This window comes from Pinus tabuliformis, chromosome 5_2, assembly GCF_031772625.1.
Source record: "Pinus tabuliformis cultivar Carrire ecotype Pingquan chromosome 5_2, CPIR1, whole genome shotgun sequence".
Classification (NCBI taxonomy): Eukaryota; Viridiplantae; Streptophyta; class Pinopsida; order Pinales; family Pinaceae; genus Pinus; species Pinus tabuliformis.
Genome location: NC_142306.1, coordinates 369,746,833 through 369,818,921, shown reverse-complemented (window position 1 = coordinate 369,818,921; position 72,089 = coordinate 369,746,833). Strand labels below are relative to the sequence as shown.

The window sequence follows — 72,089 nt, the reverse complement described above, 5'->3', positions numbered from 1 at the left end:
TACCGGGAATCCTCCCATCGGTGAAAGTCTGTAATGAGCCGAGGACATTGACTAAGTGTTGGAATTTATAAGCCTAACTATTAGAAATCCTTCATGTACTTTCTGATTTATTTCTGCCTACTTGTTCTGATTAATTAACAAGTTATTTACCATGTAAATACTGAAAATAAATACAAGTACATGCTCAACACATTACTAATCATCAACTGAAGGAAACAAAACAAGCACACAAGTGACACCGTTGTTTTTGGACCAATGTCCCTGGAAAAACCCAATGCGGGAAAACCGATGCAGCTATCTAAGGGTTTTTAATTATTAAGCAGCTTCAGAATACAATTTGGGTGCCAAAACTGGCTCACCCAACAGAGAATAATCTCAGCAGTAGTACCTCTCAGTCGGAGACAAATGTTTCGGCTGAAACCCCGGATAAACACTCCAACAGCTCACAACTCCAATCTGCCCCACAAAAACCCCAGCGTCACCCTAGCTCGCCCTGCGTCAGTCTCCGAAGACACTGCGTCAGCCCTTAGAGCCTTTGTGTCACCCACGTTGGCTCTTTGAGGCACTGCGCAGCTCTTGGCTTCCTCTGCGTGAGCCCTGGCTGGCTCTGCGTGAACCTCTAGCTGCCTCTGCGTCCCTCTCTCCCAGTGTCTGTGCTGATCCTCTTGGTGCTATCTCTGCTTCTCTGCTTCTGTATTCACTGCCCCTCAGCTACAACTATGATCACTCTTTCGACTTCCTCAACAAACCCTACCCCAGAAAATCGAAATCTTGATCAACTCGGTGTGTTCTCCAAGTGACCCTCAAGCCTCCTCTTATACTTTTCTCGTTGACAATTCAACGGCGAGATTAAGTCCCTAATCAATGGCTAAGATTAACTCTGTCTTGATCCATGACTTTTGGACCCTTCTAACACAGTTTTATATTAATTCACATTAATATTTTATTTTCCCTAAGTTTAGACTTAGGGACTCCATTAAAAATATTAATTATTTTAATATCTCCCAAACTGTTTAGAATCTGCCCAAACCATTTCTGGGTATTGGAGATCTCATGTGCTTTCGCCTCTCCACCAATTTTCATGGCTAGAGCACATCCGATGCTACCCCATATCAACACTCCCTTTTAGCGACGACTGTGCTCTAGTAATACTCCTCACTGAGCATCACCCTGATCCTCTGGCATCGGTCCCTGTGCTGATGCTAGGCCTGCTGCTCAACATCCTTTGCACTGTTGCATCATGTACTATTCCCCATAGCCCTGCCACTGCCACTGTTGTATCTGTACGGCAGCCCCTCTCATCATGCTGCATCGTGCTGCCCATAGCACTGACACTGCTAACTGTTGAACTGCAACTCAGTTATTGAGAAGTAAGTAACTGATCTCCCAACTCTGACATCTCCGTTAGGCTAGAAACACTCCCCATGCTAAAGCTACCTCTGTCGCTGACAAGTGCTCCCTCTCTGACCTCTGCGCTGCTGCAACAACTCTATGCATCTCGCACCGCTGCCTCACATTGTCCTGGGACTCCTGCACTGTAGCTCCCTTTGTCGCTCCATCTGCATCTGTCTCTACCAACATCCGCCAGGCCTGCTACTACTCTTTGGGGCTCCCGTAGCAAGTTATAATCCAAGAGGTTGGGTACCTCGAGGATCATGCCCCATATCGCCTGCAGTCCGTCTAACTATAGCTCGATGTCTCCCCACTTTCGCTCAAGCGGCATGTGAGCACTCATGGCACAGTGATCATCTGTCTCCACTTCTTTCTCCGCCCTTGCTGGCGCAACCTTGGTCTCAGAAGCCTCTCCCTTCTGTTGGAGCATACAGCTAAACCAAAAACAAACAACAACAGATACACATCATAAAAGAGACACAGGGTTTAACGTGGTTCACCCAACCATTCTGGGCTACGTCCACCAAACATAGGCATCGGCAATGTTTATTAATCAAAACAGGAGATTACATAATTAATCAAATCCTCACACACTCTCACAACCCAAACTATCCGTATGGATACCTATTTTATAGCAAGGAGAATCTAACTGCCTCTCACATCAAATTTAGGATGCATTAATTCTCTCCCAACAACCTGGAGCTAATCCAGCAACAAATTTCTATTGTTGTCACACACTGGGATTTTTGCCTATTTTATTTAAAACAGAAAATCTCAACAATCTCCACCTTGACAACAATTAGCCTGATGCCCTGTTTGTTTATTATTTTATCTTTTCTGCAAGCCAAGAGAAGCCAAACACCAGCGTAGCTTCTCCAACAAAACTGGTTTCGTGAACATGTCTGCACAGTTTTCCTTTGTATGCACCTTTTCAAGAGAGACTCCCCTTTCAGTGATAACCTGTCTTACAAAATGGTACTTAATTGGAATATGCTTTGATTTACTATGATAGGCCGGATTCTTAGCCAAATGTATTGCACTTTGACTATCACAAAGTAACCTGATGTTGTCCTGTAACCTACCAAACTCACCAAGCAAACCTTTCAACCAAACCGCCTCTTTGCAAGCATGCGAAGCAGCAATGTATTCTGCTTCAGTAGTGGATAAAGCAACAATGTTTTGTAGCTTTGACATCCAGCTAATAGCTCCACTTGCAAGAGTAAAGACATACCCTGAAGTTGACCTTCTCTTATCCAAATCACCTGCAAAATCAGAATCAACATATCCGCAAACAGATTCACTACTCTTATTGTAAGTAATACAATAACTACTTGTGCCTCTCAAATACTGAAGCACCCATTTCACTGCTGACCAGTGTTCTTTACCCGGATTTGCCATATACCTGCTGACAACCCCAACTGCATGTGAAATATCTGGTCGCGTACACACCATCGCATACATCAAACATCCTACTACATTGGCATATGGAATTCGAGACATATAATCCTTTTCTTCATCTGTATTAGGACATAAACTGGAAGAAAGCTTGAAATGGGAAGCTAAAGGGACTGACACAGGCTTCACATTGTTCATACCAAACCTCAAAAGTATTTTCTCAACATACTTTTGTTGTGATAGCCACAGCTTACCATTGCCCCTGTCTCTGAAAATCTCCATGCCCAAAATCTGTCTTGCTACTCCTAGATCTTTCATATCAAACGTCCTTGCCATCTGAGTCTTCAACCTGTTGATTTCTTCAATGCTTTTGCTTGCTAAAAGCATATCGTCAACATACAACACTAAGATAATGAACATGCCATTACTTAACTGCTTAAAGTAAACACAATGATCATATTCACTTCTTACATATTTCTGACTCAACATGAAAGAATCAAACTTCTTATACCACTGCCGAGGCGACTGCTTCAGGCCATATAATGACTTCTTGAGCCTGCAGACAAATTTCTTATTGCGATGCTGAACAAACCCTTCCAGTTGTTCCATATAAATTTCTTCATCTAAATCACCATGTAAAAACGCAGTCTTAACATCTAGTTGTTGTAATTATAAATCAAGCAAAGCAACTAACGCTAACACAATTCTAATTGAAACAATTTTAACAATTGGTGAAAATATCTCATGAAAGTCTATGCCAGCTTTCTGAGCAAATCCTTTTGCAACCAGCCTTGCTTTGTATCTGTCCTCTGAATCATTCACACCCCGTTTCACCTTGAACACCCACTTACATCCCACAGTTTTCCGGCCTTTGGGAAGTTCAACCAGATCCTATGTGCCATTCTTACCTAAGGCCATCATTTCTTCCTTCATGGCTGATTTCCATTTGTCACTTTTTGAACCTTCAACAGCTTCCTGATAACACAAAGGTTCATCATCGTTAGCGGTCAAAGCAACTGAAGTAACATAATCATCATACCTTCTCGGAGGACGTTTGATCCTTGTAGACCTCCTTAAGGATGTTTCTGGTGCTTCCACAATTGGCTGTCTATCATCTGTAGGAACTTCTTCATGATCGCCATCTGAGACCTGTTCATGACCTCCATCTGAACCCTGTTCATAATCTGATTTTGAAACCTATTCATGACTAGAATCTGAACTATGGTCGTCATGACTATCATTAGAAGTGTTGTCAAACTGAATGTGCTGGAAATCAGATACATCATCCTGTTTCAATTTATTATCTACATCTAACTGTACAAGAGAGGATTCATCAAACTTTACATCTCTGTTGATGATGATTTTGCGGGTAGTAGGATCCCACAATCTAAATCCCTTTGTTCCATCACCATACCCAACAAAGACATACCTTTTCGATTTTGGATCTAATTTAGTTCGCTGATGTTTAGGCACTAGAGCATATGCATCACAACCAAACACTCTGAGTTTAGAATAGTCACAAGGGTGTCCTTTCCATACCTCTTGCGGAATCTTGCAGCCTATCGCCGTTGATGGAGATCGGTTTATCACATAACAAGCTGTTGCCACCGCTTCCGTCCACAACTCCTTTTACAACCCGGCGTTACTCAACATACTCCTTACTCTCTCTAGAAGAGTCATGTTCATGCGTTTAGCAACTCCATTTTGCTGAGGAGTATAAACCGTGGTCTTATGTCTCTCGATCCCTGCATCCTTGCAATAGTTGTCAAACTCCTTGGAAGTAAACTCACCACCATTGTCAATTCTTAAACATTTTATTATTCTACCAGTGTTGTTTTCTACCAATGCTCTAAACTGCTTGAAAACTGAAAACACATCAGACTTCCTTTTCAACATGTAGACCCATACTTTCCTAGAAAAGTCATCAATAAATGATACAAAATAAGACGAGCCACCATATGAGGTTGTAGGTGCTGGTCCCCAAACATCTGAATGGATATAATCAAGTATGCCTTTACTAGTATGTTTGCCTATTTTAAATTTTTGCTTACTTTGTTTGCCAAACAGACAATGTTTACAGAAATCTAACTTTCCAGATCTTAGATTAGGAAGTAACTTGCGATCAGCCAAAATCTTTAACCCTCTTTCGCTCATATGGCCCAACCTCTGATGCCATAGGCGAATGGAACTACTGTCATGTTCAGACACGGTAGACACATGAACTGACCCTGTTCTTCCTTCTAACTGAAACAGATTTCCTACTTTCTTAGCTTTCATTACTAGTAAAATACCTTTGTAAATTTTCATTACTCCACCTTGAATGACAGTTTTATATCCATTTGTATCAAGTGCCCCCAGTGAAATTAGATTTTTTCTTAAATCTGGTACATGTCTTACATCAGTTAACATTTTGGTTGTCCCATCAAACATTTACAACTGTATACTCCCTATTCCCACAATATTAGATGTGACATCATTACCCATGTACACGACTCCATCATTCACTGATCTATGTCTTAAACCAGTCTCTATGAATACACATGTGGTTTGATGCACCGAAATCTAGCAACCAATGTTGATCATGATTTGACAAATTAACTGATAAGATTCCGTCGCTCATACCTAAACCAGATGCTGAACCTGTATCAGTCGTGTTCGCTTCCTTCTTTTCTGTCGATGAAGCTTCTTTAGAAGTTTGTTGTCGCTTCCAGCAATCCTTCTTCAAATGCCCTGATTTGCCGCAGAACCAGCACTTGACTTTACTCTTCTTCCCCTTGGACTTTGAACGCGAATCGCTGCGCTTACCAGAGCATCTTTCTCTAGAACGACCTCTAGCCATCATTGCCTCTAATGTAGAGGTGTCAGCATTCGACCGCTTCCTGGTCTCCTCGGACAACAAAGCTCCGACGACATCATCAAATTCAATGGTTTCAGATGAACTAAGACTTATAGACATGACAAAATGATCCCACAACTCAGGCAACGAGCACAATAAAGTTATGGCTTTATCCTCGGCTTCAATTTTTACTTCTATGCTTTCTAATTGCACCATTAAAGTATTAAAAATATTCAAATGGTCAGTAATGGAAGTACCTTCCTTCATTCGCAGACTGTATAGCTGCCGCTTCAGGAGAATCCGATTTGTCAAGGATTTCGTCATATACAGCTTCTCCAACTTCGTCCACAAACCAGCTGCAGTCTTCTCTGACACGATGTTAAATAAAACATCATCAGCCAAACACAATCGAATTCCGCTCAAGGCTCTTCCATCCAATTCATTCCACTCATCGTCTGTCACGGGGTAAGGCAGTTTGGATCTGCCCAACAGCGCCTTCGCCACGCCTTGTTGTACTAGCAAATCATGCATCTTTACCTTCCAGATCTCGAAATTATTTTTGCCATTAAATTTCTCGATTTCAAATCGGGCACTCTGAGTTTTTGCCATCTCGTTTTAAAAAACAAAGAATCTCCAATTCCAATTTTAAAAAAAAAAATTGAATCTCAATAAATGCCTATGCCTTAGTTTACCTTCGCCTTTATTTAAAAAAAAAAACAACCCCCTTTACTTTGCTGATTGAATCTCAGATTTCAATTTTAAAAAAAAATTGGCGCTTGCTGATGACCACAAGAACCGCGCCATTTAAAAAACGCTTTAAGTGTTGACAAAATGGCGCGATTATACCTTGAAAATACGCGCTGAGCAGCAAATTAGTGCATTGGCGCACTTAATTGCATAGCATCCGCGCCATTTCAGTTGGTTGGCGCGACTGTATTAACAAATCCCGCGCCAATCCGTAGCACACCATAAAAAATAGCTCAAACCACCAATGTAAGGACTAATCCGCTTCACCAAAATAGAATTCCTTGGCGCTGAAATATAATCATTACTGCAATGCCTTCGCATCACCAGCATGCACAATCACCAGCACGCAATGCCTCCGCATCACCAGCACGCAACTCATTAACACGCACCAGCTGCCCGCCTTTCTATTGACTTTGAGCTACTCGCTGTTTCGATATCCAGAACTCCACGCAGGTAAGAAAAAGCTCCAGCACGTTGCTACGCCAGCATAAACAAGTTTGAAAATACCTCCACGCAGCAAGTGCAATCGTTTTCTGGTGGCAATGTTGCAGGTTAATGCACTACGCACTCCACTGTAATACGCCAGCAGTTTCCACAACGCAACACCGCTGTAATACAACAGCAGTCTCCACAACGCACTCCGCTGTAATACGACAGCAGTTTCCACAACGCAACACCGCTGTAATACAACAGCAGTCTCCACAACGCACTCCGCTGTAATACAACAGCAGCGTTACGGGCAGCCACACGCTTCAAAAACTCCACCTACACGCAGATTTGTTCCCTCCACGCAGTTGGACAGCAATCAACAGCACCAGCACTCCAACATTGCTCTGATACCACTTGTTGGAGCATACAGCTAAACCAAAGACAAACAACAGCAGATACACATCATAAAAGAGACACAGGCTTTAATGTGGTTCACCCAACCATTCCGGGCTACGTCCACCAAACATAGGCATCGGCAATGTTTATTAATCAAAACAGGAGATTACATAATTAATCAAATCCTCACACACTCTCACAACCCAAACTATCCGTATGGATACCTATTTTATAGCAAGGAGAATCTAACTGCCTCTCACATCAAATTTAGGATGCATTAATTCTCTCCAGACAACCTGGAGCTAATCCAGCAACAAATTTCTATTGTTGTCACACACTGGGATTTTTGCCTATTTTATTTACAACAGAAAATCTCAACACCTTCCTCTTCTTCCTCGGACACTGGATCACATAGTGACCTAGTTCCCCACAGTGGAACATTTGACCTTGGAGAGGTCCTTCTTTCATTTCTCCTGCTTTCCCTCAGATGCTAGGGCAGCATCCTCTTCTTCCTCCTTGATTTTGATCCCCTTTCTACTGCTTCCCACCTTGCTTAGCCTTCTGATCTCTTCTTGGCAAAGAGCCGCCCACATTTCCTCCCAATCTAGAAGGGTCGCCCTGCCCAGTATGCTCTGGACAAACACCTCCCAGTCTTCAGAGACTGCGTTCAAGGTTGTTCTCACCATCAATTCTTGATCTGGCGTGGCCCCTATGGAAGTCAGCTGATCCCAGATCTCCTTCAATCGTCCGAGGAAGGTGTCGATCTGTTCTCCCTTCTGCATCTGGTATGACCGCAATTGATTTTCTAGTAGCATCCTTCTCTGCACAGAAGTATGTTGGTACAATTTCTTTAGGGCCTCCCACATCTCATTTGTCGTGTCCTTTTTGGCAATATGTGGTACTACATGGTCCTTGACCCCGTCAAGGATGATGCTCTTGGCCCTCGCCATTGCCTCCTCGTACTTGTTGTTCTCAGTTGGGTCAACTGGGATTGCTATCGTCCTCAAGGCGAAGTGCTTGACACAATTCCTATCTAAAACAGACAAGATTCTGGCCTTCCAGACTACGAAGTTGGAGGCTTCGTCCAGTTTGTCCTGGTCTCTTACCCCGTTCACCGCCATCTCACTGCTCCTCTACTTCCCTCCTGGAAGTTCTTGGCCTGACTCCCTCTGAGCCTCGATTTTCCTCCTGGAAACCCTTATGCCAATGTCGAGATACCCCCACTCCGATTGTTAGTGCAACTGCACCATTGATCCGGATTTCTTGGCTAGAAATCCTCGGTAGCAACTGCCTCCTCCTTGGTCTTGCCCTGTTAGGTATTGTTCTGACTACAGTACCCCACCAGCTTCACTCTGCAACTTAACCACAGCCTCCTAAGCTCCAGCAAACTGAAGGTTAGAGCTTATAGGGTCTGTGCAATCCCGACACCAACAAAATTCGCACCTCCTGGCCACGGGCGTCAATCCCTCCTGACTGAGAAAGATGACCGGGCACTGCGTAGGTCGAGTCTGCTCCCCTCTGCCACTGCGCTGATCCTCTTCCCAGCTCAAACTTGATGATGCAAGCAGTACATCACCCCTTCCTTATTGCTTCTCTGCTAGGAACTACTTTTGTCACTGGGGCAGTTGTTTTTTGTTGCTGCTGCTCTGCTCGGCTGATGTCCTCAGTTCTCCTGTGATCTGCAACCACGCTCTGATACCATGTTGGAATTTCTAAGTCTAACTGTTAGAAATCCTTCATGTACTTTCTGATTTATTTCTGCCTACTTGTTCTGATTAATTAACAAGTTATTTACCATGTAAATACTGAAAATAAATACAAGTACATGCTCAACACATTACAGATCATCAACTGAAGGAAACAAAACAAGCACACAAGTGACACCGTTGTTTTTGGACCAATGTCCCCAGAAAAACCCAATGCGGGAAAACCAGTGCAGCTATCTGAGGGTTTTAATTATTAAGCAGTTTCAGAATACAATCTAGGTGCCAAAACCGGCTCACCCAACAGAGAATAATCTCGGCAGTAGTACCTCTCAGTTGGAGACAAATGTTCCAGCTGAAACCCCGGATAAACACTCCGACAGCTCCCAACTCCAATCTGCCCCACGAAAACCCCAGCATCAGCCTCTAGGGACTGCGTCAGCCCTTTCTGGCCCAGCGTCACCCTAGCTCACCTTGTGTCAACCTCTGGAGGCACTGCGTCAGCCCTTAGAGCCTCTGCGTCACCCACGCTGGCTCTCTGAGGCACTGCGCAACTCCTGGCTACCTCTGCGTGAGCCCTAGCTGGCTCTGCATGAACCTCTCGTTGGCTCTGCGTCCCTCTCTCTCGGCTTCTACGCTTATCCTCTTAGTACTATCACTGCCCCTCAGTTGCAACTCTGATCACTCTTTCGACTTCCTCAGCAAACCTTGCCCCAGAAAATCGAAATCTTGATCAACTCGGTGTGTTCTCCAAGTGACCCTCAAGCCTCCTCTTATACTTTTCTCGTTGACAATTCAACGACCGAGATTAAGTCCCTAATCAACGGCTAAGATTAACTCTGGCTTGATCCATGACTTTTGGACCCTTCTAACACAATTTTATATTAATTCACATTAATATTTTATTTTCCCTAAGTTTAGACTTAGAGACTCCATTAAAAATATTAATTATTTTAATATCTCCCAAACTGTTTAGAATTTGCCCAAACCATTTCTGGGTATTGGAGATCTCATGTGCTTTAGCCTCTCCACCAATTTTCGTGGCTAGAGCACATCCGATGCTACCCCAAATCAACACTGAGGTGACAGTGGGTCTTTGTCCCATTTTTGTCATTTGGTTTAGTAGTTGTCCCTTAAGTACCCCTCCTAGGACCCCTGCTAGATTGAGTGGTAACAAGTTTTATAAAGAGAAAGAATAATACTAATGTAAACTCCAATATGTGAACTATTACCCACCACTAGTGGTGACACCCATAGGAAAAAAAAATCTTCTAGATTTGTCTTCAGCCAACAGCCCCTTGCAGCCACCAGAGAGCTCGATGTGCCACCATTCTACGCCACCTGAGCTAGCCATTATGTGCCCTCACCCATCTGTTATGATCGTATGTTTGAAGATGGCCCTTCCAACCCTGAAGGTATGGCCTTTCATTATGTAATTGGGTATTTTTGCTTACTAATCATGGATACATATGGACATGGATTAGTGGGGGGGTTCGGCGGAATGAATGGGCTTGGTTTGCACTCTTGTCCCCTTGTCCAACTTGGTGGTTAGTCTTGTATCCTAGTCCTGTGAGATCCCCTTTATTGGCTACTAGCTTTAAGAGTGGCACTACATGGGAAACCCCATTTTTGGTTGCAGAGTCTTACATCCCGACATCATATACAACACTCCCCCCACTCATTATAACCCTTTTTCACAATTTCCCCATCCAGGTCCACATTTGTCCATTGGGTCCACAAGGAGTTAACCTCCCCCTCCCTTTGTCCACACATTGGGTTGGACCTGGAATGATGCCTTGAAGGTTGATGCAGCTAAAAAGAAAGTTAAAAGCATTATTTGGCCACTTACAACAGGAAATGTACCATAAAATGCAAAAGATGGTCGGGACGTAAGAATTTAGCACATGGCCAAAAGCCAGACATGAGCTCTACTCCTTATCATTATCGCCATCACTCGGGTTCCTAGGGCCCCTATATGAGCTCCCAACATCATTGAGGAACCCATGATTGTCCCAACCCCTAGTGGGCGATGAACTGCCCAACCTTAAGGGGGTTTTCATTGCCATATTATACACATTATGCTCTCATTCCCTGGAGCCTTGGGTAGTTAAAAGAAAGAAAAATCATTAAAGGGCACAAGGCATATGAAGAAGGGTGGAAAAACAAAGGTCGGGGTAACTCATGAACCACAATTGCTCCCTTCTACATTCATATACTTCCTGTGTAGGCTTCTTGTGAAAATTCCTAAACCCAGAATCCCTACTGCATCAACTAATGATATTTCTCCTACTTGTTAGATTTACATGAACAAGTTATTTGCAATTTCCTACAGCAAACATTGAAATACATACACTGCAGCCTACACTATTTAAAATAATATGCCAAAACAAGAAATTGAACAAGAGAAAGATACAACACAAATGACAGTTGTTTTTGAACAAATGTCCCTGAAAAAAGTTAAAAACCCAATGCAAGAAAACTAGTGCGGCAGATCTGAGAGTTTTTATTATTAAGCATAAGTTATTTCTAAATACAACCTCTCAATGCCTTGCTGGCAATCCAGTACAGAGAATATCACTTGGTAGAAGAAATTAGTGAGATTACCTCACTCTACACTGCAAGTCCAGGTTGATCCGGCAGTTGATCCAACGAGTCCCTGGCTACTCCAGCGCTGCCCCGGGGTGGGCCTGCGTCAACCTCTAAGGCACTACGTCACCTCTGTTGGGAATCAATTTGCTCTTAGGAATTTATTCCAGCCCTCCTGGCTCAGAACGTCAGCCTCCTCAGCAAATTTCGGACCTCTGTGTGGAAGGTTTTTGCCTGGGTCCTACGTGAGCCCTTCCTGGCTCTGTGTCACCCTCTCTACCTGTTGATTTTTGGTAGCATCGGATGTGCTCTCAGTCTCAAATTTTGCAGGCAAGCTTGGGCACATGTATTCTAAAGAACCTAGAAAGCGTTTTGGGAAATTCCACCCAGAAACAGTTTTATTAAAATAAATAATTATTTTTAATGGGACCCTAAGTCTAAACTTAGGAAACTAAAATAATTAATGGGTATTAATCTAACTATGGGTGTAACTTCTAGAAGAAGACGAGGATCAAGCAGAAATGATCTTAGCCATTGATTAGTTTCTAATCTGGGTCATTGAATGTCAGCGAGAAGATTATTTAAGTAGGCTTGAGGGTTAATTGGAAAACACATAGAGTGAGTTCAAAAGATTGAATTTCTGAAGCAGAGCAGCTGTCGGAAGAGAAATTCGAAGTGAGCTTGTGCAGTGAGGGGCAGGGATAGTATCCGAAGGGAAATCTGTCCCGGACAAAGAATACTAAGCAAAGAAGACAGAGGGAGATCCAGCAGTGGCAGCGCTGTGCCAGAGGGGTTGATGCATGTTGGAAATACTGAGAGGGGGGGTGAATCAGTATTCCTTTTCAATTGTTATTTTTGTCAGCTAAATCATTTATAATTAGAACACAAAATGAACAACAGGAATAAATGATTTTATTAATATAATCTTTACAATAAATCAAGTACAATGTATATAGGGCTCCAACTTGGACTTTTTATGAGGCTCCAACCTCCAAGGCACCAACCCTGTCTTGTCAAGGCACCAACTCCAAGGACACCAATCCTTCCAATTCTGAGGCACCAACTCCAAGGACACCAATCCTTCCAATTCTGAGGCACCAACCCCAAGGGCTCCAACCAGTGTTGCACACATCGCGATTTAATCGCGATAAAATCGGAAAATCGCGATTTTTTCAAAATGACGATTCGAATCGCGATTTTTATCCAAAAAATCGGCGGAAATTTTTTTTAACGATTTTTATCGAAAAAATCGCGATTTTTTAAAAAATCGCGATTTTTTCGAAAAAATCGCGATTTTTAAAGAAAAAATCGCCGGGCACGGGGGCAGCGGGCGTTTTATATGGAAATTCGATTTTTATTTTATTCATTCAGCAGTCCGCCGCGGAGGAGAAGGAGGAGAAGGAGAAGAAGGGAGGGAGAGGGTTGCCGTCGCTTGTGGGAGCCGATTTTAGGAGGAATCCAAGCCAAGATCGCGAATTTGTCCATAAACCAGGTATGTAGATTAATTTTTTTTTGTTTTGGTTCTCTAAAAACTTTGTTTTTCATTGTTTTTAAAGAATTTTTGGAAATTTTTCATTGATTTGGGATGGGTTATTTGTTATGACTATGAGAACCAATTTTTGTTTTTTATTTTCTCATTTTCTTTAAACATTGTTTATTTTTTTTTATTTTTCATTGTTTTTTGGGTTTAGAAATTGGGATTTTGGAAATAATTAGCTTGTAATTTTGCAAATGCTAAATTGTAATTTGTATTTACTATTTACTATTATCATTTATGTAATCCTAAATTCCTATTTCCTAATCCTTATTTTTCCATAGGTTTGCAAATTCAAAATTCAAAAACAAACATGCCAAGGAAATTGGATCCTTTCTGGGAATATGGTGACCCTAAAACTCCGAATGATAGACAAAACTTGATTTGCAAGTTGTGTGGAAAGGAAATATTCGGGGGGGTGTACAGGTTGAAGTTCCACCTTGCACAAATCCCTGGACGTGATGTGGGGCCCTGTCTAAAGACAAATGCTGAAATTATCCAAAAAGCCATGAGAGCATTGGGAGAATTAGAGCACACTAGAGACGCCAAAGAAGAACTCAAAAGGCAACTAAGAAGGTCAGTTGAAGGAAGTGGGCCAAGTGGCACAGGTTCTACTGCAGCGTCAGTCAATCCGTTTGCTGCATCATCATATTTTGTTCCTCGAACCACACCTGGTTCACAACCAACTATCGGTTCAATGATGAAAAGAACTGAAAAAGAAAAAGCTGACAAGTTGATGACAAAATTTCTCCTCTGGAGTGATATTCCTTTCAGCATTATAAGGAATAATCCATTTTTCCAACCTACTCTTGATGCTGTTGCCAGTGTTGGCCCGGGGTACAAACTCCCTTCTCTTCATGATTTCAGAGGCCGGCTTCTTCAAGATGAAAAGCGTGACTGCACCCAAAGATTGGAGGATTTTAGGGCATCATGGGCACAAACAGGATGCACTGTTATGTCAGATGGTTGGACTGACCAAAAGGGGAGAACCCTTATAAACTTCTTGGTTAGTTGTCCCTTGGGGACTATGTTTATCAAATCTGTTGATGCAACTCATCAAATCAAAGATGCAAAAAATTTATGTGATTTGCTGGATGTGTTTATTTTGGAGGTGGGTGCAGAAAATGTTGTCCAAGTCATAACGGACAACGCTGCAAATTATGTTGTTGCTGGTAGATTGCTTATGGACAGGCATCCTACTTTATTTTGGACACCTTGTGCTGCCCATTGTATTGATTTGATGTTAGAGGACATAGGGAAAATTCCCTTTGTCAAAGAGGCTGTTGACTCATCAAAAACCATCACAAAATTTATTTACAATCACACATCTGTGCTTAGCTTGATGAGAAAATGCACCAACAACAAAGAGTTGGTGCGCCCCGCCATTACACGGTTTGCGACGAGTTTCATATCTCTTCAATCCCTCTTGAATTCTATGTGGGATTTGAAGAGAATGTTTGTTTCAGAGGAGTGGCGTTCTTCGCCAATGAGCCGCAAACCAGAAGGAGAGGCCGTCTGCAGACTTGTTTCATACCAAGAAGACTTCTGGGCGGGAGTGCAGGAGGTGTGCGCTGTCACAGAACCTTTGGTAAAGGTTCTTCGGTTGGTAGATGGTGAGAAGCCCGCAATGGGCTATTTGTATGAAGCCATGGATAGGGCCAAAGAAGCCATTCGGTCCTACTATGATGACAAGGGAGATGATGGGTTCCAGAGACAACTCCTTCTATGGAAGGTCATTGATGAGCGATGGAACAACACACTCCATCGTCCCATTCATGCTGCTGGCCTTTTCCTGAACCCTGCATTTTCTTATGCATGTGGGTTTAATTTTGATGTTGAGGTCGTGGAAGGATTATTAACCTGTGTCCAGAAGATGGTGAAAACTCCAGAAGAACGTATGGAGGTCTCTAGACAAATTGAGCAATATAAGTTGTCAGGTGGCACATTTGGCTTTGAGATGGCTATCAATGATAGGACGGTTAAAATCCCAGGTATTTTTTAGTTTGTAGTATGTACTTTGTAACTTTGTTTCAAATTTCATTGTTTCTTCAAATTCCATTTTTTTCTTATGTTTATTTAAAATTTTCTTTGTAATTTTGTTGTAGACGCATGGTGGAAGATGTATGGTGGCAGAGTACCCCTTTTGCAAAATCTTGCCGTGCGCATCCTCAGCCAAACATGCAGCTCCTCGGGATGTGAGCGCAATTGGAGTGTATTTGAAAAAATACACAACAAGAAGCGCAATAGGTTAACACTTAAACATTTAAAATATTGCAAATTTCCAAATAAATTTTTGAATTCATTAAAGTTTTAAACAATATTTTTTTTATAATATTAATTATTAATTTATTATTTCATGAACTTTGTACAGGTTGGAGTCCCATAGACTTAATGACATGGTCTATGTCTACTACAATCTTCGATTGTGGGTGAAACAACTAGAGAAGACACCTGATACGGAAGCCATCTCATTGGATGGGATTGACACCACTGCTGAATGGAGGGTTGAGACCGAGAGGCCTCTCATGGATCCCACTGAGGATTGGTTAGTGCAGGATGAGGGGGAGGAGGAGGGGGAGGAGGAGGAGGAGGAGGAGGAGGAGCAGGAGCAGGAGGAGGAGGAGTTGGAGGAGCAGGAGGAGGAGGTGACACCGCCTACCCGGGCTACCCGGGCTACCACTACCACCAGTAGAGGACGTGGTCTCCGTCCACCTCAGCCTCTTGTAGCTGCTACTACTAGTTCTTCAGCTTCTAGAGCACGTCAGACTCCACTGCCATTTCCACCACCACAGGCACCAGCTTCTACATCTAGAGGGAAAGAGAAAGCTGTGCCATATTCTCGCAAGAGGGGCAGAGGAAATCAATAGGATTAGACTTTCATTTTATTGTATATGACATTATGACATGATGAGATACATTATCATATTTTTTGTTGATATTTTGAGGCTGAGTTGGACTTGGGACTCAGGACTTACTATTCAGGACATGATTCAATGTTATGTGTGATTTTAGCGCTAGAAATGATATTGAACATCTTATATATTAGTTTTTTTATCATATTTATGTGTCAATGTATTTATTTTATGTTGTAGATGGTTTAGATATTAAAAAAATTGAAAAAAAATGAAAAAAAATGAATATTTTTGTGCCAAACGATTTTTTCCGATTTTTTTCCCGATTTTTTCCCGATTTTAACGATTTTTCCGATTTTTTCCCGGCGCCGATTAAATCCCGATCGCGATGTGTGCAACATTGGCTCCAACCCTCTGCTATATATTGTCTAGATATGTTTGATAGTTATTCTTTGCTCCCAACATCTTCTTCACTGAATTTTGTCTATCTACACGTTCACTACTACATCAATGACAGCGTGTCTTCATATGAAGGAGTCTTCACAACTCTTCATATTGCCCTAACAGAGTCTGCAAAGTTACCTCATGATGATTTCAAATAGGCATCATGATCTCCAATAATGTTTCCAAGATTTGTTGAAGCTTTCCAACAAGATATATGCGCTAAGCCTCAATGTATGCACAAAAGCAATTCTCTATTTTCAAGTTTCTTTTCTTTACTGTTGTAGTAATTGTTTCAAGCGTGATTGCTTCTCATTGTTCTTGCTATCGCGATCTCTTACTTCCCAGAAACAGACTCACAAACGCTTCAATGCTGGTGCTGGCTACTTCTCCCTTCAAACGATGTCAGATGAAACTTTATTTTTCCCCTTCACAGAATTGTTCTTCAAGTTGTGTTATGTACTTGATTAATTCATCACAAGTCTAAGCCTTTCAAAGATTAACCCAATCAACAGAATTGCTTCGTCCTTCGGCTTCCTCTTGTCCTGCTGGACCTTCAGCTTCCTTCTGTCCTACTGGACCTTCGGCTTCCTTCTTTCCTCCTGGACCTTCGACTTACTTTTGTCCTTCTGCTTACTTCTCTCTCACTCGATCTTCGGCTTCTTTTGTACCTTCATCATCTGCCAGACCTTTGGCTTCTCGACCTTTCGACTTCTTCTTTCGTTCGCTTGACCTTCTGGCTTCCTCTGTTCCTTCAAGTTCACGAGTTGTGAATTGTTACCTCTTCTCTGTGATAGATGCTCAAGATACATTACCCATATGGAGGTCCCACATGCCACATCATCACCTTTAATCGCAATCGCAACTTCCGGAGGTCTTCTCATAACATAGTCAATCCCCTACGGCTGACGGAGCGGATGCGATATGATCTTAAGCAGTTGTTAATAAACCTGTCGGGTCCACAGCCTTATCGCAATTGACGGTTTGCAGGACTTCAACTGGCACATGGATTAAAAACGGCCTTAACCCTCGTAGTTGACAGTGATCGAAGGGTTGACTATGAGATCGACGACTAGGATTGAGTACGAGACTTTAGCCACGATCAAGGAAGTCCGTACTTTACTACCCCCGCTCTTCCGATAGTTGTTGCTCCTGTGACTTCTCTTAACTCTTTCGCTCTTTCGATAGTTTTCTTCTTTACTCCTCTGTTATCATTGTTTCTCTTTGTTCTTTTGATAACACTTACCCTTGGGCATATGCGATAACCTGCTTCTCTTGCTCCGATGACTTGTTTCTTTGATGGCTTTCGATAAACTCTTCATCTTACTCTTTGGCTTCTTGCTCCTGTTGCTTTACTGGATCTACTGCGTCATTTGTTGTTCAATTGTTGATCAATTGACCTCTTGCGTCATTTGTTGTTCAATTGTTGATCAATTGACCTCTTGCATCATTTGTTGTTCAATTGTTGTTCAATTGACCTCCTGCGTCATTTGCTGTTCAATTGACCTCCTGCGTCATCTGTTGTTCAATTGTTGTTCAATTGACCTCCTGCATCATTTGCTGTTCAATTGACCTCCTGCTGTTCAATCCACTTGGGTCCTCCATCTCATCATATCATCATATATCAAACTTTCATCACTATGAGCATTATGATCAATGGGCATCAATGGGCAATCATGTATCAAAGAATTTTCCATCACAAACACTGCTATATTGACATCAATGACAACCTAGATTAATAATCTCCCCCTTTGTCATTGATGGCAATATTCTTCTTCTCCCCCTTTGACATCAATGGCAAAGGAGTGCACAAGGACTCCCCCTGTCGAACTGCTTTTGTTCTTTATGAATAGTATATTTTTATGGGTATGTTACTCCCCCTGTCGTGGTGCTCTTCTTTTTACTCAAGATAGAAGGATTTTTGCCTCATCATCAACTAGCACATTATCCCCTCTTCATGTCTCAGAACTTCTTCATAATGCTTTCAACAATGCTTAAAGATGCTCCATTTCAATGCTTCCAAATAGGCTCCAAATAGCCATACACCAAATGTTCAAGTCCAAGTTTTTATGCTTTTGCAATGCGAATTTTGTTGTCTTCACAGTCAGAATTAAGGAGTCTTTATAGTCTAAATCAAGAGAAGATGCCACTGTCATTCTCGCTATCTTTCTTCAAATCAGGATTCCTTTGTATCTTTGTGCTTCTCCTTAAGTTACTGAGCTATATTTGACTGCACAACATTCTCCTTTCTATAGTCCTTTTGATGAGCCATCTTTTCCTTGTGTTCTTGTAAAAGTCTCTGCAAGTTATCTCCACTAGCAGATTTTGATATCCAATCTGTGACTGTCTTTTAAATTCTTTTACTGGTTGACAACTTTTTGCAATGCTTCAATTATGCTAGATTCTTCCAACTGCTCTTGCTTCAAGTTCCATTCCCAGATGTGTTTGTTTGTTTGAAGGTTGCCTCTATTACTATCCTTGACTTACCTGTTCTCACATTATATCCCTGAGTCGAGACATTCAACTTCTGTAATACCAACAACATAGTTATTTGCCCCATTTCTCTAGCATTGGATGGCCTTCTCTGCTGCTCCAAATTTTTCTTAGTGATTAAGTGGAAAACATCTTCAACAACAATCCAAACAATGGTTACAAGATCATGTTCTTCAATGTAGTGCTCCTGAGAAATGATCTTTATCAAAGGATGATTGTTAATATAGCTCAACAAGGATTTCATAAGGACCCTTTCATGAATAGCTTCTGTAATAATGATCAAAAATCACAAGCTCCCCCTAACTGTATGCATGGTCTCTTTTTGGCAGAATCCCATCATCAAACACTTGAAATATCAAGAATATCTTCATCAAGTCAACAACATGTGTTGTTGGCTGGAGGGTTCAGGAGATTTTCAGATTGTATTTTCTTTCTTCTCCATACTTGTGTAACTTTCTTTTCTGGCATGGTTCTAGCTTTAGAAGGTGCCCAAATCAAGTTACAATTACGTCCCATATGACCAATGTTATGACACTTGAAGCATTCTATGTTGACCCTTGTTCTTCAAAGCAAAGATTTGACTCAAGTTGTTTACTTGATACATTCCAATCAACTTGTCATACATTTCCTTAGATTTCTTCAAGTTGGAGACATTGGTGATGAGATGGTCTCCAAGAGAATCAAGGATAGTCTTCTTATCCTTGACTTCTCTTTTCTTGTATCTAGTCTTGATAGCAGCATTCAAACTTTCTAGTGGATTTGCTGCCTCACCTTCAGTATATTCTAGTGCATCATGCTCCTCAAGAGTAATATCCAACCTTGCCTTCCATGGACCAAAATTTGAAGCATCATTCAGTTTCTCTTCATTCTTGAAGTAAAAAGAAGACATCTTGATCATGTCAAACAAATTTCAGCAACAAATAGGACAACAAATAAGATCTCCTTATTTCGGCAGCAAATAAGACAACAAATAAGATCTCCTTATTTCGGCAGCAAATAGGACAAGAAATAAGATCTCTTTATTTCAGCGGAAAATAGGACAGCAAATAAGATCTCCTTATTTCAGCAGCAACTAAGGACTCCTTATTTCAGTAGCAAATAAGAAGTGACAACTCTTTATCTTCTTGGGCTTGTCTTCACCAAAGCTTTGATACCATGTTAAAATCTGATGTTCTATGTTGTAACAATCACTTATTACAAAACTTCTTTATGCTGCAATATTAGTTAAGCAATTGTAGATAGAACATAAACCAAATGCACAATGAAAAACAACCAAGAATAGAATGAGACACAGAGAATTTAAGTCCAATGACCAGGAGAAAAACCAACCAGATTCTTTTTCTATTAGATATCAATTGCTCAGCAAAGATACAAAGTACAATGAGAGAGCAAGAGAATGAGTAAGTTCACCCAAATTTGAACAAGTTGTAGCATGAAGATCATTGATAGCAGCAGCTGATGCAAATACTGAATCAACCTTCAAGTTCTGCTCTTACTCTCCAAGTCTCTCTTCCTCGCAATCTTCTTCAAGTCTCTCCAACTCTATCTCTCAATTTTGAATCCTTCTTTCACAATGCACAATTAATGAGGGGAAAAGATATGAGGTACATATATATAGGAGAGGAGCAACGAATTCATGCCATAAAGGAGGAGCAAGTCTTAGAGTAACTCGTATGCCAAATATGGAAGAGTAACTTAAGCCATTATGGAGAGAGGCAACACATGCCTTCAAAGAAGGAATCTCGCATGCCTTGAGGAGTGTAACCCATGTCCTTTTAGGAAGAGTAACTCAAGCCATTAAGGAGAGAGGGTAACAAATGTCATTTAAGGAGAGATACGCATGCCTTTGTAACTTATGCATTTAAGAGAGCGTAACATATGCTTTAAAGAGTGCATAAGAGGAATCTTTTATGACATGCCTTCAATGAATGTGTAAGAAAAATATGCCAAGTCTTTAATGAGAGAGTAATGTAGAGTCATGAGAGACATTAAGGAGAGAGGGGAGTGAAGTATTAACGTAAGGTGATTTGAACTTTTTTTTTTATAATAATAACATAAAATCATAAGGATAATGATAATATTGATGATTAAGTAAAAATTGAACAATTAGGATTGATTAATGATAGTTTGAGTGATTTTCCATCAACTATACTTGATTATCAATTGATACAAGGTGATTTACTATTTTTGGAAAGTCATAATTGAAATGCTAGAAATGGCTTTCTATTTTTAGAAAGTCACTCCAGAATTGTCAGAAATGAAATTTTATTTAAGGAAATTCATCTCTCAGCTGTCAATTTTCAACATGAATTTCATCCTTGATAATGAGCCTTAAAATTTCATATATCCATCGATGAGAACTTTACATGACTACAGAGAGAAACCTGCCCAGAACTTTGTATATCCACAGAAGAAAGTCTGCCCAGAACTTGTGTAATCATAGAGAGAATTTGCATAACTAGAGAGAGAAGAACTTTGTATAGTCACAGAAAACTTCCTCAGAACTTCGCTTGAAAGCCACAGGAAACTCACATATCACAGAAGTATGGTGCTACAGGAAACTTGCATATCGCAGAGAGAAGTGCCACAGAATGCTTGCATCATTACAGAAGATTGTCCCTCAAATATCTTTCATACCACAGAAGATAAGTGCCTCAAACATATCTGAATTTGTCCTCCATAGAAGAGATGCGAACTGGTTGCAAATGGTGGAGAAGAGATGCCAATATATAGTTGTTTCCATGTCTGAAAAGATGCCTCTCAAGACAGAACCAACTTGTCATCTGGAGGGCTGATTTGGCAGTTGGGATTTGACCAAAGGTACATCAAAATTTAATTTTCTTTTTCTTTAGAATGTCCAAATAGGACATGACAAAAATAATTTTCTTTTTGACTCAAATGAATTCTTTTTTACTCTTTACAAGATCATGATAATGAAGACCGAACCTAATTACAACTTCAACAGTTCGTAAACACAGTGGAATACTCAGAATATCTGAAATATAAAAGTATCCATTATAGGATAGTAATATTTATATAAAGAATGTTTGAATACAAGAGATATGAGATATTGTGGTTACAAATGAGGGTCCGCTTATATACCTAGGCAGGTGTCCCTTCATGAATGGTCATGTTCTTAGAGACATGCCTCTTCTATACTAATGATTATTTAATTAATCATTACTATGATTATTATTATTATTTATTTATATTATTTTTATCTAAATTATATTCATAACATGTACATATTGCAATATCGATAATTAAAAGAAGTTTTTTATTTAATAATAATATAGACATTGAAACAGGGCATCAATTCTCCAACAGAAGCCAGCAAAATACAAACTTTAGTATGCCTGTCAGGCCTTCTCTGCCTAAGTATAGGTAGATCACTGCATAAGATCAAAAGGCATTGTACATGTATTTCCAATCAGATTTTCTGAAACATGACACTACTGCAGGTTATTTGTAGGAACGACAGTCGATGATTATTTGCAATAATGTCCTTGAGACAGCTTGTAAACAGGTGTGAAAAACATTACATTTGTGTTCCTTTTGGTTTTGACTTACACTTTCAAACTGCAGGGGTTCAGCATTATCAAAAAAAACCTTCGTTTTTTTAGTACAAGACCCAGCAAGGAAAATTCTCAAATACTTCAAATTTCCCTGTCTGTGGAAGTAATATAGCAAATAAGTTTTGCCATAATGGGTTACAAAGCTTGCTTCACAATTCTAGCTGTAATTTTTTATTGATTCTTCTTTTCTTCATTATCTGTTATTGTCATGGGAAATCAGTTGTGATGGGAAAAAAAAATGAATACTCTTCACACTAGTGAAAATGATTCTCTACCCAGCTTCCAATGTAATAGTACTTTTCATTTTTGCATGTGAAAATCTATAACAAATCAAAATGAAAATGGGAAGACCAAAAAGTATATGATCTAGATTCTAACCTGTCCAAGAACTGTCCAAGGTTCTTCATTTGGTACTATACGAACTCGAATAAACTCTGCATCATTTATTATGTTATCTGCACGAAAATGTTGCAAATAATCGGCCTGCTGCAATGCAGAGGAGAACTGAGAAAGTGAAGACACTGTTAAAGGAGTTGACAAGCCTGTTCCACGCTGCCACAACAGAAAAATAGTCATTTGCCTCAAAAACAGATATCATCTTGAAATCCAACATAAACTTGCACTTAGTAAGATTGAAAGCATAACCACACTACCCTACCTGGTCTAACAGAATTATACGGTATTCTTCACAAGCTTTCTTCAGCCATCCACTAGCTTCTTGTGGGCGTGGACTTTCAAAGCCTGGTCCTCCTTGTAAGTAAAGAAGGTATGGAAGTGATTTTTCTTCATTCCCAGCTGTGAAGATACATTGAACATACTTGAATAATTAGAAAGCAATTGCTTTAAGCTGTAAAATTATGAAATTGTCTGGATCAAACTGTGAAGGGGAGTGATCTCTTAGGCTTGTTGTACTTTAAAAAATTGCATATTTTAATAACAGAGAATAGAGTGTGACTGATGATGGTCATATTACTCGAGAATTGGCTAAAATCAGTAAATTCTAGGAAATCTAATTACAGAAATCACAATCATAGAAACCTAACAACCTCATCTTTTACCAGTTCTATTGTCAGCTTTTGGGGTTACTCTAAAAGCGTTTACACAACTTTTCAAGGTGCTTCATGAGATTCGGGGCACATGGTGTATTATCAGAGCCTACATGGTCCGAGATGGATTGAGACATGGGAGATGGTCCATGATGGAATTACACAATGGCAACGATTTGCTCAGAGATGGCTTGAGTTCTATTTGTGTTGACTTGGTATTTTTCCCTAGAACATTGCAGTTGGTGTTGGCTTGGCATTCTTCCCTAGGCAATTGGAGTTCTCTTGACAACTTTGGGGACATCCTACATCATGGCCACATGGAAAGGTTCACTTACCTAGAGAATGCGCTACTTGGGAGTAGGAGATTTGCTGGGGGGAGAAATTCTGGGTTGTTGTTGTTGGGCTGAAGCTGCTGGAGAAGAAGAGACTACTGAAATTTGTCGAATCATATTGGAAGGTTGACTTGGTGGACGAGGAAGGTCTTTTGGTCTAGGTTCTTGGTCTATCTCAACTTGAATTTTCCAGTGGAAGAGTTTGACTGGGTTTTCCCTATAGAGGGGTTTTAGCCGTAGCAGGGTGCCTACATCTGGTGTCTTGATCTTTGTGTTTTGTTTTTGATAATTGCTTGATGAAACAAATATAAAAGAACATAAAAAAGTTGATAAGAACACAAAAATATCACAAGTAATTATCAACATAAGCAAATTTTTCTACCTTTCTGATTTTCTAACAAGGGAGATGTTATCATGTAACTTTACGTGACAACAAAAAATTAACTAACTAACTAACTATATATATATATATATATATATATATATATCAAAACAATGCAGTTTCATCTTAAACTTGAATCTATCAAACACCAAGAGGGATAAAATTTCTTAAGGTGTAACTTTTTTATCATTTAATATGAAAGAATTAATACATGACATGGAATTAAATGATAGAAAAATTTACAACTTAATAAATTTGATCCCTTTGAGCATTTAAGAGATTTGGGTTTAAGATGAATCTACGCTTGTGTTAAACCCAAAAACATAAATACGTTGAATTAAAAAAAATGGAGATACGAGTCTAAGATGGATCTACACTTAGTGTTAAACCCAAAAGTATAAATACATAGAATTAAGAAAAATGGAAGCAACAATATATCTTGATTTGACTCTAAAGGAATGTTTGGAATTCCTTCAAAATATATATAACTTGAGAAAAGGTTTGCATCTCAAGACATTTGATTCTCTTAACGCTTGATAGATCCGGGGTTAAGATGGCTCTATGCTAGTGTATGATAAGTTGCCCTAGAAGGACTGGAAACTTATCTAGACAATCTAGTATATTTTCTCCTTGGATTGCCTAGAAGATTGAGCTATTAAGTAAGATATTGTCCTCTTTCCACTGTTGTTTTATTATATGTTTCATAACAGCCCTGTTAACCCTCTATTAGTAGGGGTACATAGTTTTTCAGTGCAGAATTCACCACCATTATAATCCCAAGGTCACAAGTTAAAGCCATACAAAAACTATGCGAGGCCCTGTATTCAATATCTTAGACCTGTATTGTGTCAGTTTGAGTCCATTTTGTTTGGTCGAACAATGTCCCCTCCCTTGAAAGCTTCACCTAGGCAATCTCATCTCTAATTGGATTGGAGAACCTTGATGGACTTCACAGGAGGACTCATGGTTTTATGGGAGCCTACATTTGTGGGGGTGATCACTGGTGTATGGGCCAGTCCAGCCCACGTCAACGTGTTCCTATGTCATTCCATATGGTTAGTGTCTATAGAATCTATAGGTGACCTTAACCTTGGTGTAGTATTACTAGTGACTGCTCTCACAGTATAGCAATAGCTTGCAACAACTTTTACGTTTCCCAAGGCAGGTCACAGTTTCCAATGCAAAATGGTCAAAGTGGTCAAAAAGCCAACCTAGTTTCAGATTACAAAGCATGACTAGAAGATTCCATGTCATGTAGAAATTTTCCAATCAAAGCATCTGGTGAAAAATTATGGCTTAGTCAAACTTGGTCAGCGAGATAAGGGATATATTCCAAGTGAATTTTTAGACAAAGCATTGGGCAAAAACTTGAATGTGTTATGTCAAAACTGATACAACACAACGAGATGAACAATACCCAGGTGTCAAAATTTTGAGATCATGCAAGGCGTTAGAGATTAGGAACAGGGGTAGGATGATGTGGCAGCCAAGGTGATGATGTGCCAATGCCCAAGATGATCGACAAAAACAAAGACATACTCAGTACAAATCAAAACCGGAGTAGAAAAACCCGTGTTTTAGATTGCCAAAAGGACAAGGACATTGGAGATCCAGCATTAAGAGGCTAAGTCGAATTGTCAAGGGAGAAGTCAAAGTGGAATTGAGTCAAAAAGTAGCCATTGGGTCAAATCTAGTTGTTGGAGAAGGGTCCACTAGCCATTGCAACTAACGTAGACCAAGAAAATAAGAGGATGTACTCAAAATATAGCCAGTAAAAGGAAATAATGACCAAGAGACCAAGTCGAGCCTCCAAAAACAATTCGCACCACCATTTGTAGACAAATCGAATGGGAGATGGGCCACGTAAGCTAAACATTGAGGAGGAGGTTACTGTTGATTTGTGATATTCCTGCTTAGCAATTTTGTTAAGTACATTACCATTTTTGCCAATTTTGAAGTTTTTCCATCTTAGACTTAGGAAAGTGGGTTAGGAGGACCCCACTTGGAATTTTGGCTTAAGGAGGCTCCAACATAGGAAAAGGAGGCAAATCAAATTCCTAGTGGAAGGTGGGGGCCACCCCAAGAGGAATACGCACCCCTTGGAGAAAAACGCACTTGTGGAGAGAGAGGGAGAAGAAGGGGGCCGATGTATGGGGCCCACATGGAGAGAAAGAGAGAACTCAAGGATAAATAGAAGGATAAGGCATCATTTGAGGGCTTTTGATCATTTGACAAACAAACTCTCTTGTACGCTTGAGTTGTTGAGCCAAGTCTACGAAGTGTAATTCAGCACACTAGATTTCCGAGGGGAGATCTCAACTCCTTCTTCGATGGACTTCGAGTGCCACCCTAGGGGAGCCTTTGCTATGATTATGGAGTTGTTCCAGAGGAATTCTACAGGGAGATTTAAGCTAGGTTGGAGCAGACTGGGCACAGGAAAGGACCACACACTCTTGTGGGGAGAGAGCTTCAAGGAAGAGCTGATTCCGGGAATTTAGGGGCACATTCCCTTGGTATTTAGCAGCATTTTTGTAGTGGATTGACGGGCAAATTGGGTGGCCATTCTTTAGGCCGAATTTCTCATTCTTGGGTATGCACAAGGTGGCTTGATTGGGGCCTGCGCAATCACTAGAGGAGGGCATTCGTTGTGGAGGCTTGACCGAGAGTTTGGGGCTGAGTTTGCTAGGAGACATAAGGAGAATTATTGGAGGGTCTTCTCAGCTATTTTGGAGGGCTTTGGCAGCAGATTCTTAGGTAGTGCGAATTACCCAGCTAGAGGAGGAGCTCGCACTAATTAGGGGTAATTTCGGAAGGTTGGAACTAGGCCCAACCCTTTCTGGGTCTTTGTGGGTTTAATGAGGAGAGCCCAAGGTTAATTTTACAAAATTTTCTAAGCACTCTAGAGGGGTCAAACAACAGTCTCTTCCCAGCCAGCAGTTGCAGATTTCTAGGGCCAGCGTAGAGCTTGAAGAGCAGCAGCACATTTTCTCACCTAGGGTTTGTCTAGCTTGCTTTAGCAAGCCCAAGTGCACACATTCCATACATATATTGTACATTCCTCTTGATAATAAAATGGCTCAGCTTGGTGCAATTTTTGGCTAAATTTATGGGTGTTTAATTGCATGTTGAATTTTAGTGTTGTATGTGATGTGTTTTGATTATCACTGTTAATTCCTAGTAGGAATATTACAGTGGTATCAGAGCACTAATTTTGGCTCATCCGTGCGGTAAATCTTCTATGACGACAGAAGAGAAGCAGAACATTACTTATAGGAGGCATAGATACTTAGGGAGAGGGAATTAGAGATCACACCTAATATTGAAGCCCCAGATCAAGAGGTAGAGGAAGCAAACATGGTGGAACCTATGAGCAAAGAGGAGGCAACATTCAATAGCCTCTTGAAGGCTTTGAGTGACCTGGCAAAGGGGTAGAAAGAAATGCTGGAAGAGATTAAGCAGCAGAACCGGGACAAGAGCATCCACCAAGATTTTGTGTTCGGGGAGACCTCGAGAGCTTCCCACCAGTACGATCATCATTCCCCTTTGACTCACCCACACGCTTTCAGTGAGCCAACCAGGACTACATTGCCCATGTTTTTACCTTCAGGAGCTAGTAAGCAGGCTGCACAGGATGAGATGCCCATGGGAGAGTATTTCGGGGAGTGACAGTCAATAGGGGATGAATTTCGAGTTGCACTGAACTTCTAAGATTTCTGCCAGCTCAAGCAGCATGATAGGGTCAAGGGCACAGGAGGCTCAGGCATGCACAATTCAAAGCTACAACGTACGATTGGGAGGATGTATCTCCCCATATTTGATGGTTCATCCAAGTGCATGGCTAGGGCATGGGTGGAGAAGTTCAATACGTATTTTCATCTTAATCGGATGAATGAGGTGGACGCCATCAAAATGGCTACCTTGCACTTGGAGTGAGAGGCACACAATTGGTGGTTCCACGGGTTGACCATGCTAGGGCATGCCAGCGTGACTTCCTATGAGGACTTCACACGAAGGGTTTGGAGTGTTTTGACAAGAGGGATCCGGAGGAACATTTCAGAGAGTTAACCCAGCTCAAGTAGACAGGCAGCCCTGAGCACTACATATCGGAGTTCTTAAGCGTGTTGGTGATGGTGTCGGATTTTTCAGATGCCATAAGGGTCTCCACATTTGTGGAGGGTTTAGTTGAGCCCTTGCATGGGCTAGTGAGGCCAAGCAGGCCCACCACTCTACAGGAGACAGTGAATCGCACAAGGAATTACAGGACGCAATTTCCAAGACTAGGGCACCAATTCCACCACGAGCTCCTTTCCCACAGAGTGGCCGAGACACTAGGCCCCCACCACAAAGAGATGTTTAGGGGCATGGACAGTTGGATGACGAGACTCGGAGAGACCTCCATAGGAGGAAGTTGTACTTCACTTGTTAGGAGCCATGGGCATCGAAGCATAGGTGTACCAAGGGCAAGGGCCATTATACAGAGGTGTTTTCTGACAGTGAGCCAGAGGACGACTTGGAGCAAGAGGATAATGTAGGAGGTGGTGATTTGCATGCCATCGGTGGTAGTGGAGGAGGAGAAGCACCAACCCCCACCTGGTGGAGAACTCTTCAAACCTAAGTTGCACGAAACGGGGAAACAGGTACAAGTTTCCGAAACAAGCACAGGTACGAAAGATGACCCCCCTAAATTTTGGAAACAAGGAAATGTGATATATATATATATATATATATATATATATTAGAATTTAGGACATTTAAGAAATGTTATGTGCAATCATAAAGCATACATGATACATTATAATTTATTACATTTAAAGTTTAAACATTATGATTAAATTTACGTCACATTTACTCATGAATGATCACATAACGAAAATAGCAATATCGGAACATCCAAAATCAACCTTTATTATATATCCAAGTCTCAAAATCAGCGTTTATTATATATATGAGGCTGCAAGTATAATAAAGACTATGAGGTTGCAAGAACTATAAAGACAAAAGACTAATCCTCATCATCATAATCCTCATCAAAAATAGAAGCAGAAGCATGCTCAACAATGGATTGTGGTGCTGAAGAAGATGATGGGCCAATTCCACTTCCAGGTTGGACCTCAATATTCAGGGCAGCAAGAGAGAGATCCAAATCAGCACTTTCTGGATCCCATTCTTTAGAAGGACCACTGTTGTATTTTGGACCCCTACGAGATGCAAGGCAAAGGTTGGAGTGCACATAAACAAGATCATCTGCCTTCTATGAGCCCAACCTATTGCGCTTCACAAAATGAATAAAACCATAGGTACTCCAATTCCTTTTTGTTGATGAAGAGCTTGCCACTTGTGAAAGAACACGAATGGCAAGGTTATGCAAATGTACACCATTTGCTCCATGACAAATCCACCACCTAACTGGATTCATGGTGCTTCTCTCTACCAAAACTGATATATCTGAATAATCATCTAATCCTGCAGCAAAATTGCCAAATTTTTCCTTTACCTCCCTATGTAGATGAGATGGAAACATTCTCATAAGGGCTTTTTTCACCCCATTAGCCACCTTTCTATCCTTATGGGGTGCCTTCTTCTTTCCATTGCTTCGAGCAATAAGCTCTTCATCATAAAATTTGGGGTTCAAGGCATGTGCTAAAGTGTGCAATGGAGTGTTGAAATTGTTCCACCTATCAACAATGATTTTCTTGACTAAATCAGCAAAATGATCATCAACCAACAAAAGCAGTGGAGACTCTTGTGAAATGATTTCCATGGTTTTCTCAACCATGAAATCCATGCCATCATATACCTCTCCTAAGAAAGCTTGGTCAGTGTCATCATTCCGAAGAAGCTCAAATGCAGTGTCAACCTATTGATGCCATGTGGAGGATCTTCCGAGGAGGTGAAGAGTCTTCCTAGGAGCATAATTAACAGTGACGTGACTAGGTGCCATTGATCTAATTGGAGGGGAGTGTGTTGGCTACCCAAAGTAGCCCTAGAGCAACAGACAAGAAGGACATTGTTGATGTGTGATTGGGTGAAGTTTGGAGCCTTATGAATAGCTCTTTGATGGACGAAAGAGGCTACTAGAAGGCAGATTGGAGCTCAGGTATTGACCAGCCTAAAGAGCAGTGTGATGAGCCAGTGTACATGCAACAGAAGTGACTTGCAGCATTGTTAGGTGGCAGCCCTCTTGGGGTCTCGATGTGTAGTGGCATTGATGGACTAAGGCACTACTAGTGAGCAATACGGGAGCGAAGGACTGGCAGGACAAGATACGACATCGAAGTTGCAACGAAGTTTATCATTTTATCTTGTATACCATAGACTATTGTATTATTCGGATTTGGTTTAGTATAATGAAGATTGGGATTGTACAATATTGTACAATTTTGTTAAAACCGTATATATTTATGCATATGTGATTTACTGCTTTATATTTCCGCTGTGCAAAGTAGTTTATGGTTGAGATTCTTGGTTTGGTAGTGTCAGTGATTTTAAGACTCTAACCTAGACCCAAGGTCATGGAAATTCAACGTGGGCCAATGTTATCTGAATGCAATGTCCTAGAGATTATTTGTCTCGATAAGCTTGCATCGTTTGCTTTGAAGTATAAATGCTTGAAGGTCACTTTTCTTTTCTTTCTCTCAACATTGGATGAAGTTGACTTTTTGGGCCTCCTTGATCAAGAAACCAAGTTCTTACTCATCACCATCCTTGACTCCATATCCCAAAGTGAATTAGGCTCTGGTCCCTTTTTACCCTTTTCCCTTTCTCCCTAGGTCTAGCCCCATTAGGTCACCTAGGGCATCAATTTCCTAGGAATTAACCCAAGGAAAATTTTCGATCTCCTATAGGGTATTGCGTTGGTGGGTCCACTCCCTCTCCTCCAAATTCGAGGCAATTCTAACGGTGGATAACGCATCAACTACTATCCCTCATGAGTATCTGCCAGGATTGGAGGGCGCAATTACTAGTAGAGTATTCTACGGACAGGCAGGCTTCTAAGATCCTAGATGGCACCCTTGCAGATGATAGGTTCCGTGTGATGGATGAGGTGATCTACTACAAGAACCGGATCTATTTGGCACCCAGTTCGCAGTTGAGGGAGAGGATTATGCAAGTTTCACATGACTCTCCACTGGCAAGACATCAGGGTTTCCTCAAGACATACAGAGCTATCCGAGAGCGTTTCACGTGGAGGGGCCTCAAGGGGGATGTTTTGAGGCACGTGCAAGAGTGTGATACCTATCAGAGGAACAAGGGAGAGCAGACACACCCCACAAGATTACTGCAGCCTCTTCCCATTCCTGAGAGGAAATGGGAGAGTATATCCATGGATTTTATTACAGGGCTACCAGTAGCATTGGGGCAGGACTACATTTACGTAGTGGTCGACAAGTTGACCAAGTACGCCCATTTCTTCACCATACCCTCCCAGTCATCAGCTTCACAGGTGGCCGAGTTGTTTTTCAGGGAGGTGTTCAGGTTGCATGGTCTCCCCAAGACCATAGTGAGTGACAGGGACAATCGATTTATGGGGGGATTATGGCAAGAGTTGTTTTGGTTGGTGGGGATTGAGCTCACACCCAGTACCAGTTATCACCCACAAATTGATGGCCAGACGAAGATTGTGAAAAAGTGGTTGGAGGGGTACTTGCGCAACTATGTGACCAAGCAGCAGCACGCATGGGTGAAGTGGCTTCACCTTGGAGAGTACTGCTACAACACCACGGTCCACATGTCAATAGGTATGTCTCCATTTTATGCTTTGTATGGTTATGATGCTCTGACATTTGGTGATTTGGTGTTTGGAGACAGCAGGGCCCCAGGGGCCAAAGATTGGATACACGAGAGCCAGGGCATCCTTAAGGCTCTCGAGGATAATTTACAAATAGCCCAAAAACAAAAAAAGATATATGTAGACAGACACAGGGTTGAGAGGCATTTTGAGATTGGGGACTTAGTCTTTCTGAGACTCCAACCGTATAGGCAATCCACTCTGAAACAAAAGGGAGCTAAGAAGCTCAAACCATGTTTCTATGGGCCTTACAGGGTGACCAGGAGGGTTGGAGAGGTGGCCTATGAGCTGAAGCTCCCACTTGGGAGCAAGGTGCACAATGTATTTCATGTTTCATGCCTAAAAAAGGCTTTGGGGCAGCAAGTGACATCGGCTATTGATTTACCCCCATTGGATGATGAGGAGCATTTGGTGTTGGTAACGGAGGCTATTTTGGAGGTGAGCAAGAAGAGGCTCGAGAACAGAATGGTTCAGGAGTTTCTGGTGAAGTGGAAGGACTTTCCAGAGGAGGATGTCAATTGGGAAGTGGAACAGGTACTCCAACACCCATCACTGCAATTGCTTGAGGGCAAGCAACATTTGGGAGGGGAGGACTGTGATATTCCTACTTAGCAATTTTGCTTAGTATATTACCATTTTTTCCAATTTTGAAGTTTTGCCATCTTAGACTTAGAATAGTAGGTTACGAGGACCCTCCCTTGCCATTTTTGGCTAAGGAGGCTCCAACACAGGAAAAGGAGGCAAATTGAATTCCTAGCGGAAGGTGGGGGCCACCCCAAGAGGAATACACACCCCTTGTAGAAAAACGCGCTTGTGGAGAGAGAGGTAGAAGAAGGGGGTCAATGTATGGGGCCCACATGGAGAGAGAGAGAGAGCTCAAGGATAAATAAGAGGAGAATGTTGGAGGTACTACACACCTAGGATCTTCATTACTGGCACATGCGGACACTTAGTTAGAGCATTCACTGACATGCAAGGCTTCAACATTGGAATCTTCACCAGATTGGGGCCTTTGACTGTCCATGCATGCATGGGACTACATGCAAGATCCTTTCTACATGATTTACTCCCTAATTTGCTCCTCATTTCACTCCGCAACTGGCTAGTTCTCTCCGGAACTTGTTGTAGGTGTCGAGTCCTCTCATTGATCACCATTATGGCGCATTACCTTGGGATCTTCACCCAGTGATGCGTATTAGTTGACTCTCATGTTGTATATCATGAGCATTGTAACCTATTTTCTGTTAATCAATAATTATTTTTGTTCTTTCGATTTTTTTAGTGTTTTTGCTCTACAAAGCTATGTGTTCAACCCTTACTAACTAGATTCATCTGTGCAGGTTTTCTAACACATTTACATGGTATCAGAGCCCACAGGTTGCTAGATAAAAGGCGCACCAGTACTTTACTTTGCAAGTATTACAGCTGGGAGATCAAAGATCGACAGAAAAATGGAGTTTCCCAAAGCATCAATCCTAACACCGTACAACTATCACGAATGGAAGGAGCAAATGGCTCGATACCTTCATCAGAAAGGGTTGTACAGGGTTACCATGGTTGCAGAAGTAGAACCCACTTCAGCCATAGAGAAATCCAAGTACCTCAACCGCATGGATGAGGCCCATGGATCCATATGCATGTGCATCTCCCCAGAGTTGCAGTTTCATCTATCTGCCTACAGTACTCCCAATGAGATTTGGAAAAAGGTTGAAAAACTCTACGGGAAACAAGATGACATGAAAGGACATCTGCTCGAAGTGGAGCTACTCTCATTGGATCCACAGAACTATGACAAAATTCAAGACTTCTTCACCAAATACAATGATCTATTGCTGCAACTCAAGGGTTGTCGAATTGACAAATCCAAGGAGGAGAGTCGCCAAGTTCTCTCTATTATATCAAATCTCGGACCAGAATACTCCGTCTTTGTGTCTACATTTCATACAGTAAGGCTCGCAACTAGTAAATCCTACACTATGCCTTCTCTCAAAGAGTACATGGAGTCCCTCACTTTTGAGCAAGATAAACTCATTGGCATGGGAAAAATCAAACCTCCAAAAGCGCATGCACTTGTTGTGCATGATGGCAACCACAATAAAAATCACAGATCTGATTCAAATCAGAAAAATCAGCAGCAAAAAGACAAGGGAAAAGCACATTCCCATCCAAAGAAGGAAGGGTACACCAAGCCCTTCAATGACTCCTCCAGCTCCATAAATGAGAAAGGGAAGAAAGGAGACAAATGCACCTACTGTCACCGAGGATTCCATCCGAAATCCTCTTGCATGAAGAAACAAATTGACCAAATGGCAGAAATCCTTCAGAAGCACAACCTTGGGGACCACATCCCTCAAGGCGCCAAGAAGAAAACTGAGGATCCGCCACACGGGAAAGGTAACAATTTTCATGCTTTAGTTGCAATTAACTCTTCCCCTGATGCATGGATTATAGATTCTGGTGCATCACATCATATGGTTGTTGCAAAGGAAGTCTATTCCTCTTTAGATGCATGCAAAGGACCTCCCATCCTCATGGGAGATGACTCACCTATTGAGGTCACCAGAAAAGGTAGAGTGGAACTTTTACACTGAAGCTTTGAAGATGTGCTTCATGTTCCAAAACTTTCGGTAAACCTGCGTTCAGTTTATCAGATCACTCATTTCGGCACTGGAAAGAGAGTGGAATTCACTCCAGATGCAGTGAACATATATGACCTACATAGCAGCTCCAAAATTGAAACCAATGAGGTAAACAATGGAGCTAGACTCTATACATTTTCTGAATTTATTGAATCTGAATCCTCCTTATTGCTTACACATGCTGATGATAGTAGTAGGCTTTGGCACGAGAGTTTTGGTCACTTAAATTACAAGTATATGCAGTAGCTAAGCAAGCAAGAGATGGTGGAAGGCTTGCCAAATATCAGTTTCTCCAAAGGAGTTTGTGAAGGGTGTGTCCATGGCAAACATCCTAGAGAAAAGTTTGACACCGGCAAGACTCACAAAGCATCCTCTCCTCTAGATCTAATCCATAGTGATCTCATGGGGCCTTTTCCTCATCCTTCCATCAACAAAGCAAGGTATGTGCTTACATTTATTGATGATTTCTCACGATATACTTGGGTGTATCTTCTCAAGGCCAAATCTAAAGTTTTTGCGCACTTTGAAGATTTCGAAGCACTAGTTGAGACACAGTCGGAGAGAAAGATCAAAGCCCTCCGTACAGACAATGGGGGGGAATATGTTAACACAGCACTTTAGAACCTTTGCCTTCCGGCATATAGTTGCAGCACACAATTCCATACACTCCGCGGCAGAACGGAGTTGCTAAGAGAAAGAACCGATCTCTCAAAGAGATGGCTTCCTGCATGTTGCATGCTAAGTCACTACCTCATAAGCTATGGGCTGAAGCACTTAATTGTGCTAACTACATCCAGAATAGATCTCCTCATAGATCTGTCAAGGATCAGACCCCTTTGAGGCTTGGAGCGGCACTAAACCAGAGGTCACCCACTTCCGTGTTTTCAGCTCCCGAGCATGGGCCAGGATCCCCTCTGAAAAGAGGAAAGCTCTTGATCCACAGAGCATTGAGTGCATCTTTGTTGGATACCCTGATGGTGTGAAGGGATACCGACTCCTGATTTCCTCTACGGACAAGCTCATCATTGAGCGAAGTGTCCAATTTGAGGAAAGTCTCTCGCATGCACCTCAATTGCCGCATGCAGACACCTTTTATCTACCTCATGACCAAGTTGATGACTCAGTACACTCAGATGCAGATACAGAGCATGCAGATGCCGAGGTAGAGCATGCAGATGCAAAGACAGAGTCTTCAGATACAAATCCAGTGCATGCATATGATGATCCACATCCAAGCCCAAATCGGGCTTCCAGCAGTGAATCAACTTCCCCTGTCATAAATCAGAGAACAAGGAGCTTAAGTGAGATATATGCACAAGACCACCCAACTGCTAGAAATGGTCTTGTGGGGGATAATTCTGATCCGCGGAGGACTAGCTCAGAGTTTATTGAGCCTCCTCTTGCCCTCACTGCCACTGAACCAACGCCATCTTGGCATTGTCATTTGGTTCAGTCTTCTGATCCGCAGTCTTATGCTGAGGCTGTTGGGCATCCCTCTTGGGAGTCCGCCATGGAGGAGGAGTACAACTCCCTCCTCGAGAACCAGACCTGGGATCTGGTCCCCCTTCCTTCAAGAAGGAAAATTATCCGATGCAAATGGGTCTATAGGACCAAGAGTGTTGCAGATGGGCAAATCACCAGACAGAAAGCCAGGCTAGTAGCCAAAGGCTTCCAGCGAGTGCATGGCATTGATTATGATGAGACCTTTGCTCCAGTAGCAAAGATGGATTCCATACGCCTTGCATTTGCCATTGCGATTGCCCAGGGGTGGGAAGTACATCAGATGGATGTGAAGAATGCCTTTCTTCACGGAGACCTATCTGTGGAGATCTACATGGAGCAGCCACATGGTTTCATTCAGGATTCATCTTTGGTCTGCAAACTGAAGAAGTCTCTCTACGGCCTTAAGTAGGCCCCGAGAGCTTGGTATGCGAAGATGGATTCTTTTCTCTTATCACAAAACTTCGAAAGATGTAAGTCTGATCCGAATGTTTACATGCTCAGGACACATGACTCTCTTCTTATCTTAGTTTTGTATGTGGATGATCTCCTGATCACCGGCAACTCGGCTTCAGCCATTGCTGCAGTCAAGAGGACCTTGCATGATAGGTTCTTGATGACGGACATGGGTCCATTACACTTCTTTCTTGGTCTTGAGATCAGCCAGGATGCCACAGGCATCAAACTCTCTCAAGCTAAGTATGCAAGGGATCACCTCGAGAGATTTCACATCACTGGCTGCAAGCTAGCACCGACTCCTTTTCTGTCTGGGGTCCGCCTTGAGGATGGAGGTGACACTCCATTAGTTGACAGTACTCTCTACCGACAGCTAGTGGGGAGCTTACTGTACCTCACCCACTCCAAACCAGATCTCTCATATGCAGTAGGGGCAGTTTCTAGATACATGCAGGAGCCGCATGAGCTACACTGGAAAGTTGCCAAGCGCATCCTCCAATATGTGCAGGGCACCATGACCTTCGGGATTCACTATGCAGCAGGCATTGCATTGAATCTCCTTGGCTTCACAGATTCTGATTGGGCGAGCGACAGCATTGATCACAAGTCCACCTCTGGATATTCACTCAGTCTAAGATCTGGCCCTATCTGTTGGTCGAGCAAAAAGTAGGTTGCTATTGCTCTTTCTTCAGCTGAGGCCGAGTACAGAGGAGTAGTCAACATCACCATTCAGGCTTTGTGGCTACAGCACTTCCTCACTGAGTTGGGCGTCCAGTTCCACCAGCCCACTGTCATCTGGTGTGACAACCAAAGCACTCTCAAATTTTGCAGGGATCCAGTACAGCGGTAGCGGACGAACTTCGAAGCACATAGAGATCCATATGCACTACATCAGAGACTTAGTACATGATCGGGTCATTGATTTGCAGTTCTGTCCTTCAGCAGAACAGACTGCAGACATCTTCACCAAGACATTCACTAAGCAGAAGTTTCACTCTCTGCGCGATCGTCTTGGAGTGAAGGACACAGTTGCTTAGCAACTATCTTTTCTTCCTCTTTTCTTTTGATTACATTGTATTTTGAGGGGGGGGTTTCCCACGAGGTTTTCCCTCTTTCCTCAATTTTAGTACAAGTTGCACTGTATTTTGGGTGACCTTTGGCCTTAGTTGCCAGGGCCCATTTTCTATTTTTCCCCATAGTGGTGTTCAGGGGGGGTGTTGGAGGTACTACACACCTAGGACCTTCATTACTGGCACATGCGGACACTTAGTTAGAGCATTCACTGACATGCAAGGCTTCAACATTGGAATCTTCACCAGATTGGCGCCTTTGAATGTCCATGCATGCATGGGACTACATGCAAGATCCTTTCTGCATGATTTACTCCCTAATTTGCTCCTCCTTTCACTCCGCAACTGGCTAGTTCTCTCCGGAACTTGTTGTAGGTGTCGAGTCCTCTCATTGATCACCACTATGGCGCATTACCTTGGGATCTTCACCCAGTGATGCATATTAGTTGACTCTCATGTAGTATATCACGAGCATTGTAACCTATTTTCTGTTAATCAATAATTCTTTTTGTTCTTTCGATTTTTTAGTGTTTTTGCTCTGCAAAGCTGTGTGTTCAACCTTTACTAACTAGATTCATCTGTGCAAGTTTTCTAACACATTTACAAAGAAGGCATCATTTGAGGGCTTTTGATCATTTGACAAACAAACTCTCTTGTATGCTTGAGTTGTAAGATTTCTGAGGGAAGATCTCAACTCCTCCTTCGGTGGACTTCGAGTGCCGCCCTAAGGAAGCCTTTGCTACAATTGTGGAGTTGTTCTGGAGGAATGTACAGGGAGATTCAAGCTACCTTGGAGCAGGCTGGGCACAGAAAGGGAACACACTTGTGGGGAGAGAGCTTTAGGGAAGAAATGATTCAAGGAATTTAGGGGCACATTCCCTTGGTATTTAGCAGCATTTTTGCAGTGGATTGACGGGCAGATTGGGTGGCCATTCTTTAGGCTGAATTTCTCATTCCTGGGCATGCACAAAGGTGGCTTGACTGGGGCCTGCGCAATCACTTGAGGAGGGCATTCATTGTGGAGGCTTGACCGGGAATTGTTAGTTTTTGTAGCATCGGAGGTGTTCTAGTCTCGAAACTTTGTGGAGAGGCTAAAACACAAGAATTCTCCATAACCTAGAAATTGTTTTTGGAAATTCCACCTAGAAGTGTCTCAATTAGATTATTAGCCTATTTTTTAATATTTCCTAAGTCTAAACTTAGGAAATCTGGTTAATTAATCAGAATTAATTGAGATAAGGTGTGAATCATCTAGAAACTCACACTAATCAACTCCAATACGATCTTGGCCATTGATGAAGTGTTAATCTTGGCCATTGGAGGTCCAACAGAAGATTATAAGAAGAATTCGATGGGTAGATGAAGAACACAATTGTGTGACAAGACACAGAGATTGATTTCCTTGGGTTGTTTGATGTTCCCAGAAGCAGCAGCTGGAAAAGTTCGTGATAGAAGGAAGCAGAGACAGAGAGGGGCAAGGACAGTGAAGCCGGAGGAAGTTTTCCAGATTCTATGAGTACTTTGCAGAGAGGCCGAGATTTTCTCCAGGAGGCTGTAGAGAGGCAGCGCAGACCCTCAAAGGGCAATTCGATCTTTGTTGAGAAGAAGAACAGCAGCAAGCAGGACGACTTGATTGGCAGTCAATTCAAGCAGCACATGTGATAGGCAGTATTAGAGTGGCGCAGAGCCTGCGCAGACCCAGTTGGACGACTTTCTTTTTAGTGGCAGCTAAGTGACAGGATTGCTTAGAGTGAGGGTAATTTCCCTCAAGAAATTTTTGCCAGTATTTTCTCTTCAGGATTGTTAGTTTTCGACGTCGGGATTGTACTCAAAATATTTCACTACTGCTTAATAATATAAAACCCTCAACTAATACACCGGTTTTCCCAAGTTGGGTTTTTCTGGGGACATTACTCTAAAAATAAGTGTGTCAATTTTTATGTGTGTGTGCTAACATTTCTCAGTTTCCAGCGCTATTCTTTTATGTAGTTTTAGTTGTGAAGGTTGCAGTGTGATTTATTCGATAGTTGTCGTAGCAAATAAATTGTTAAATTAATTAACAATTAGAAGAATTAATTCCAGTTGTTGCAATAAGAATTTCAGACTCGAAATATTCACATGGTATCAGAGCATGGTTGATCAGACAAGGAAGCTCAGAAGCAGAGACAGAAATTCGTTGTTCAGAGGGAGCAACAGAACAAGTTTCTAGAGGTTACGCAAAGCCTAAGCCAGGGAAATCAAGTTGCTTGGGGAAGTTCGATTTTTCAAAGCAGGTTGGCAGAAAAATTCGGCTTGCTAGTTGAGTGATTCCAACATGCAGAGGGAGGAGCAGCAGCAGCTCAAATTTTCACTGAGCAGATTCCTTGTTGGGGCGCAGAAGGGTTTTGCAACAACAGAATCAGTGTCGAGTGGAAGAGAAAAGCACACACAGAGGGAAAATTTCTCTCAGGGGACTTCGAGTTTTAGAGGTCTGATTTTTCCTATTGCAGATTGGCAAAAGTTGTGGGCAGATTTCCTCACTCCAAAAGGGAGTGCGAATAGCAGATCCAGCAGTTGAGCAGAGGGAAAGAGGAATATTTTCAACCAGATTTAGAGATGGCCACAGCTGGGCTCAAAGATCAAGATAGGTTGGAGGGAGCCTCCAACTATGTCATTTGGAAAGCTAGGATGTCCTTCCTTCTAGATGAATATGGCCTGAAGACCTATGCAGAGAATATGGTAGCAGTACCCCAGGATGTGGATCAGCTGAAGGAGTACAAAAAAGAAATGGTGAAGGTGAAGCGAATGATTTTGGATGGAGTTCGAGATCATATAGTCTCACATGTAGCTGGCAAAGGTATTGCCAAGGAGATGTGGGATGCTCTCTCCGCGTTATATTAGGGTTCTTCCGAGCAGCAGAAGATGTTTCTCCATGAGAAGTTGAGAAGCATCAGGATGCAGATGGGTGCCTCACCATGATTCAGGAGGTCCGCGATTAGCTAGCAGCCGTTGGGGAGGCACCCTACCCACAGAACTTGTATGTTTGGCACTGAACAGTGTCTCGAAGGATTGGCGAAGGGTCCCAGCCAAGGACAGGGAGAGAAGAAGAAGAAGAAGGACCTGTCAAAACTCAAGTGCTTTAGATGTGGTGAGCTTGGCCACTATAGCACTTAGTGTCCTCTCAAGAAGAAGGACAAACAGGAGAAGCAGGACCAAGCGACAGCGTCTACAAGTTGGAGGAAGAGTTTTCCATGTTTGCAGCTATACCTCCAAGAGAGAGGTGGGGCGATCTAGAGTTGTAGATTTGAGCAGGGTCCATTAAGGTGTCCTCCTCATAGATCATTATCTAGCTACGGTGGCCCACAGTATTCAGTAGCAGGATGGATTAGTGTCAGTAATGCAGTAAGATTCCCGAGCGATAGTTGCAAACTAGTGGCAATGAGGTGCTGAGGAGCGCAATACAGTGTTGACAGCAGAGCAGGAGGCTCAGTAGCAGAGTTAGCAGTAGCGCAGATTCTTCAATGGACAGTGCAGGTGCTAGTAGCAGTTAGGACTCGAGTGACAGATGCAACATACACAGATGATTCAGTATTTTGGATGCTTCTCAGTTGCAGTAGTTACAGTTGCAGCAGCAACAAATGAGAGGGAGTTGTAGTGCAGATGCAAAGTTTGCAGCAGTATAGAAAGGTCAGCAGCAGCACAGATGCAACATCAGAGTTGTGCAGTAGTTCGTGGGCATTGGTCAGACATCAGCGACGTGACAGAGGGTGTTACAGAGACAAGGTGTTGTAGCAGCAGTACATCTCAGGTTGTCTGCATTGGTACCTATCAAGTTGTCTGCATTGTCTCTTGTTCATCCTAGGAGTTCAAATAAACTCCTGCATCTCTTAATGTCTGACAAACCTCTCTGCTGGCTCGACCACTAGTCGTGGGAAGTTCTGCCAGCTCCTCCTCATCCTCCCTCGGTTGCTCCATTTGCTGGGAACTCCCAGGATTTCCTGCACTCGAGGAAATACCGGTACTGATCACAGTACTTGACCCTTGTGACTATCCCCCTGCTTGTCCCACTAGCTGCCCCTGTGGCTACCCCTGCTGCTGGACTAAAGGAGCTTCTGCTGATTGATTCTAATCACCTGCAAGCATCTCACGAGACCTCTTGAAAGCTCGGTCCTCCATGAACTTCACGTCTCACCTTACTACTATCCAGTGTTGCACGAAGCGCCCCCCCCCCCCCAGATCGAAGCTCCGAAGCTCGCCCCGTACGGAAGGGCCTAGGAAGCTTCCTCGGAAGCGGCGCTTCCGAATTCGGAAGCGGCGCTTCGGCATTTTAAGACGCTTCCTGGAATTTCCGAAGCGCCGGCCGGAAGCGCCGCTTCCATGGCTCCGAAGCGCGCTTCGTACGGCGCTTCGGGCCTCCGAAGCGCGGCGATTCGGAGCAGGAAGCGGCCGCTTCGCGCACGCTTCCGTACGCTTCGGCGAAAAGGGGCGCGCCCAAGGGAAAAAAACACTCTTTTTTTAAAAAAAAATTTAAGTTATGTTCACTCAACATTAAGGGGGTGGGTTAGGGTGAGGTTAGAGTGAGGTTAAGGTGAGGAATGAAAAGAATAAAGCCCCCATTCATTCCTCATTTTCTCACTTTGAGTTTATGAGAGTTGGAGAAGAGAAGAGAGGAGAGGAGAAGAGAAGAGAGGAAAGGAGAGGAGAAGAGAGGAGAGCTTGGAGGAGTGAAGAAGGAGGAGCTAGTAGAAGGAGGAGGAGCTTGGAGCAAGAGCTTGGAGGACTTCATCTACAAGAGCTAAAGAGGTAAGTTCAAACCCCAAACTCCCTTGTTTTTTTGACAATTTTTTTGTATTTTTCTCCTCCCTCTCCTACTCTTTCCCATTGTTTCTACTTGCTCCTTTATTTACAGGTTGTCCACCACCTATATCCATATTCCAAGATGGTGTTCTTTTGGCTTCTATGTATCATTCCACTCTTGGTTTTAATGATGGCAAAGGTGAGGAATAGAAGGGAAGAAACAGAAGAGGACATTGGTGATGGTCCTAATAGGAGTGACCCAATGTATGATGAGGAGGAAGGGTTTGAAGAGGAAGGGGATGAACCTGAAGGGGACACTGAAACACAAGATGGGAAAGCTACATCAACACCCTTGTGGAACTATGTGACCAAACTTGATGGGGGAAAGGGTGGTGGATCTTACAAATTTGTGTGCCCTCATGGTTGTCATGGAGAAAAACCATATTGTGGTTCATATACCCGTCTGAGGAGGCATCTTTGTGGGGTGCTGGACAGTGATGAAAAAAAGGGTTTTGTGGGGGTACAAATTTGCCCAAACATTTCAACTGAAGAAAGAAGAAAATACATCCAAATAGACATGGCTGCACAACAAAAAAACAAGAAACAAAAAACTCATTCTGAATCAAGTGCAACCTCTAAATTTGGTAGTTGCTCATCTCCTCATGGTACTTCTGCAAGCTCTGGAGGTAGAAGAACAATAGGGGATTTCCTTAATGTTGTTGGGAGGGATGATGTGGATGGAAAGATAGTCCATTTTCTTTGTGCTTGCGGTGTACCATTCAATGTGCTTCGCTCTCCCTATTGGCATGAAATGGTAAAGGCCATCAATGAAGCCCCAAAAGGATACAAGGCCCCCAACTATGAGAAAGCTAGAACAGTGTTATTAGAAAGAGAAAAAGCTAAGGTTCAAAGAGCTTTGACACGTTTTACAAATGAGTGGGTAGATTCTGGGGTATCCATTGTATCAGATGGGTGGACAAATATTAGAAACCAAGATTTGATAAATGTTCTTGGTGTTTCTTCTAGTGGTGCAATATTTATTGCATGTCATGACTCCTCCTCCATCACTGCATCTGCACAAAACATTGCAGATCTCCTATTGAAATCAATCAAAGATGTTGGTCCGAATAATGTGGTTCAAGTGATCACAGATAATGCAGCAAATTGTAAGGCAGCAGGAAAAATTATTGAGCGTACTCATCCACACATCTTTTGGTCTGGGTGCCTGGTTCACACATTGAACCTTTTGATGCATGATATTGTGAAACACAAAGAATGTGGGTGGATTGCTGAGGTTTACAGGAGAGGGAAGCAGCTCATTAAATTCATCACAGGGCATACAAGGGTAAACTACTTCTATGGCACTTACTCCAAGTTGCAATTGCTTAAAATTGCAAAGACAAGATTTGCTAGTTATTACCTCACCTTTAGGCGGCTAGTGAAGGTGAGACAAGCTTTAACTAATCTGGTGTGTGCTGAAACATGGGATGAAATTAACACTGACATAGATGGTGCTAATGCAGTCAAGGACACTGTTCTTGACAGTTACTTTTGGGGACAGGTTAAATATGTTTTGCAATTCACCAAACCAATTTATTACATGATCAAGTTTGCAGATTCAGATCGCCCAGTAATTGGGGAGGTGTATGAGCAAATGGATAGCATGTTGGGGCAGATTAAAGACATTGTTGAGCCTAGAGATATCACCTTGTACAATTATATTCGTGTAGAGGTGGAAAACCGATGGGAAATACTAAATGTTCCATTGCATGCATTAGCATATGTTTTGACACCTAAATACTATCATCCATCATGGCTTTCAACACCAGCACCTGGGGGGGGAAGTAGGAGAAAACCACACCAAGATCAAGAGGTTCACAAAAAATATATGGCTGCATTGAGTATATTAATCCCTGATGAGGAGGAGGCTGCATTGGTACGGAGACAGGTGAGCAACTATACGCTCAACACTGGTCCATTTGGGAGCATGCATGCAATTAAAGATCGAGAGACTTTTTCTGCTCTTGAGTGGTGGAACATGCATGGAGGGGGTACTCCACTTCTACAGAGTTTGGCATTGCGGGTGCTATCACAGGTGGTAAACACTTCTTCTGCAGAGAGGTGTTGGAGCTCTTATTCTTTCATCCACAGTGTTAAAAGGAACAAGTTGAATTTAGACCGGGCAGAGAGCTTGGTTTATGTTCATTACAACTTGCGATTGTTGTCCCATTACTGTGAAGATGCAAAGTCTAATAAAGACTTGTTGATTTGGGACAAGAGTCCAGAGGAGCCCAATTTGGAGGATGGAGTGTTGCGACTAGAGCAATTAGAGGATGCTCTTATCCAGGTATGTCCATTGTGGTATGAATTTTCCAATTTTCCCTTATAAAGCATTTCTCTAATTCATGTTTTTAATTTTTTTGTTAACTAGTGTTTTTTTTTTTTTGCATGAATTTTTTGAGCGATTCTAGGATGATGATGACCGTGTTGATATGCCACCACCCCCACCCCCATCTGGTCCCTTGGTTCCTAGGTTCCATGGTTCAACACCAACAACAGGGGGTTCTTCTTCATCAGTTTCAGTGCCACGACTTCCACAGGCACCATCTTCTTCATTGCCACCACGTGGAGGCCCGCCACCACGTTCTATTCGTGGTGGAAGGAGGAGAGATTAGTAGATATATTCACAATCTACTACTTTTTGTCATAGATTACTCATTAGACTTGTAGACTTGTGAATTTGAATTTTGAACCTTTTTGGCTTGGCGGTGACCAAGTGACATATTTTGTAAACATTATTATTTGAATTTTGGACATGACAAATGTTGACAGTTGCTCACTTGCTAGATAAATCATAATATGCTCTATGTTTTATGTTTTATAATATGCTTAAATGTTTTATGTTTTATAATATGCTTAAAAATTTGATGTATGTTTGTAATAGCTAGAATATAGATGATTGTTGTACATACTAGTAACTACAATGGAATCATGGATGCCATATCTATCTTGATTTATGCAAAAATATGCATGTTTTCATGTCTTCTACAATTAATTTGGTATTTGGGATGTTTGTTTTGAGTATAAATGCAAAAAAATATAAAAAATATATATATATATAGCAGACGCTTCCGCGGACGCTTCGCTTCCTAGATTTTTGGAAAATGACGCTTCGGCGTCCCCGCTTCCAAAAAACGCTTCCGCTTCGCTCCCGCTTCGTGCAACATTGCTACTATCTTCCTATTGCTGGGAATGTAGATTATGAATGCCTTTGGGTTACGTTGTACCCAACGAAAAACCCCTTCTCTGCAGTCTAATCCATTTTGGTCCTTTTATTATCTAGCACGTGACAATAAGCAACACTGCCAAAAATTCTGAGGGGGCTGACTTCTGGCTTCTTCCCTATGAAGGCTCCTTATGGCGTTTTGTTCCCCAATGCTCTATGGGGAGTCCTATTCTAAATATACATTGTCATATTACATGCTTTTGCCTGCAGAAATCTAAGTAGATCCTGGTCATATAACATAGCCTTTGCAACTCCAACAATGGTTCTGTTTTCCACTCCGCTACACCATTCTGCTGTGGATTATATGGAGCTGTCCATTATCTTTTGATGCCTTCTTTTACACAGAAATCTGTGAAGTATTTATCAATATATTCTCCACCATTATCTGAGTGAAGCACCTTGATCTTCTTCCCTGTCGCATTCTCCACAAGAGCTTTAAACTCTTTGAAACGATCAAAGACCTCATCCTTGGTCTTCAAGAAGTAGATCCAGGTTTTCCTGGAATGATCATCAATAAAGGTGACGAAATATTCGGCACCGCTAAGAGCTCTAGTGGACATCGGGCCACAAATATCTAAGTGTATAAGTCCTAACACGCCATCAGCTCTATTGTCACTTCTTGGAAATGTCGCCTTAGCATACTTCCCAAGTACGCACCCTCTGCACACATCATCGTGTTCAGTTCCAAGTTTAGGAACCCCTGTTACGGTTTCTTTGAGCATCCTGAGTGCTCCATGGTGTAGATGTCCCATTCTCCTGTGCCATAATTCATTCAGCTCCTTCTCACTGCTACTGTTACTGCCGATCAGTGTCATTGGAGAATCGATTTGTAACCGGTACAACTTGTTACTTCGAACTCCAATCTGTCTTACCTTTTTCTAGTTTGGGTGTTTGACATACACTTTCTTCCCCACAAAGTGAATATCATACCCCTTATCATGTAAATGGGATACTGAAATCAAGTTCATACCCAATCCTGGCACATGCAATACATCTTAAGTGTTGGGGCTTGCTCCTGACTCCCCCTGAAAATCTATGGTACCTCTCCCTCCTAGAGTACATTTCGTTATGTTTCCCATAGTAATCTGGAAATCCATCCACTCCTCTTTGTAGCTAGAGAAATATTCTCTAACCCCAGTCATGTGATTTGAAGCTCCACTGTCTATATACCAAACTCCTTATGAAGTTGATCCTGCTAAGCAAGCAAATTTGTCTTCCAATCTGGAAGACAAATCTAAAGTCTCCTGAATGTTACTTCTGTCCATGGCTATACTTGAACAAATTTAGTGTGTTATTCCTCTTTTTCTCCCGACGTGGATTTAGCTCTATAGCCTGCAGCAAAAATTCTTTGCATCCAACCAAGATTCTGCTCAGTGAAAATCAGAGCTGCAACTGCTCCCTCTTATTGCTGGAATCACTAATCTGGGAAATTTGATTTTCCTGCCTCCTATCAACTGAAAAAATTGCACTGTTGCCTTAACAACTCGAACTGCCTGTTCTAGGTTCTACGCAGTTTCTCTAGGAACTCCGATCTGCTGCTCCCTCTGAATAGCGAAATTCCTTTCTCTACTTCTAAGCTTCTCGGCTGACCAATTAAGCTCTGATACCATGTGAAATTTTATCTATTGCAACTACTGGAAATTATTCTTCTAACTCAAAAATTAATTATGCAGTTTATTTGCTACGGCAAATAACGAATAAAATCACAGTTGCAATTTTCACCATAAAAATACTGCGGAAAATAAAATACTAGAAACTGAGAAATTATAACACACAAAATAGATTTGACACAGTTATTTTTGGACAATTGTCCCTGGAAAAACCCAACTTGGAAAAACTAGTTCAACAGATGAGGGTTTTATTATAAATGTTCAGCAGCAGTTCTGAGTACAATAATTTAGATGCCCAGCTGGTAATCTAATCTGAAGAAAATACCGACAAAAATATTGTGAGAATTTTCTCTCACCCCACAGCTATTTTGTCTCTAAAATAGCTTCCCCAGCGTCTGCGCTAAGATGCCTGTGTCACCCTCTGCGCAGTGCCTACGTAGACCATCTGAAGATTTCGGCCTTCCCTCCTTCGACTCTTCCGGGAACTGAAAAACTTCCTCCGGAAATGCTACTGCTCTCCTCTTCCACCTACTACTCACCCTCTAGCTCTATCTTCTCTGCTAAGCTGCTGCTACTGAGAAAATCGAACTCCCTGAGCAACTGAGTATCTGCCCTGGATAATCTCTATCACCACATCGACTTTCTTTTATAATCCACTATTAGAGCACCAACAACCAAGATTAAAACTTAATCAATGGCTAGGATCATTTCTGGGTCGATCCGTGTGAGTTTCTAGATGATTCACGCCTTATCTCAATTAACACTGATTAATTAACCATATTCCCTAAGTTTAGACTTAGGAAATATTTAAAAATCAGTTAATAATCTAATTGAGACATTTCTAGGTGGAATTTCCAAAAACGATTTCTGGGTTTTGGAGATCTCATGTATTCTAGCCTCTCCACAAAATTTTGTGGCTAAAACACATCCGATGCTACAAAAACTAACACATGTGACTGCTAGTTCGTTGTTTATGACAATGTGGTCGTCAAGTGAAGTTGTCAAACGCAAGAGGGAGTTGTTGTTGTTGAGAAGTCCTTAGGGCAGCATAGTTAGGGTTTTTATTAATTTGATTTCTCTTTCTTTGACACTTTCTTGTGTTGTTACTTATTAGTTCTCCTTTCCAACTATTATATTCTTATCATCAAGACAAATAACCAACAATGTTGCCAATCAAAGTCGAGTCTTCTAGAATTCCGCTACTGATAACAGAGAATTGTGACCAATCGATTTGTTGTTTCAACAGAGATAGATTATTACAGAATTCGATGTCTTTCAATACCTTCTTGTACCCATAACAAAGAATTAATCCCACACAAATTCGATTTCTTCTTCAAAGAGTAAACCTACAAACAAAAAGCAAAGAAGAGGAAGTGGTGTCAACTAGGGTGGGATCTTTCACCACCGAAATTGACAATTTAGTAAGGGGTCTTAAAACCCTATGAGCAATTGCTCAAAAAATCAATAAGATGATTCACAATGATGCCTCCAAATGAAGTCAACCCTCCTTAATTTATAGACTTCCTTGAGGGCGGCTCCATCTTCTTAATTGGTTGAGTGTATCTCACTCAAAACCCCAATTTTGGTTTTTTTCGCCCCGCTGACCCAAAATTTGCCCAACAATGGGTATTTTGGGTTATTATCCCCTTTATAAAGGACTATAGCCTACAGGGACAGATAGGCTATTAAGTCCTTTCATCCTCAATTCATAGAAGACATTACATTAGAGCATCATTGATTATGTATTTTGTATTACACTTTGTATCATTTTAATACATTCACCCTTACATGATATATGCATGAGTAAACTTTGCACATTTTGTCCATATATATCTATATATATATATATATATACCCAGTCATTCAATTCAAACCAATCTGAGACATGGCCGAGTCTGAGTTGACCCTCAGCCGATGTCAAGGGCGAGTCCGAGTTTTAAAACGTTGATCTGAAATAACCTGAATAATATACATAAAGTACCCAAGCATGGAAACATTCACGTACAGGGCATTGGTTCACTGGTTAGGTTGATACAGTATTAATCCATCCACCAAGATTCCGTTTTCACTGTAGTTTGTCCTGATCAAATGGCGTGAATTTTGAAAGGGATGAGGCTGGGTGCAAAGTCACAAGTAATTTGGCAAAATAGCTACCCCTCACACCTAAGCCAAGCAAGTCCCTCTTTATAGTGCTGCCCCTCTGGGCATGTTTCTCCTAGCACTTGCAAAAATAAACATCAAAACTTTTGACAAGAAGGAGAGGAAAATGAAACATACCACCAACGACTTCTCTTGCAAAAATAGATATTACAGATCTTGCAGGGGACTTGTAATCCAGAGGTACACTAAATCTATGATCACGAAGACTCAATTCTGGCACGGAGTACCAGCTTCCCACCGTATGTTCCTTAGAACTTCTCTCGTCATTCTCCATAGATGATGTTCTGTCACACGCCATCCAACATTAAATGAATACACAGTTAGTGAAAATTGAGTATACCAAGTTCCTCGCATTGCCGTCACCCGGCTCAACATCATTCAAACCATCTAATGGTAAAGGTGAAATTCCTTCTCGCAATCCAATATTATATGAAGAATAAGAAGTGAATGATATTGTGTACCAATTTCCTCACATTGCAATCACCCAGGCTCAATATCCTTTCAACCATCACAGGTAAATGTGATGTGAGATCCCCGAGCGGGACATTCTAATGAGATCTGGGTATCCTCAATGTCAGTGCATACCTCGTTAAATGGCCTTTCCGACGAGTAGCAGATGCGGTTGAGATCACCCTGGGATTATGAATACGAGAGGAACATAAAACTGGAGAAAGAGAAAGATTTCCCCTCTTGCGAATTGAGAGTTGCTCAGAAAATGCGTGCCTCCATCGTGGTGATCGAGTAGCATTAATTATATTCGTATAAATAGGATGGATGACTTGCAACACTAAATTCATGACTCGCTACAGCAAGTAACCATTAGAATAATCTTTGGGTCATATGCGTGATATACACGCATTAAGCTTTCTAAATTTTCGCAATTATGGCCGGGATTGTATTCATTATAACATTTTTTATCAAAAAATGTAGTTGGTAGTTGGGACTCAGTTTTAAGCGGAATTTTTAACAAAATCGAAAAAACAATACGTGGATGATGAAATATGCCTCATATTTAATGTCAGGTAATATTTATTGGTTTTTCGTAATATTGGAATCGTAATTTTTTAAACTTAAAATGTATTTATTTTGGAATTGGCTTTTAGTATTTTAATTAAATTGGTAATAATTATCAGTGTTCCATGGGGACTCGCCCCCTAGGGGTCTAGTTTTCTCGCTCCTTTGCGCTCCGGGATTTGGGGACTAGAAGGGGACGTTTCCCCACGCTCCCAAAAATGAGGAAACTCAGGGAGACGTGCCAGGGGGCATTTCCCTTCCCTGAAGGGGCGTTTCCTTGCTGTACAAGATGTTTGTACTGGCACTGAGATTTTACCGAGACATCCTAGGACTGCTGTGTATAACACAGTCCCTTCGTCCGAGATTTTCATCTTCTAATCATTGTTATATTATGCTGTCCAACATGCTTAAATTGCTACAGAAGAACCACCGAGATCAGATGTCAAGACTGTTATAGACAGCCTTGGATTTACCACGTTGTCATCTATAGCTACGTGCCATTAATGTGGGACCTTGTACCTGAGTTTATAACTTTGACTGCGGTTGCCACACCTGTCATTTTTCAGCGTGAATAGTTCTTCATTTGGCTGTAAGTTACATGTCTCTTAGACTGCGTAGAAGTTTCCCTGATCTGCATGTAATTTCCCTTCGTGACTGTGTTTTAAATTTCTTTCCTTACTGCGACTATATGACAACGGATCTGCGTGGCTGCCATCTATGCCTGCGGCTGTATCATGTCAATGGATCTATTGCGTGGCTCATCCTCATCAGCAACGTGGATATCCTCATGACTGTGTATGACTGCGTGGTGTATTATATGAATGCCCAGCATATATATTCAATGTATATATTTGCAGCGTATATGCCATGTATGGACTCCATATTGCATTAACGTGGTTCCATATTCATATGACATGAACAGCGTTTGACATGTGAATAGCGTCTAATATATGAACATCGTTTGTATACATATCACACCATGAACAGCCTCATGAACATCGTTTAATATATGAACATCGTTTAATATATGAACATCGTTTAATATATGAACAGCGTTTGATATATGAATAGCGTCTAATACATATCTCACCATGAACAGGCCTACGTTATGCTTTGCAGCTTTTCAATTCAAACCAAATTGGCAAATTGTCATAGTGGACTCAATTAATAAATTATATTTTATATTTATAAATTTTTAAGACCCTGACGCTCCCCCACGTTTCCTAAAAAATGGTAGGGAGCTTTTGCATAGGCCGCTCCCGTGCCCCCTCGGTCCCTCGCCCCTCGTCCCGGAACCTTGGTGGAACACTGATAATTACTATGTAGATGATAGGGGTTTAATCTTGTGGGAGTAAAGAAAGAAGCAAGAAATAAATTATTTGAACATCCACGAGGCTAAAGATAGCTTATGGGATAGACTGTTTTTTCATCTGCTTGATGTATTTGGCCTTTTTTCTGTGAAGCTTCAAAATAAATGCTCCCAGCTTCTCGACAAACCCCTCGCTAAATAGATTATCCCAAGAACTAGCTGCTAGCATATCTGCATAACTTTCCATGTTGTCTTTGAAGGCCTCACATTCTAAAATGAAATGTTTTTCTGTTTCCACTTTTCCGAAAGAACAAAACATGCATACTCTTTCCTCCCACACTTCCTTTGGCCTTTTCCAGTGCCCTATTTCACAACGGAATTGATGAGAATTAGTCTTTAACTGAGGAATAAGAATTTTGGCTCTCCAAGAGATATTGGCCTTTATGTATGCTTTTGGTTGATGATTATGAGTGAGATTAAACACTTCAATATAGTAAATTTTCTTTCTTCCTAGCTCCTTATCCCAAGTACACTTGTGGAACTTTTCCATAACAAAAGCTTTTATCTCTCTGTTGTTTATGGGACACGCGTTCAAGCAAATACCCCATTTACTAAACCATTTGTTATTTTGCTACATCCAAGTTTTTTTGCTCTTGCACAATCTATCATTAAAGACAACCTTATGCCATCTACCATCTTCTATTTGCTCAATTTTTTTTTAAATACCTTATGACTCGCACCATAGCAATTGCTTCAATAGGAGCAGTCCATGTTTCACTTAACAAGATATCATAAGGAACCGCACTTTTAATCTTAAATTTGTTTGTAATCAAATGCTTCTGAATTTTCTCAATTTGTCTCCACTGCATGTCGGATGTACTACTAGCCCATGGTTCACAACAATAGAGAATCACTGGAATCACTAGAAGCCCAAAAAGAGTTTGAGTGGTTTTCCAGTCCCATAACTCTACCTCTCTGCACCTATTTTGAAAAGCATAAAATGCTTTCCAACCCCCCAAAGTTTTTTTCTTTCTACAACTATTCTAGCTTAGATTTTTGTTGAAGTCAATTTTGAGGTACTTTTAATCCGAAACTTCTTCCAGAATGTTGCCTTCAAAGTAGAACTTATGGTGGTTCTGTTTTATTTTCTTAGAGAAGACCACTACTTTCGTTTTGCTGATATTGACTTGCATCTCCACACTTCTACAAAAATTCTCAAGGGATAATAAGTGCTCTTACCAAGAGCCAATTTAGCAATCAGAATAAGGTCATCTGCATATAAAAGAAGCCTTATAACAAACTTTCCCAAATAGATACCATCACCCCCTTGCGAATTTAACCACTCCTCAAGCTTGTCGATATATAAACCAAAAAGGGTAGGAGACAGTGGGCTACCTTGCTTGACCCCGATATCGCTTCAAAAACTTTCAGAAATTCCTGCTGAAGTTCTAATTTTGACTTTCATCTCTTCATACAGCCTATGCACCGCTGCTCTCAAATGTTTAGGAACCCCGAGTTCCTCCATTCTGTGCCAAAGCTTATCCCTAGGAACTAAGTCATATGCTTTTTTTGAAATCACCAAAGCAACAAAAGACTTCTTCCTTTTTCTCCCAAACTTTTTTAATGATGTGCCTTAAAGTTATACAATGATCAACTGTGGAATGCTTAGGTCTAAAACCTGCTTTCCCTTTAGCACGCTTATCTCTTTCTTCTACCCACTTGCTAATTATTTTTTTTCTAGCATGCTTCCAAATAGCTTTGCAAACAAAGGGTTTATAATGATGGTCCGATAATTGGAGGGATTATTGACGTCAACGCTCTTGAAAAGAGGTATTGCCAGACTAGTTGTCCAATTCGTGGGGAGCCCTTGTTGTATGATGTTGTTGAAGACTTTTGTAATATGAGGTGCAAGAATCTTTGAGCCCCCCTTTAGATATTCTGCTTGGAGTTCAGCTAAGTCTTTTGCTTTTCCAACACCCAACTTCTTGATACCCATCTCTACCTCTTGTACCGTGAAGAGTTCAGTATCACCGTTGACCAAGGGGGGAGGGTCAACCTTGGGAACCTGCGCATAGAGTTGTCTTGCATAGTCAAACGATGTAGAAGCTGTAATATTATTTCCAATTTGTATCTTTTTCGGTTGGAGCTCTTTCCAAAATAATTTGGGATTATTTTTTCCCAAGGAAAATTAATTCTTCCCTCCTTGAAACCATGAAATCAATCGTTTTCTTGCTTAATAATTGCTTGTAAGCTTTGAGCTTTATGTTATCCTTGTTTGACTCTTTCCACATTCTCCTTGCCTTTTTGCATTCCTCATCAAACCAAGCATTAACCGAAAAGCAATTTGTTTCAGAGTTCTTAATTTTTTCTCTTTTGCACTTTGCAAGTGCGCATTGAATTAAATGTGTTAATTCATGACTATGAAGGTTATGAATTGTAATTTTCTCCTTCTCGAAGAGCCTCTCTAGTGTCATTTTGAAGGTATTACAATTTTCTAGGGTCAAAAGAATTCTGTCCTATGGGAGACTTTGTTGGACATGCTGAATTTTTTACTCTAATTGTTTCTTTCCAATCCCAGAGAAACATAAATAAATTGGCTTGTGATATGATTTCAAGTCCCACAGCTAATCTCCAATCAAAACTTCCTCCATTTTCTCACACAAACCATGCGAGCAAATTACATAATCTATCACACTTGCTCCATTATAAGTATTGCAAGTGAAATTACCGGACTTTGCTCATCTAATCAAGCAATTACAAATGACTAAATCAAAGGCCCCACATAGAGTAAGCAATTGTTGATCCGGATTTAAACAGGAACACAACAAATTACAAAGATACAACAAAAATAATACTTCATTTCATTAATGTAAAACATTGAAATATGCTTACAAACAGAAATGGAAATAAACTAGCTCGGGCAATGGTAGTTTATCTCTGAGGAGAGATGTGGCAGCTACATGCCTCTAAACTCCCTTACAATGAGGCTCGAAGGCCTATTTATTATTGAGAAATAATGGAAAATCCTAAAAATCAAAAACCCTAACCCTAGGATATGAAGCACCAAACTATGGGCCCCGTTTTGGGTAAATTGGTACATCAACTTCCCGAGGTCGTAACTTTGGCATACAATCTCTATTTGACGCGCACAATACCTCGCTAGAAATATCTATCTGAGGATTACAATTTTAGGGTGAACAACATGGGTGGACCCATGTTGCTCCCAATTTTCCCAAAAAAAATGTCGTTTAGGGCCTCAAAACAGCTCCGAAAGTTCAACACCCAAAAAACTGCCAAAACAGTAAATTGTGCTACAAATAAGGAAACTGAAAAACTAAAAGAAACAATGGTGGGGGTTCAAGTGGAATTAGCAGGTGGCCACCAATATCCACCTGCACCATTCCTCCCCCCTTAGGAAGCAATGGTCCCCATTGCATTGAGTTCCTCCATGAGATGAGGAAACTTTTGTTGAACTTGGTCCCTGGTGAGCCACTTGCCCTGGTGAAAGAGTTGGCTCGCTTTGACAACTCGATATAGTTGGATCTTCTGCTAGTGGGTGTGCTTGATCTGTGTGTCCATGATCTGAGCAGTTGCAGCTTGTTCCATGTAATCTGGATTTAACTCTGTTGGTGTGAATTGTTCTACAATGTCGGATGTGTCGAGTAATGGTGGAAAGTATGGCTGAAGGCGGTCCACATTGAACACTGGGTGCAGACCAAGGAATGGGGTAATGTTGAGCTCAAATGCATTGCCTCCCACAACCTTGGTAATGGTGTAAGGACCATATCAGAGTGGTCTGTGTTTCTGATAGGCCCCGGTAAGGCATTCCTTTTGCAAATGCAACCAAACTTTGTCGCCCACCTGAAACTTGTGTGGCACCCGATGTTGATCATGTCGCTGCTTGTACTTGGCATTTGATTTCTCCAAAATGTCGTGGATCTACTAGCGGATATGTTGGATGTGCTCAATGAAGTTGTTTTCCTTATCCGTTTCGAACTGGACATGAGCCGAATCTGCTTGAGTAGCTACAAATGGCATGGCCACATCAATGGGACATAGTGGCTGGAATCCCAAGCCCACCTGAAAAGGGCTATGGCTAGTTGAGCTGTGGAGAGCCCGGTTATAACTGTGCTAAACATAGGGGAGGCACTCATCCCATGTGCGTGGATGCTTTGAGTTGTACATGCGCAGAACATGTACGATCATCCTGTTGACAACCTCTGTCTGGCCATCAATTTGGGGATGGAAGGCTATGGACTTAGTGAATTTGGTGTCTAGCATCGACCAGAGACTGGACCAAAATGTATTGAGAAACCTGTTGTCCCGATCTGAGATGATAGACTGTGGGATCGAAAAGTGTACCTACACTCGTTCAAAGAAGAGTTTAGCAGTGGCTTCTGCTATGATATTCTTCTTGCAGGCTGCCATAATGGCCATCTTTGAGAACCTGTTGACGACCACAAAAACACAGTCGTTTCCATGCTTAGTAGAAGGAAGGCCCGAAATGTAATCCATGGAGATGGATTCCTAAGGTCGACTAGGGGTAGGCAACGGAGTATAGAGGCTTTGCTTCTCGATGGTCGGTTTGGCAATGGTGCGGGCAGTGCAAGATCTAATGTACTTCCCGACATATTGTTGAAGATTCGGCCAATAGAAATACTTCTGCAGTACTGCAACCGTTTTCTTGACCATGAAACGCCTAGCAGCCTGATTGTAGTGTGCTTTCCAAATCATTTTCCCACGCTTGCTTGAAGGAACACAAAGGTGAACCAGGTGGCATAACAGGGCATCCTAGAGGTGAAAATCTGGAACATGCTGACCCTCCAAGAGTGTCTGGTATGTGTGGCTGAATTCTAGGTCGCTTTTGTAGAGAAGTGGCCAATCAAAAGTCTCATGCCCACAAGAGTTGAGTACGGTGGTTAACGCCATGATCGGTGGTCTACTGAGGCAATTTGCAACATTATTGGTGCTGCCCTTCTTATACTTGATATTCAAATGGAACTATTGCAGGTATGTGGACCACTTCTAATGGCGATCATTTTGCAACTTCCCTTGCGTTTGTATGAACTGCAGGTGTCAGTGGTCTGTGTGGATGACCGTTTCCTTCCCCAAAATGTAATGCTTCCATTGTCGGCAGGCCTGTATAATGGAATACATCTCTTTGTCATAAGTGGGATACTTCCGGACTGTGTCTGAAAGTGTCTCATTGTGATATGCCACTGGATGCCCATGTTGAGTAAGGACTGCCCCAATAGCATAGTCAGAGGCATCTGTCTCGATCTCAAATGGTTGTTGCAAGTCTGGTAATGTGAGCACTGGTGCCGAGCAAAGGCAATGTTTCAACTCTATGAATGCCTTATGTTGAGATTCAGACCAAAAGAATTTTTCTTTCGCTCCTCCCTTGGTGACTTGACTCAAGGGCCAAGTGATATGAGAAAATCCCAACACGAACCTGTGGTAGAAGTTGGTAAGACCCAGAAAGCTGCGAAGCTCTATTAGAGTGGTTGGATATGGCTGATCTCGAATGACTTAGATTTTGGCTGGATCCACATGCACCCCCTGTTCATCAATAATGTATCCCAGATACTGAACTTGGGCCATGCGAAAAGTGCATTTCTTCAATTTTGCACATAACTTGTGTTGCCGCAGTGTTTGGAGAACCTGTTGGATGTGGTGGAGGTGCTCTTCCCAACTCTGGTTGAAGATCAGGATGTCATCCAAGTATACCACTATAAATGAGTTGGTGAATGGCCGCAAGATGTCATCCATGCCTCATGAAGGCTGCAGGAGAATTCGTCAACCCGAAAGGCATAACCAACCATTCAAAAAGGCCCTCCTTGGATTTGAAGGCAGTCTTCCACACATCGGAGGGTTCGATTGGTACCTGGTGATATCCTGACTTCAAATCAATCTTGTTGAAATATTTTTCCCCCTTTAGTTGGTCCAGAAGGTCGTCAATCTGTGGGATCGGGTACCTATTCCAGACAGTGATCTTGTTCAACGCCCGCTAGTCAATACAGAGTCTTCAAGTCCCATCCTTCTTTTGTACCAACACGATCGAGCTCCCACAGGGCGATGAACTCGATCAGACGTGAACTTTCTGCAACAGCTCCTGAATCTGCCTCTTGATTTCATTGTTCTCTAGAACGGAGCGCCGATAGATTGGTCCATTGTGTAGTGGTGCACCTAGGGTCAGATCGATGGAGTGCTTGACCTGACAGTGCAGAGGAACCCTTGCGGGGGAGGTGAATATGTCCTCATACTCCTCCATGACCTTGTCTATCTGTAGTTGTCGTGCAGAGGGGCCCTATCTGGAGGTTGTGGCCACCGTCTTCTTCTTTCCTTGAGGGTGTATCATCAGGAAAACAAATTTATCGGTTTTGGAAATGAGCTTACTGCATTTTTTTGCAGTAACCAAAGAGATGGCGGTAGGCGGTGCTACCTCCGGTATCCTGTACAACGTATTTCCCAAAGTAACAATAACAGCACGAGGCCTTGACTCACATACAACATGTCACTTCCAGAAGTTTGGTTGGCTTAATAATACATCACAAACATCAAGGGGAGCAATGTCACACAATACCTCATCCGTGAAGGGCTTGATGTTGTATTGAAGGTGACACTGTTGGCTCACACGAAGATCCCATCCTTGGTGAAGCCACCCGATGCTGTATGGTTGTGGATGTGATGTGGTCGGTAAGCCCAACCGCTTCACGACCTCTGCCGAAATGAGGTTCTTTTGGCTCCCGCTGTCGACAATGAACTGTAGCAGGTAGCCCTTTACCCACATTTGGGAGTGGAAGAGGTGCTCATCCTCCTTTGGATCTTCAAGTTCCTCATTCTAGATCTTCGTGGTGGCAACAGTGTCATTGGGCTCCACATTGATAATCTACTTCCCTTTGTCATTCCCCTTATAGTGTTCTGACTTAGAGTCTGAACATGCATCTGATTCCGAAGATTTTAGCTCTGCCACCAGTGACTGCTTGGCCCGACACTCACTTGTGTTGTGAGTGGAGCTCTTATGGAACTCACACCACTTTCCCGTGTCCTTCTTCGGCTTCGCTGTGTTGTTCTGTTATGAAACCAGCTCACAAAAAGATAGAAAAGAGAGATCCACGCCTTAGAATTCAGCCTCTTCGAGGGGGCAACCTCCTTTACATTACATAAATGAACAATTCTTGGATGATACAAATGACAAAACCTCCTTTCTATATATAGGAGTCTAAGGAGTCACAATATAATCCAGTTGACCTAACAATAATAATATAAAGCCACAAAAATAACAATAGAGAGATTCTATGGGGCACAGAAATAACAATATGGGGGTAATAGGGCACAACAATATAAATAAGGGGTATAACTACAATAGTAATGGGGTAATCACTAGTATTATAGGGACCCAACATGCCCCTCTCCTTCAAAAAAGTGTTGTCCTCAACGCTTGAGTAGTTCTGGATACTTCTGCATAAAATTCTCATCCTCCCATGTGGAATCTTCAGCGGATAAGTTCTTCCACTTGATAAGATACTCTGAAATTGATCGATTTCGTAGCTGTCGAGTTCTTGTTTCTGTGACTGCTTCCGGTTCCAATATAATTTTTCCTTCCTCGTCAAGTTCTGGCAATATTGTTTGAATTGGGAGCTTGTCACCTATAACCTTCTTTAAACATGAAACATGGAAAACTGGGTGCAATCGAGAAGCTGCAGGAAGCTCCAATTTGTATGCCATAGTACCAATCTTTTGCAACACCTTGTACGGACCATAATACTTTGGTGATAATTTATTATCCTTCTTAGCTTGCTTTAGGGACATTTGCTTATATGGTTGTAGCCGTAGGAATACCCAATCACCTACATCAAAACTTCTTTCACTGCGATGTTGATCTGCCTGTTGTTTCATTCTATTTTGTGCCAACACGAGGTTATCCTTTAAGAGTTGGAGGACTTGTTGTTGATGTTCGATGTGATGTTCCACTGCCTGAACCTTAGAATTTTCTCTTAAATATGATGTGATGGATGGTGGTTGATACCCATAAAGTGCCATAAATGGGGTCATTTTTGTTGCTGTATGGAAGGAAGTGTTATACCACCATTCAGCCAGAGGCAACCATTTGACCCATTGTGTCTGTTTATCAGATACAAAGCAACGAAGATATCCTTCCAAACATTTGTTTACTATCTCAGTTTGCCCATCAGATTGAGGATGATAAGATGAGCTATGAGCTAACTGAGTACCAAGACAAGAAAATAATTCTGTCCAAAAATTTCCAGTGAAAATGGGATCTCTGTCACTTACAATAATCTTTGGGTTTCCATGTAGCTTTTGAACTGTTTCCATAAATGCAGTAGAAACTGTACTGGCTTTAAATGGATGTGATAATGCACAAAAGTGTGCATACTTGGTAAGTCTGTCAACTACCACCATGATGACACTCTTTCCCTCAGACTTGGGTAAACCTGTGATAAAATCCATTGAAACCTCCTCCCAACGTTGGCTTGGAATGGATAAAGGTTGTAATAGACCCGGTGTCTTAATTGTTTCAACTTTATTTTGTTGGCAAACCAAACATTCCGCCACAAACTTTTGAATATCTGATTTAAGGCCATCCCAAAAAAATTCCTTCTTAACCCTGTGGTAAGTTTTTAAAAATCCTGAGTGCCCTCCTAAGGGAGAAGTGTGCAATTCCATAAGAATCTTTTGTTTTAGCTGGGAATTCTTACAGAGGTATAAGCGATCTTTGTACCATAACGAATCATTTTGCCAGCTAAATGTATCAGAAGTACTGGAATCTTGTTGTAGCTTTCGAATAAGTGCCCACACTTCTTCGTCATTCTTCCATTCCTCCCTTGCTTCGTTTATCCAATCTGGTTGGATAATAGAAATGGCACACAACAATGCTTCCACATCCTCATCCTTTCTTGAGAGTGCATCTGCCACCACATTTTGCTTCCCTTTTTTGTAGATGATTTCAAAGTCATAACCCAACATCTTTGTGACCCACTTTTGTTGCTCTTCAGAGGATAATCTTTGTTCTAAAAAGTATTTAAGGCTATCATGATCCGTTTTTACCTTGAAGTGTCTTCCCATTAGGTAGGGTCGCCATTTCTTAAGTGCATGGAGTATTGCCAACATTTCCTTCTCATAAATAGCTTTGCTTAAAAACTTTCCCTTGATTGGACGACTTTCAAAAGCAATGGGTCTTTCATCTTGCATTAGAACAGCACCAATTCCATTTCCTGAAGCATCACATTCCACAATAAAGGTTTTTGTGAAGTCCGGTGTAGCTAAGACCGGTGCTTGGCACATTGCCTCTTTAAGATGTTCAAAGGCCTTTGTTGCTTCCGGAGTCCATGAAAATGAATCTTTCTTCAATAATGTTGTTAGAGGTGCTGCTATTCTCCCATAATTCTTAACAAACTTGCGATAATACCCTGTCAACCCAAGAAATCCTCGCAGATGCTTTATGGATGTGGGGATTTTCCATTCCTTAATGGCTTTAATTTTGCTAGGGTCTACCTTAACTCCTTCATGAGATACAATATGACCCAAATATTCCACCTCCTGGACTCCAAAGAAACATTTGGATCTTTTTGCATATAATTGTTTCTCCTCCAATAGTTGTAGCACCCTGTCAACATGTTCAACATGATCCTTCCAAGACTTGCTGTAGATTAGTATATCATCAAAAAATACTAACACAAATTTTCTAAGGAATGGTTTGAAAATTGAATTCATCAAACCTTGAAATGTTGAAGGTGCATTGGTAAGGCCAAAAGGCATGACCAAAAATTCATAATGACCCTCATGAGTTCTAAATGCCGTTTTTGGAATGTCTTCAATCTTCATTCTGATTTGATGATATCCCGAACGAAGATCCAACTTGGTGAAGTAAATTGATCCATGCAATTCATCCAGTAATTCATCAATAACAGGAATGGGGAACTTATCTTTAATAGTGAGCTTGTTGAGCTCCCTATAATCTGGACACATGCGCCATGATCCATCCTTCTTGTGCACCAATACTACTGGAGCTGAGAAAGAACTTTGACTCGGTTGAATTATACCAGCCTCTAGCATTTCTGCAACCATACGTTCAATTTCACTTTTTTGGACATAGGGATATCTGTACGGCCTGATGTTTGGAGGAACACTTCCTGGAATCAGATGAATAGCATGATCATGATCACGCATAGGTGGGAGACCTTTGGGAGTCTCAAATACCTTGGAATGATTGTCCAGGACTTTTTGGAGATCTGGAGAAATAGATGATTCCAATGTGGAAACATCTAGCGAACATAATTGTGCAATTACACCTCTTTGCTCCTTTTTTAGAAGCTTTGTCATACCATTAGAGCTGATTATCTTTCCTGGTTTCCCTGCAATACCCCTTAATTCAACTTCCTTTCCTTCGAAGAAAATTTGATGAAAAGTTCTTGAAAATTAAAAGCTATTGTACCCAAGGATTGTAGCCATTGGACTCCTAGTACAACATCAGCACCTCCCATTGGAATGGAAAGCATTGGGCTAGTCAATACATATTCTCCCATGGATAGCTTGATATTATGGCACTTTCCAGAGCAATTTATTGTTCCTCCATTTGCAATCATCACTTGACACTCTGGTGCTGGATATAGGAAGCAATTCAATTCTTTTGCTACCCTACAATGAATAAAATTGTGGGTGCTTCCTGAATCAATCAACACTATTACCTTTTTCTTCTTGATTTGTCCTTCTATCTTGATGGTTTGAGGAGTGGTAATTCCCGCCAATGCATTACAAGATATGGTCGGATTTATTTGTTCTTCATCTAGGCTTTGTTCCTGGAGTATATCTCTTCTTTTGACCTTTCTTGCTCCTTTTCTTCTTCCTCTTCACAATCTATGTAGAATAATTTCTTCTCAGCACACTTATGACCTTTAGTGTATTTGCTATCACAACTGTAACAAAGCCCTTTTGCTCTTTTTTCTTCCAATTGTTGTGGTGTCAACCTTATAGGTTGTGGAAGACTAGGGGCAACAACACTTCCGTCTTTATAGTTGTGAGTGGTATGCTTCCTGGTTGCCATAATTTTGCTTTCCATTTTTCTTGCTAACCTGAATGCCTTCTCTAATGAATCAGGTTCCCAAAGGCGAACATCATGTTGGATATTATCCTTTAAAGACCCTATGAACACATCAATCCTATGCTCCTCTGGAATATCTTTTACCCTTATGTTCAATTTTTGGAACTCCTCAATGTGCTCCATTATTGAACCCTTTTGTTTGAGACTTATCAATTGGCTAAAAAAAGTGTTGCTTTTTGTATCCTCATAATGTGCTATCAATTCTTCCGTAAAAATTGCCCAAGTGATAAATTGTTTACGAGAGCAAAGCCATTGATACCATACAAACTGATTTGGTTCCAAATATACAGTTGCCATACGTACCTTTTGTGTGTTTTGCACATTATTGAGATCGAAGAATTGCTCCATCTGTAATATCCATGTGGCGGGATCCTTGCCATCAAACTTCCTCATATCGATTTTTGGAATATGGTGATTCTTCGATCCAACATTAGCGTCTATGGAATCATGATTAACATTTCTTTTGTTCTCATCATGAGTTTCCTTTACTACCTTTTCACCATTAGTGACCCTTTCTTGTAGCAACTTCTTCAATTCTTCCATATCTGTCTTCAAATCTGCCATGTCTCTCTTCAAATCTGTCTTCGAATCGTCCATCTTAGCTTCCATGCCCTTTATCTTAGATTCCACGCCACTTATCTTAGCTTCTGTTAGCTTTTGTGAGCGTGACATTTGTTGCACTTGTTCTTGTAATTTTGATATATCATGTAGCATTTCTTCCTCTTCTTCATGAGTCATGCTAGAGCTTTCAGGTTCCTTACTAGGTGTTTGCATTTTCTTTCCTCGGGGCATCAGTTACCGATAATAATGCTTTACTATGCCCTTTGAATTCCGTTAAACCAAGCTTACACAAAAATTTAAAAAAAACTACACACCTTTTTTCACTTTATAGAAGCCTGATATTGAATCTGATGTATCTCTGTAATTTTGGATCATCTAGTTCTGAAATTGCTACCTGTAGTAGCCTTCTGCGTCCTCTTTCCAATGCCACAAGTCTGAGCCAAATTGGATTCTCCAAGGAAGAGTTATGTGAAATCTCCCACAGTGACTTGCTTTTAGACTGGTTCAGTAGAGCGAACTTGTACGACGTGCCACGAGTCACTGTTTCAACCTTTGAATCTGAAACACACACACAAGAAACTACAGTCCGTCCTCTTTCTGTACCTTTTTATAATTTCAATCCGATCCTCAGAGAGAGAGTTATGACGATTTTCCCCAGGTCACCTGTTTTGAATGTAATTCAGGAGTCTGCAAAAAGACCAACTTCCTCAGATCATATCTCCGAAAATATCCTGCGAAAAGCTCTGAAATTCGGACCCAAGGTTCAGCGCCAATTCTTCTCAAATGGGTTTTTTTTGCGACTTCTGAAACGTCACAGAAAAAAAGTTATAGCGAAAATGCCACGATGACCTGTTTGGAGCAGCGAAACCCTAGAATCCAAAGCTCTGATACCAAATGTTATGAAACCAGCTCACAAAAAGATAGAAAAGAGAGATCCACGCCTTAGAATTCAGCCTCTTCGAGGGGGCAACCTCCTTTACATTACATAAATGAACAATTCTTGGATGATACAAATGACAAAACCTCCTTTCTATATATAGGAGTCTAAGGAGTCACAATATAATCCAGCCGACCTAACAATAATAATATAAAGCCACAAAAATAACAATAGAGGGATTCTATGGGGCACATAAATAACAATATGGGGGTAATAGGGAACAACAATATAAATAAGGGGTATAACTACAATAGTAATGGGGTAATCACTAGTATTATAGGGACCCAACATGTTCTTTGCTTGCGGCTTTGGTGGGTTGTCTTGGGCCACCCCGCCTTGGCTTTGTCCTTTGTTCAGTGGTTTGGAGGCGCCTTTCCCTTGCTTCGGATTTGTAGATCCAAAGTCTCACTTCTTCTATTTAAACTTCTGCTCGATCTTAACGGTGTATCGGTACGTCGTGCGGAGCAAGGAGATGTCCAGGAACTCCATCTCGTCTTGGATGTACCTGTGTAGGCAGCCGCAGTATTTGAGTACCAAATGTAGCTCAAAATCCTTGATACCCAACTTTGTGCAAAGGGTATGAAAAATATTGGTAAAATCTGGCACGTCTTGGTCCCTTCCCTGCCGCAGCATGGTCCACTTTATGTATTTATCCTCATAGCTTCTGACAGGGTAGTACTGCTCCTTGATGGCATTCCAGAATGAATTCCAAGTGGGTGCGACTGAAAATAGTGAGGCCATACTTTCATCCTTCTGCTCGCAGTAGGTTTTCCACCAGTCCTTGACGTGGGGGGCGACTTTGAGAAGAGTGAAAGTAATCTTTCCCAGCCGGAAAAATCATGTACAGAAAAATACCATTCTAGCAGATTTAACCATTTATTTACAATGTCTGCATCTATCTGACCCTCAAATATGGGAATGTCAAAGTTAACTTGTACCTTAAAGGGTGTGCCACTTCCAGCGTAGCTGCTGGAAGTAGATGTGTCGCCCCTAGTAGCCGCTGAAGGATCTGGGCAAAGTTGTCCATCATCGTGTTCCTTTGTCGCTTGAGGTCCTCTTCGAGCAAGATTTTGATAGGATCTCCTGCCCCCTCATCTTTCTTTTCATCCACCATGGGAGGGCATTGAGATTTGCGAGGCTGGTCTTGCAAAGGTTCGACCAGTTCAAGCCCTAACTCCTTATATCCCGACCTCGTTGGGGACATGCAAAGAAAAATAGAGAAAGAGAAAACCCCTCTGATACCACTGATCCAAATTTAAACAAGAACGCAACAAATTACAGAGATAACCATAAATACAAAGATACATCAGAAATAATACTTTATTTCATTAATGTAAAATACTGAAATATGCTTACAAACAGAAATGGAAATAAACTAGCTCGAGCAATGGTAGTTTATCTCTGAGAAGAGATGTGGTGGCTACATGCCTCTAAACTCCCTTATAATGAGGCTCAAAGGCCTATTTATTGTTGAGAAACAATGGAAAACCCTAACCCTAGGAGATGAAGCGCCAAACTATGGGCCCCTTTTTGGGTAAATTGGTACATCAACTTCCCGGGGTCGTAACTTTGGCATACGATCTTCGTTTGACGCGCACAATACCTCATTAGAAAGATCTATCCGAGGACTAAAACTTTGGGATGAGCAACATTAGTCCATGGACCCATGTTGCTCCCAGTTTTCCCAAAAAATGTCGTTTAGGGCCTCAAAACAGCTTCAGAAGTTGAGGACCCGAAAAACTGCCAAAAATAGTAAATTGTGCTATAAATAAGGAAACTGAAAGAAACAATGTTGGGGGTCCAAGTGGAATTGGCGGGTGACCACAAATATCCACCTGGATCAATTGGTCACCAAAGAGATTGCATCCCTTGTCCTATGAAATTCTTTCCCACTGATGATTACTTTCTTCTGTAAGCCAAATAGGGTCACAATCATCTTTACAACAAAGAATGCTAGCTTGCTCACTTGCAGTCCTAGCATTGAAATCACCCACTATAAGGACTTCACCTAGCTGCGAATATGTTGCAATATCTGCTTTTAAGGTTGCAAATGGATCTTTGTGGTCAAGCCCTCTACCTTTGTAGATTTTTGAAACTTGCAGCACAAAATAGCATGCTGCAATTCTAATGTGGTTTCCATTTTCTGATATTTTAAACCAAATGAAATGCTTATTTGAGTCTTCTTTTTCTAACTGAATGAGACGACCTTCTTTCTCCCTTACTAAAACAATGATACCCCCGTGCCCTTTGCCATTCCCTGTTGCCTTGTTCCACACTTCCATCTTCCAGTATCCTTCAAACATAGGTGTCTTGCACCCTTCATGCTCATGTGTTTCTATGAGGAAAATTATGTCTCTATCTTCCGCAATAGGCCCTAACCCAAGTTGTCGTCTCCATGGGTAACCTCTGTAGTTCCAACAAACTAATCTTAAGGAAACCTGTGTATGACTTGATTGTTATTTATTTTGTTCTTCCAGAAAAGTGGAAACAAAAAAACATTTCATTTTGGAATGTGAGGCCTTCAAAGACAACAGAGAAAGTTATGCAGATATGCTTGCAGCTAGCTCTTGGGATAATCTATTTAGCGAGGGGTTTGTCGAGAAGCTGGGAGCATTTATTTTGAAGTTTCACAGAAAAAGGGTCGAATACATCAAGCAGATGAAGAAGCAATATGTCCCATAGGCTATCTTTAGCCTCGTGGACATTAAAATAATTTCTTTCTTCTTTCTTTCTTTCTTCTATTCAAAATAGTTAGGTTCTTTTTTCCTTTTTAATTGAATTTTGTTATGGAGAAGTTTTGTAAGCGTATATGGGGAAAATAGTTGGGTAGAAAGAAGAAGTACTATGTTCAGGAATTCAACCCCACTTGTGATCTCCAACAAAAAGAGTACATTGGAGCTAGCATTCCGTGGAGAGAAAAGATTCTTATTGTTCAATTAAGAACTAACTCACATCAACTTTGGTGTGAAACGGGACAGTGGAAGAGACCTAAAGAAGCTTGGGAAGAATGGGTGTGTACTTTTTGCACTTCTGGGGCAGTGGAATCGGAAAATCATTCCTTTTTGGAATGTGATGCTTTCAGAGACATTAGGGATAGTTATGGTAGTATGTTAGCATCACTTCTTTGGCATTGTCTTTTCAATGAAGGGATTGTTATAAGGTTGGGTCAGTTCATCAACGATTTGAGTAAGAAAAAGATTGAATTGCAAAAGGCAAAAAACAACGAAGTTGGTAGTCCCATAGACTATTTTTAGTCTCGTGGACGTTAAAAAATCATTCATTCATTCATTAAACAAATGTCATATGAAATGAACTATGATTTATTGGGCATGTAGTATTGATAAGCCATGGTATTGGCCCATGATATTCTAACAAACCCTATTTTCGAATTAAAAATCAGCATGTAAAGCAAAAGCAAATCTCCATCGTTAAGAATCCTATGACATGTTTCTTATTTGTTATATATATTTAACTTATATATTAATTCGTTTTACAATAATAATAATAGTCTTGAAGATTAGCTCAATTGGTCAAGTATCTGCCCTTAAAGCACCTTTGCTAGTGGGAGGTCACGAGTTCAAAATTCTCGACACTCTCGGGGTTAGGTTCCACAATTGAATCGGCAAAAAGTGATCCAATCTGATAGATCTGTCTGGTTAAATATTCGGTGGGTGTAGCGATCCCCAGTCTCTAGGGTTCGTGAACCACAAAAAATAATGATAATAAGAATTTAAAATAATGTTATAATTGTTGCGTCGAGAGGCACTTTCTAGCGCTATATAGTAGTGTCCTATAAACATTTTGACTTAGTCAAATAACATAAAAATATATAGTAGTGTCCTATAAACATTTTGACTTAGTCAAATAACATAAAAATATATAGTAGTGTCCTATAAACATTTTGATTTAGTTAAATAACATAAAAATAATTCTATGTTAAAATAAAAATAACAAACTAAAATAATAAAATAAAAATCCAGCCTCGAGGGTTAGCTCAATTGGTTAAGTTATCGTCGTTAAAGCACCTCACTAATGGGAGGTTGCAAGGTCAATTTTCCTTGATGCCCTTTGGGTTAGGCTCTGATAATAAGCCAATGGGAAGTGATCCCTTCAGGTGGATTTGCTCAGATATTTCCTCATAAAAATAAAATAAAAAAAAATAAAAAATTCTACATTATTGTTTTATTGATTTTATTAATTTTTATTGGATGCTTAAGGTAAACTTGACTTGGTCAAGTTACGAGTGGTTTTTGAGCTCCATATTTATGAGAAACCATGGTATTCATGTGGAATATAGCATATTTAAAGGGTGGAACTAAGCCATCCTAAATTCATCTCATATCTACCAAACGTTGAGAGGGATCAAATCACTTTTCATTCTAAAAGAAGTTTCCATCTCAAGAGATTTGATCCCCCTCAGTGCCTATTAGATTCAGAGTTAAGATGGATCTATGTTGGTTTAGTTAATTTTAATGATTTTTTTAATTTAACAATGTGACATTTATCATGAAGTAAGTGTTTTTATATTTATCATGGATTAGTTCCTATCGGTATTTACCATCAATTTAATTTATGTGGCTACACTACTTTTGTAATATATTGTCTTTATATATCATGATCATTTTGTTAATGGAGTGGAGAGAGAATAGTCTTCCAAAACAATAGAAACCATAATTTATTGCTAACATTGTTGGAGTTATAAAGTTATATTTTGTTATGAATATTCTTCCTTTTTATCAAATAATTTTACATATGGTGAAATATAAAATTCTTTATACATTTATATAATTATCCAGAAGGTGATATTTTAAATATTTTATGAATTAGGTTATTATATTTTTTATCTAAGATTTAATAAGAATCATTTTAAATTAATGGTATTGTAAATATCAAATATTATCATGGCATAATGCCTTGGATCTGGGTGCACTCAGGCTCATTTAGGATTATCAGAATCCTCGTGCTAGATATGAATAACGCCTTAATGTATGAGACCGGGTGGTGGCCATGCACAATTGATCTCATTCAATGCAGCACATAGGAGGACGATCGACCGAGTGGTGGCCATGCACAATTGATCTCATTCAATGCAGCACATAGGAGGACGATCGACCGAGTACAAGGCCACTACTCCAGGTCAGGAATATGAATTTTGCCACAAATTCCCATCAGAACATTCATTCCCTCAGTCATTATGCACATTAGGTGTCTAGCCTTTGCAGTGGTTGCGGGGCTAAGGAACTCAATGCGACTAAGCTTTGTAGTAGAAATTTGAGGGCGATTCAATTCCGCAACCAAGAAATCATGGTTCTTGAAAAGGGGTAGATCTAGGAGAAGTGGTAGAGGACGCAGACATCCGCCTCTCCCTCCCTAGCATGGCCAAAGGGGAAGAGCAGTTTGATGATGATTTTCTCCAACACATTCGTCGCCTAGTCATTGACATGGAGGCATAGGAGCATAGGTACATTGGTAATGGCCATAGGCCAATAAGAAACTTGCTAGGCCACCAACTCTGGAATTAATAAGAGCGAGGAAACTTGCCATTAATGTATGCAAACACCAAGGTGAGATTCTTCCTAATAGTGGTGATGAATTCAATAATTGATCATGTTAATCAATGACTAGTAGTAGAGTAATAGCTTATAGCATGTTCTTTGAACTCTAAAGACTAAATAGAGCATCATCGATTATGTATTTTGTTTGTTTAATGTATTACACTTTTGTGTCATTTTAATATATTCACGCTTACATAATATATGCATGACTAAACTTTGCACATAACCTTTAAAATGTAATTTTTCATATATATATAATAAACCCAATACGAAATTTGTTAGGCCACCAACTCTGGAATCAATAAGAGTAAGGAAACTTGTCATTGATGTGTGCAAGCACCAAGGTGAGCTTCTTCCTAATAATGGTGATGAATTCAATAATTGATCATGTTAATCAATGACTAGTAGTAGACTAATAGCTTATAACATGTTTTTTGAACTCTAAAGACTAAATAGAGCATCATCAATTATGTATTTTGTTTTTTTAATGTATTACACATTTGTGTGATTTTAATATATTCACCCTTACATAATATATGTGTGACTAAACTTTGCACATAACCTTTAAAATGTACTTTTTGATATATATATATATATATAATTATAATAAACCCAGCCATTTAATTCATGGTTGATTCTAAGTTGACGTGCCAAAGTCGAGTATGAGTTTCAAAACATTGATATGAAATAACCTCAATAATATGCCTTAAGTATCCAAACATGAAAACTTGGTTCATTGGTTAGATTGATAGGATATATTGACAAAGTGTTAATCCATCTAGCATGGTTTCATTTTCATTGTGATTTTGTTGTGACCAAATGGAAAGAATTTTGAAAAGGATGACATTTTTTTTTATGGGAAATGGATTTAGCATTATCAAGAACCCAACTTAACAGCTATCACAAAATTTGTCAGTTCTCAAAATCATGCAGGAATTTCTATTGTTTTCTGTGTGAAAATGTGACATGTTTAGACTACGTGAAATGAAACATACCACCAACTTTATTGCAAAAACATATACTAGCAATTGGCCCTAAAGGTGCAAAGTTATACTGAAAGAATATAATGTTTTGGAAGATCATCTTGAAAACTAAATCACTAAATATAAAAATTCTTATTTCTAATAGAATAACTAGTATATAAACATTAAATATATCAGTTTTCACATTGTTTCTCTTACTAGTCAGGTCAACACAACTTACACAGTAACAACTCAAAGGGAAACTTCAAAGAGCTAGACAAAAAAATTGACAAGGCAAAGATTGCTTGGGTCAATACAACTCAGACGATAACAACTCAAAGGGTAACTTCAAAGACCTAGACAAAAAGTTTGCCTTCTCAGACGGTAACAACTCAAAGGGTAACTTCAAAGAGCTAGACAAAAAACTTGACAAGGCAGAGGAAAAGATTGCTTAGGGGAGGTTGGAGCCACTCTTGAGTCTCCAAATAATGATTACATATCTCACCAACTTAATTTTAATTCGAGAGAGGCACGAGAAAATAAATCTCTATGATTGATTGGAATGAAATGAAATGATATTTTAAGGTCCACGAGATTAAAAATAGTCTATGAGACCATTAGTTCCCTGTTTTTCACTCTTTGCAATTCAATCCTTTTCCGATTCAAATTGATGATGAGCTGACCCAACCTTCCAACAATCTCCTCGCTAAAAGACAATGCCAAGAAACTGATGCTAACATGTTCTCATAACTTTCTCTGATGTCTTTGAATGCGTCACATTCCAAAATGAAATGTTTTTCCGATTCCACAGCCCCAGACGTGCAAAATGTGCACACCCTTTCTTCCCAAGCTTCTTTAGGCCTTTTCCACCATCCTGTTTCACACCGAATTTGATGTGAGTTGGTCCTTAATTGAGCAATAAGAACCTTTGCCCTCCACGAAATGCTAGCTCCAATGAGCTCTTTTTGTTGTAAATCACACGTAGGCTTGAATTCCTCAATGTAATATTTCTTCTTTCTACCCAACTCTTTTCCCCATACCTTTTTACGAAACTTATCCATAACAAAATCCTTTAGCTCCTTGCTATTTGTGGGACAAGCATTGAGGTAGATATCCCATTTTTGCATCCATGTGTAGTTTTGTTTCATCCATGTTTTCTTTCTTTCACTGATGCCTTCGTTGAAGATAACATTAGGCCATCTAC

At 41.1% G+C, this 72,089-nt stretch overlaps 3 protein-coding genes across 3 annotated transcripts; 2 read left to right on the top strand and 1 right to left on the bottom strand.

Moving 5' to 3' along the window:
- The first annotated feature begins 13,472 nt into the window (after positions 1–13,472).
- LOC149158994 (uncharacterized) lies at positions 13,473–16,075 on the top strand. Its single transcript, XM_089433424.1, has 3 exons — positions 13,473–15,009; positions 15,124–15,265; positions 15,390–16,075. The coding sequence occupies exons 1-3, from the start codon at positions 13,527–13,529 to the stop codon at positions 15,883–15,885; spliced, it is 2,121 nt and encodes a 706-aa protein (XP_089289550.1). The 5' UTR covers positions 13,473–13,526; the 3' UTR covers positions 15,886–16,075.
- Positions 16,076–19,330: 3,255 nt separating this feature from the next.
- On the bottom strand, positions 19,331–50,270 carry LOC149158992 (uncharacterized). Its single transcript, XM_089434148.1, has 6 exons — positions 50,011–50,270; positions 49,543–49,709; positions 23,038–23,174; positions 22,758–22,931; positions 22,375–22,470; positions 19,331–19,672 (listed from the first exon to the last, which is right to left on the bottom strand). The coding sequence occupies exons 1-6, from the start codon at positions 50,220–50,222 to the stop codon at positions 19,331–19,333; spliced, it is 1,128 nt and encodes a 375-aa protein (XP_089290274.1). The 5' UTR covers positions 50,223–50,270.
- LOC149158993 (uncharacterized) lies at positions 44,258–45,193 on the top strand. The gene is made up of 2 exons (XM_089437594.1): positions 44,258–44,716; positions 44,841–45,193. The coding sequence occupies exons 1-2, from the start codon at positions 44,258–44,260 to the stop codon at positions 45,042–45,044; spliced, it is 663 nt and encodes a 220-aa protein (XP_089293720.1). The 3' UTR covers positions 45,045–45,193.
- Positions 50,271–72,089: the final 21,819 nt, after the last annotated feature.

Coding starts and splice junctions, on each gene's coding strand:
- LOC149158994 (XM_089433424.1), top strand. CDS start 13,527: ATGAGAGCATTGGGAGAATTAGAGCACACTAGAGACGCCAAAGAAGAA. Junction 15,010..15,123: donor TAGGACGGTTAAAATCCCAG/GTATTTTTTAGT, acceptor ATTTTGTTGTAG/ACGCATGGTGGAAGATGTAT. Junction 15,266..15,389: donor CACAACAAGAAGCGCAATAG/GTTAACACTTAA, acceptor AACTTTGTACAG/GTTGGAGTCCCATAGACTTA.
- LOC149158993 (XM_089437594.1), top strand. CDS start 44,258: ATGGCTGCATTGAGTATATTAATCCCTGATGAGGAGGAGGCTGCATTG. Junction 44,717..44,840: donor TAGAGGATGCTCTTATCCAG/GTATGTCCATTG, acceptor GAGCGATTCTAG/GATGATGATGACCGTGTTGA.
- LOC149158992 (XM_089434148.1), bottom strand. CDS start 50,222: ATGAATTTAGTGTTGCAAGTCATCCATCCTATTTATACGAATATAATT. Junction 49,710..50,010: donor CGGAAAGGCCATTTAACGAG/GTATGCACTGAC, acceptor GGCGTGTGACAG/AACATCATCTATGGAGAATG. Junction 22,471..22,757: donor CTTGGACAGTTCTTGGACAG/GTTAGAATCTAG, acceptor TTCCACAGACAG/GGAAATTTGAAGTATTTGAG.